The sequence below is a fragment of the Zonotrichia leucophrys genome, chromosome 2 (genome assembly GCF_028769735.1).
Source record: "Zonotrichia leucophrys gambelii isolate GWCS_2022_RI chromosome 2, RI_Zleu_2.0, whole genome shotgun sequence".
NCBI lineage: Eukaryota > Metazoa > Chordata > Aves > Passeriformes > Passerellidae > Zonotrichia > Zonotrichia leucophrys.
Window position 1 is genome coordinate 9492692 of NC_088171.1, and position 60948 is coordinate 9553639.

General features: G+C 45.5%; 2 protein-coding genes across 2 annotated transcripts; one reads left to right on the plus strand and one right to left on the minus strand.

Moving 5' to 3' along the window:
• Window positions 1-9981: 9981 nt before the first annotated feature.
• Window positions 9982-25483, plus strand: NOM1 (nucleolar protein with MIF4G domain 1). Its single transcript, XM_064703278.1, has 11 exons — window positions 9982-10965; window positions 12369-12493; window positions 13418-13613; window positions 15399-15722; window positions 16201-16311; window positions 17046-17213; window positions 17778-17899; window positions 21696-21828; window positions 22194-22325; window positions 23036-23145; window positions 24000-25483. Exons 1-11 carry the CDS (start codon window positions 9982-9984, stop codon window positions 24175-24177), a joined length of 2583 nt encoding a protein of 860 aa, XP_064559348.1. The 3' UTR covers window positions 24178-25483.
• A 10280-nt stretch (window positions 25484-35763) lies between these two features.
• MNX1 (motor neuron and pancreas homeobox 1) lies at window positions 35764-40035 on the minus strand. The gene is made up of 3 exons (XM_064703280.1): window positions 38673-40035; window positions 36617-36777; window positions 35764-36535 (listed from the first exon to the last, which is right to left on the minus strand). The coding sequence occupies exons 1-3, from the start codon at window positions 39856-39858 to the stop codon at window positions 36203-36205; spliced, it is 1680 nt and encodes a 559-aa protein (XP_064559350.1). The 5' UTR covers window positions 39859-40035; the 3' UTR covers window positions 35764-36202.
• Between the last annotated feature and the right edge of the window lie 20913 nt (window positions 40036-60948).

The following is a 60948-nucleotide window of genomic DNA, read 5'->3' on the forward strand; positions in this document are numbered from 1 at the left end:
CCCAAATAAATTCTTTATTTTAAAATGGACAAAATATTTAAATGGCTGCTTAATATAAAACAAGAACTAATAAGCTAAAGTGTTATAAACTGAAATAAATTATTATAGACAAATCTGAAATATACACAAACTAAAGCATTGTCTTTGTTATCTTCCCCTGTTAGATGCATTACTGCATGCACAAAGTCATGTAGATCAAATCAATGTCTTCACTTAAACCATGCTCTGGAAAAAAATGGGAGTTTTGACTATATAGAAATATAATAATAATTCCACAATGTGACCTATAGTTTTACTGAAATAAATTAATGGATGGCATGCAGATGCCAAGATTAAACAGAGTAATAACAAAACATTAGTAAGCACTTTTAGTGTAATTAAATTTTTGATGTATTACAATTTTTAGTGCGTAATTATTTTTGAAGGAACTGGAGAGTAATACTGGATCACACCCTTATTCAATCTAGTTACTAAAGAATAAAGTGTGGTGATACTTTGAAACTCTATTGCAGAATAATGGTGTATTGTCCATCACAGATAATGATGGCAAGGTTTTTCTCATCTGATAATCACTCATAGTGATTACCTAATAAAAGGACAATCCTTGGTACTGCAAGAACCCCTGGTCAGTGCAGAATGTAAGCAAGCATTAAGATGTGCTATTTAAAGCATCTCAGCTTGCAAGTGACCTTGAATCTGCTTCCTTACTGCTGGAGGTTGGGATTGTTCCATGGCTGTGTTCCCAGTCTGCATCAAGAGGCTGCTGATAACATCAATCTTATACACGAGTTTCTAAAACTATTTTTGATGTTGGCCTTGAACAAGTCTAATAATTTCACTTAATCACCTCTGTTTCTACACAAAAACTGGAATCTAGGCTGACTTGTAATTTTTCATTCTTGTGAAATCCGGCCACAGGTTTTCTGTCTGCCATCAAATATCTGGAATCATAATTAGCTAAAATATGTCAGATGGCCTGTGACTCCCAGCATCTTTATTGTATGGAAGTTCACTTTCAGCTAAGAGTAGAATAAATTCTGTTTGTCTGAGAGGTCAGTCCTTGGGAAGAAAAATGGGAAGTGTGTTCATTCGCATATTCAAACATGCAAATTGAATGCATCCAATTTGCCTTATTTGTCTCCTAATGACAATGACCTTTCCTGCTGATGGGAAAAAGCAATTGAAATTAGGCATGTGAAAGGTATGGAAAACACAAAATTCCAGTCTTTTACAAAACAGGTCAGCTGCTTGATCCTGTGAGTTAAAAAATAGTCAATGTCATATTGAACCCCAACTCCCAGTGCTTTCCCATCTTTAGGTTCAGTATCTGAATTTTGCTACTCAGATGTATCTCTCATAACACTTCTTGCCTAGCACAGCTTCCTCTTCACCACTCTGCAGGAAGAACATCTGAACAGTTCTCCCACCACTAATGCAGCTCAGGTTAACACCACAACATCTTTATCATTAATTTGCATAACAAAATATGAAGCTGTAAAATTCAAAGATCAAGTGACCTGCCCAAGGTTACAAAGAGGATGTTACTACATCAGGACTGAAACTCAGTTACATCTGGTCTTTGGTCCTGTGTAGATCAAGTTTCTTTCAATACCCAAATTGAAACAGAAAGAAGCCATGATCAATTTACCAAGAAAAGGAACATTAAGATCACATAGCTGGTGCTGTCTCCTGTGAATGCCAGAGGAGAAAACAAGTCCTGCATATGGGCAGCTCATCCATAGACAGATGTCATCATTACTACTATTGCCATGCATTAATATGCATTAACTATCTCCTCTTCTAGGAAAAGAAAAAAAATATATGTGGCCAAATTGCTACTATGCTTCTCTTCCTTTTAAGCTTCCTCTTTCATCTGCAGAGCTCAAAACCAGGCAGAAGTGTCACCACAAAGGTAACAGATCTAAGAACTGGAACTACTCAAGTGCAGGATTCAGGACTAATTAAACAGCTCAGAATTCAAACCAACAACTTGACATGCCTTAAAAGCAAGAGCACAGTTATTTATTCTTGGTTTTGTTGTTTCTTCTTCATTATGGGGCTGCAGGAGTCCCACATCAGCAATGAGGGCCCCACATTGTGAGGATTTATTTAAACACTTAATGAAAATATTACACCTGCAGTTAAGAATTTACAACTGCAATTATAAGATGAAGAATAAAACTGTCTCTTCAGTTGATTTCTGTAATCATAAAATTCTAAATGATACTAACATGTGCCTCAATTTATGTGTGTGTTTCCCCATGATTACTTAGAGGAATAGGATGCAGCAAGTTAACACTGCCATTCTGAAAGTGCATCCAGACAAATGTGGGTTGTCCTAAAAATAGATTTCTTACCTTTGCCACCGGTAAACAAGAAGGAAATTTCCACTGAGGAAACAAAAATTCAAGCTGTAGAGACTCAGCCATCTCCCTAGGCACACACATACAGCTGTGTAGGCTTTATTCTTAACATTAACTTACTTGTTAGTGTGCTTTGCTTTTTAGAAAATTATTAAGAAAAGCAAAGAAGACAAACCCTTTCATGATAGTGTAATTACACAAAAAAGGGTTTTGTAATTGTTCCTGTTTTCACCTCTCTTTCAAAACCTGTTTCAGACTGGCCAACAGAAGGGCCAGCTGTAGCTGTTGAATAATGAATTCTCCCTTAAAGCAGCATGGGAAATAACTCTCACACAGTAATTTCTGTAATCTGCTAATAGTGTAGTTTCATAACTGTGCTGCTACTGGAAGAAGTTCTCTTCCCTTTCCCATAGCTAGCTACCTCTATTCTGTGTAGCTGAATAACAAAATTAAGTCAATCCAATTTAAAAACTTTTTTGTTTCATTCTGATCAAATCTTGAATTTGGTGCATTATGCTGTGACTCCTGATGTTAACATGGGGAAAAGCATTACCTGGACAAATTCATGGCAGATTGAGGTTGACCTAAAGTAGCTGCAAAACTGCAGGTTTGAAAGATGGCAGTCATTTAAAAGGGAACTCATCACGTGAAGGAGTAGATCAGGGTGGTATCTAGTTTTACATACCACCAGACACAAACTGTAAACACGAGGTTAATTAAGGTCCTGTGAGTACGGCTTTGTTTTGCTGCCCTGACCTTTGCATGAGTCACCTAACGAGGTATCTGCAAGGCCATTGCCTGCAGCTAAGCCCAGCCATGGAAGGCAGCCTTTCACCCTGGGCTGAGGGAGTCTAAGGCACTGATCATCTTGTCCTGATGCAGAAGCCTAAGATGAATTAGATGAGGTTTTTTTTCTCTAAAAGTCATTATTTCTCTTAAAAACAGAGAGCAAGGAGACTGGCTCAGCTGCAGGTGTCTGTCTAAACTGAGGGAGATGATCTCTGCTGTCTGACAGGCTTAGATCAGTGTGGCTGTTTCAAAGGACTTTGAGAGAAGGGTCTGTAACCAGAGATGTGGCAGGCACAGCCCACTGCTGCACTCTGCTTATGGTCATGCAAGTAGAGCTCCTGATCAGGAGCTGTACCTTAAATCAATACTGTATTATACATAATAACATCATGCTTTATAACAACTGGGATTAAAATATAGAATGGCAGCCAAAATGAATTGATATCATTGTCTCAGCACACCCTGGAGAGATCTCCAAATGCTTCACTGTATTTGGCTCAGACACACATGATATTTTGCATGTTTAGCAAAGCCTCAGGAAAAATGCAGTAAGAGTTTTGTTAATAGCTAGGAGCACCTCACTGAGCTGGAAAAGCTGCTGCAGATTGTCTGGAAATGATCACCTTGCACCATGGACCAGGGGGATGAGCAGGAGCACTGCACACTGCTATTGCTGCCACTGCTGCTGTGTCAGTGGCACAGCACCTACTCTTGTCACTGTCTTCACTCTTAGAAGTAAACAAACAAACAAACAAAGAGGTAAAAGGCGACTTTAAAAAAGTGACAGTACCTGTTAAGTTTAGGGAATTTGTTTGTTGAATTCAAGCCTTCCCAGGTATTTGTTCTGGAGTGTTATTCTAAGTGTCCTTTTTCTGAAGTTGCCTTGTCAGAATTAAAGAAATAGCTAATAAAGACTGATCTTCGGGGAACAGAATTCCAGCTGGGATGTTAAAGCTAAGTAATTAACAACAAAGGAGAAAGAACAGAGGGAAAAGGATCCCTTGGTATGCATGTACAGGTTTCTGGTGAAAACTGCCTTCTAAATGACAATACAAGTGTTCATTAGATAAGGTTGGTGTTTAGCACTAAGTCTCCCACAGAGACAATTCTTGGCACAGAAGCTTTGATTATATAAATTTTGTGTGAAAAATGCAAAGTGCCATAATGTGGGACTTTGATCAATGGTGCTAGTCTGATTTACAATTGTTTATTTTTAAACTGTGATGGGCACAAAACACTAATTTATAAGCTCATTTTAATTGAAATTTACCTCTTCCCTTCAATAGCAAGAAAGTAATCTGATTGCATTTTTTCAGTCATCCTTGTGCAACATATTAGATAATCTCCTTATAGTTTAAAACTAAAAATGCTAATGGATTGGGGAAATGGGTTTCTGCTTTCACTCAGCATATCTGTCTTTTTTATGCTTGTCTTTTGGATCATTTATCTAAATAATAACCTTTAGTACCCACTCCCTTCTTCCAATGAACTAAAATATATTAATGATTTAAATCAGTGAATATGTATTTACTCCCTACTTGAGTTCTGCCAGCTGAGGTTTCCACTTTCATCTTCTGATTTTTTGGAGGGGAGGGGGAAAGCTCCAGACATCCTCATGTGAAATGCTCATGGTTACTTTCTAATTTGTCTCAATCAAACAGCCTAAATGAACTCAGACTAATGGCAGATCTCTTTTAAAGAGTACCACCAGCAAGCACTGACTCAAATGGCATTGATTTCAGGGACTAAAAGAAAGGAATTATATTAAAAACTCAGCAAATCTTTCAGTCAGCACATCTGTTGAGGAAGAGAAGAGGCAGGAATTACACCTCAAGGGGAGGTGCTCTGGGTGGAACTTCCTCAGCCAACAAACCTGGAGATCCACAAGGATCCACTTGTGTGGCTTTCGTCTCACAATGATGGAAGGAAGCTCATTTTGTAGCAAGGCAGCAGAAGGAAGATAAATGACCAGCCCAAGGTCTGGTACAAAGATGATGGAAATGTGGGAGAAAGTGCCAGAAGAGATATTTTTCTAGACTTGTGTAGTCAGTTTTCAGCATGCCTGGCTAAGCTGTCTACAGACCTAGACTGCAGGAATTGCTTAGCACACACACACCCTGGGAAAAAAAACCAAAACCAAACCAAACCAAAACCCAACAAAAGAAACAAACAAATAAACAAACCCTCAACAAACCAATAACCAAAAAAAACCCACCAAGATTCTGAGCAATGGAGATGTATCTTTAAAACACTACAGAAACCACTTTCTTCACCTACCAATACCTTCTGCAATAGATGGGACTGAAACACATCTAAAGAACCAGCAACTTTGTACTGCCTTGAGACTCTGGAAAATGCTTTCCAGAAGAAAAGTGCCCTTCCACAGACCAAATTTCAGTTCTGCTGATCCCAGTGGTGACAGTATGACATGGGGCAGTAGATGGATGCTGTGCTGGGTATTCATGGCAGAGTCACTTGCACTCTTCAGAGGCTCTCTCTCCTCAGAATAAACTCATTCTGGCCAGAAGCTTCTATTTTATAGAATCAAAAAGGCTTTGTATTTAAAGCCATGTTCTTACCTTAATCAGGTTGTTTTCTCCATTGATGAGAACAAAGAGCCACCCTTATGAGCTCAGTCTAAAAGTCATTCTGGTGCTGCTTGGATATTTCCTGTGGTGATAAATATTCTCAATAGCTGCAAATTACAAGAGAGCCAGAACCTACCTATGTGCATTATGCAGTCACAAAGGCACAATTTCATGGCATGTGGGAGGGGATCAGGAGACAATAGCAGACAGGCAGCTAAAGGAATTGTGTTCTGCTCATTCTGCTGAGGGCTGGAAAATAATAATCCATTAATATAAAGTGATAGGAAAGGAAACCTGCTAACAAAGATTATCTCAGCAGGAAGCAACAATTGTATATGAACTTTCATTTCCAGTGAATCATGCCATTATGCTCAATTTCATTGCAAATGTGAAGCCTGCCCTCGTGGCTTGTTCTCTGATGTGGGATCACTGTCAAAACAAAGAACAATTTCAAAATGTTCCCTCAGTTCCAAATTCCTGTTTGGTAAGTGATGCTCACATGATGCAGAGATCTAAAAGTGAAATTTGTGAAATGGAAATTGGATTTCCTCCCTTTTCTGGTATTTAGACAACACAGGAATGTTGGAAGAGTCCTTGGCAGGAGTTTCTAATGTATTCATATTTTAGACCTTAAGAAGACTGTATTTACCAGTTACTCAAAGCCAAATTGGTAAATGTAAAATAATAAGCCACAATATTCTGGGATAGGATCTGACATATTTGTTGTAATGTATCTCTTTTGATAAGGCATCACTAGATTTGAATGCTAGATTAGTCTATTAAGCAGATTGGTATTTCTTTAAATATTATTTTTTCTTGACTATGGTATTTATACTTTGTCTGAAATATTGTTTTAATTCTTTGAAATTATTTTTACTTCAAAAACAGGTAATAATAATTCTATTCATACATTTTGCAAAAGTAACATGCCTATTTTAGCCCAAATTTGGGATTATGCAGTTTAGCAAAATACATGCTCTTCACATTTTGCTTTGTGACATGAATTATTGAAGAAGGCAAATAATGGCATTTTCTCTCTTTGAAGATACATGAAATTTCCCATTATTGGAAAGCTCTCTTTCCCTGACTAACAAATTACATTATTAGACACAAGGAAGATGCAAATCTTAGGGTCCTAAAAGCACCTAATATTTTCTCAAATTATATTCAGCTGTATTTATCTTGCATTCTGGCATGCTGCTGGATTACTGTTATCAATAAATCTATAAATAGGATGCAAAATGCATGTGAGCTGTCTGTGCATGAATAAAGAGTGGCCTGGCAATAAATTACAACATAATATATAGTTTAAAATGTAGCAAAAGGAATGCCTTGACAAATCAATGCAACATATTTTGTCAGTGAGGATGAAAGATTCATTATGCATCAGCCTTGAGAAAGCTGAATTTCTGAGGCATGGGTCAACTAGGACATATGATGTAATCAGAGAGTATGGAAACATGCATAGAAAGACAAAAATAATCTTCTGAGTAATAAAGCCATAATAAATTGTCAGGAAAAATATAAGTCCTGTGCAGTAGTTCATTGTCCAAAAGAGATCAGGAGTACCATGACAAACAAAATGGAACCTGACTTATCTGGATTTGGCCCCCACAGCAGGTTCAAGACCAACTCCTTTTCTGAAAGTGGCTCTTGTGTGCTGGCTTTCATTTGTGTTTTTCTCATGTCTGCTAATGTCTAGGCTCATCTTGAGGCTCTTTGTACAGCCAAGAAATTCTTTCCTCTGCCCAGTTTTCAATGAAACTTGGGAAAATTCTGTGTTTTGGGGAGCTCCAGTCATCTGCCAGACATAACTGGCACACACCCAGCAGGCTCCATAAGTCTGGAGTACAGCAGAGACTAAAAATAAGCTTGACCAATTGGTTTTCCTGCTGACAGCAGCAAACTGCCATGGGACATTTAATTTCCTCTGATCACATGGATGACAGACAAGCTGTCACCAGCTGTGCAGAGCCAGGAGGATGCATGCCTGTTGCAGAGGCACAGGCCCCAGCAGTGGCATCACCTTGTCCTGAACTCTGGTGAGGGTGGAAATGCCCCAAGAGAAGTTGGCACCAGTCACAGAATGCCAGAATGGGTCAGAGTGCGTCATCTGGGCCAACGTCCCTGCTCAAGCAGGGTCATCCCAGAGCACACAGCACAGGAATGCATCCAGGTGCTTCTGGAATTCCTGCAGTAAGGGAGACTCCACATGCTCTCTGGGCAATCTGTTCCAGTGCACGGTCACCCACACAACAGGGTGGAACTTCTGTGCATCAGTTCCTGCCCACTGCCCTTTGTGCTATTGCTTGGTACCACTGAGAAGAGCCTGGTCCATCCTCTTGACACCCTCCTGTGACCGTGGTCACAAGGGTTTGCAGGATGAGAGAGAGACGAAAATGTTGAGTCTATGATCAGAAGGTTTGATTTATTATTTTATGATATATATACTACATTGTAACTATACTAAAAAGAATACAAGGAAAAGTTCTCAGAAGGCAAGCTAAGAATAGAAAAGAATGATAACAAAGGACCTCTCTCCGACTCTGTCCCAGAGACAGCTCAGTCCTTGATTGGCCCTTTATTATACACACCTAACATGGGCCAATCACAGGTAGACCTGTTGCATTCCACATCAGCAGATAACAATTGTTTACATTTGTTGTTGAAACTTCTCAGCTCCAGCAGGAAAAATCTTAAGAAAGGATTTTAATGAAAAGATGTCTGTGACACCTTCCCATAGACATTTATATACATTAATGAGGTCCCCTCTCATTCATCTCTTTTAGAGGCCGAACAGGCCCTGCTCCCTCAGCCTTTTCTCATAAGAGAGATGCTCCAGTCCTTTATTTCCTCTTTATACCCTCCACTGGACTTGCTCCAGGAGCTCCATGTCTGTCTTGCCCTGAGGAGCCCAGAACTGCACACAGCATTCCAGATGTGCCTCACAAGAGCTGAGCAGAGAGGCAGCATCACCTCCCTGACCTGCTGGCAATGCCCTTCCAAATGCACTTGAGGATGCCATGGCTTTCTTGGCCACAAGGAAACACTGATGCCTCATGAACAGCTTCTCATCCATCTGCACCCCCTCTACAGAAGACCATGGACATGGATATTGGTTCTGGCACACTCAGGAAGAGACACTTGACCTTGGCAGTATTGGAAGAGGTTTAAAATGTGGGTCTAGGCAGGTGGAGGGGTGGCCAGGGGTTGGTGTCCCTCAGCTTCTCAAGAGGCATCAGCGAGAGCCTCATGCCCCATGGGAGCCTGTGGCCCTGATTTTTTAAGATTTTCTAAGCCTTCTGATGTTTACATTCTTGTAGCAAACTTTCTCACACACTTTCTGTAAATAACTTATTGTTTTGCATTCTTTTATGGAGGAGGAGAAATTTGATGGACTGTTGGTTTGTCCAGTGTCATTGGAGAGGTGGCACTTTCACCACTCAATCCACTGTCACTTTTGGAAAACTACAAATGTTGGAATCAGAAAAGAAACTTCCTTTTTCTTCACCTTGAGAGCAGCGGTGTGTGCACTTGTGTTGTTTCATGTCCTATAGTGACAGGAGCCTTGTGATCACAGCCCAGGGCTGTGATGGACAAATTGCTCCAGTCCCTGGTGTAAGAGGGACAAGCCTTGTATTTTCTTTCTGGAACATGTCTAAAAACTGGTGAAGAGTCTGTAGCATAAATCTATAAGCAGTGGCTGAGGGAGCTGGGGTTGTTTAGCCTGGAGAAAAGGAGGTTTAGGAGCGACCTTGTCACTCTCGACAACCACCTGCAAGGTGGCTGTGGCCAGGTGGGGGTCAGGACCTTCTCCCAGGTAACAAGTGATAGGATGAGGAGACACAGCCTCAAACTGCACCAGAGGATGTTCAGGTTGGACATCAGGAGAAATTTCTTTACAGAAAGGGTGACTGCAATGGACGGCCCAGGGACGTGGTGGAGCCCCGGTCCCTGGAGGTGTTTTTTAAGCATTGTACTTAATGCCGCGGTCTAGTTGCCGCGATGGTGTTCGGTCATAGGTTGGACTCGATAATCTCAGAGGTCTTTTCCGACCTAATTTGTTCTGTGATTCTTAAATACACGAGCACAAACGAGGGCACCCCTACCGACCGAGCGCCTCTGAAGCGGCGCTCCAAGGTCGCGTCCCCTCAGTGCCACGGCCGCCCGCGCCCAGCAGGGGGCGCTGTGCCCGGCATGGCGGCCGCGCGCCGGAAGCGGCAGCCCGGCCCCTCTCCAAGATGGCGGCGCCCAGGCGCGGTGTGGCTGCGGGCAGGATGAAGCGAGGGGCGGCTGCCCGCGCCCACCGCGGCGGGAAACTGGACCGGCTGCGGCAGGCAGTGCAGGATTACGTAGAGGCGGCAGGCGGACAGCCGTCGCTGGCCCTGCTCAAAGACTCGGAGAGGTACAATCGCAGGAGCCGCCGGGAAGCCAGGAAGGAGAAGCGCCGACTAAAGCGGAGCCGCCGCCGCCGACTCCAACGCGGAGAGCTGGTGGAGGCTCCCACCGCCCCGGCCAAGTCCTCTCCAGCCAAGCCCGCTCCAGCGAAGCCGGCCCCGGCCAAACCAACTTCGGCCAAGGCCGCTCCAGCCAAGCCAGCCCAGTCCAAGCCGGCCCAGGCCAAGCCGGCTCCTGCCGCCCGCCCCGGAGCCCCGGCATCGCCCGCCGCTGGGAAGCAGCGGGCTAGGCCGGTGTCGGCACCGGCACCGACAGCCCTTGAGGCCCCCTCCGCCGCCGCAGCCACCTCGGCGCGGAAACGGGCCCTGCTGCAAGCCAACGAGGAGGAGGAGAAGGAGATCCGGCGGCTTGAGCGGCAGCTGGGGCTCGGGAAGCGGCGCAAGAAGCAGGAGGGGCCCGCGGCCGAGCGGCTGCCGCAGAGTTTCCTGCGGGACGGGTTGGGATACGTGCTGGGAGCGCTGGGCACACGGGCCGGGCTCAGCCAGCTCTGCGACAGCAGCGACGACGAGACCGAGCAGGGGGACACCGAGCCGGGACCCCGGGAACGCCCGCCGGGGATGGAGGAGGATGGCGAGGACGAGGAGGATGGCGAGGATGAGGAGGATGATGAGGACGAGGAAGATGGTGAGGACGAGGAGGCTCAGGAAGACGCCTCAGACCCCTCCGACGCGGAAGGACATTGGGAGAGCGAGAGCGCCTCCCCCGAGGACGGCGGAGTGCCAGAGGCCAGCGAGCCCTCGAGCGAGGAGGAGGAGGAGGAGGCAGAGGTAGGATGTTCGCCCCGGATAGCACAGACCTGCTTCCCAAAGCACATCCCGCAACCTGAGCAGAGTTGCATGGCCGCTGTTAGGCCCAGGTGTTCGCTGTCCACTCGGGCCACGTGGAGCGTTGTCCTGGTTCTAAACCGGGACGGCGACACTGTTGACTTGAGGGGTCTGCCAGGTCCTGGAGACACTTGTTAGGCGTGGAGGGAGAGTTCCCGAGCTGTGAGGGTCCCAGGTACTGGTCGTTGGTTTCTCTAGGTCTGGATTGAAGGCGCTTGAGACAGTAGTTCGTGTTCAGACTCAAGTGTTTATTATTTTGTATCAGTAAAACAGTCTCACTACTGTGAGTTTGGCAGCTTTTCATTAGAAGGCACAAAATGGCCAACAATGTCTTGTTCCAAGGTCTTTTAAGACTAAACTATCCAATTAAGAACTGACACTCAGATTATTTCCCTTTTAACCCAATAACTGATCCCAAAGAGCTGCCATGCGGAATTTTCTGCCCAATTACAAAATGCCACCCGAACCCATGGAGAAGAAGGAAGAAGAAGCATGAAGAAGAAACCCAGGACAACACCCTGTGCCCTCCATCTTGCTTCCATCCACAACATACTAAAAATCCCAAAACCTCAATCTCTCACCAAGTGGCATACCTACACTACTCTCTATAATCCATTTCACATTTTGGTGGATTCTGGTCTATCTTGAAGTCTGGGAAACTTTCTCCATGAATGAGGGTCAAAGTCAGTACTGCCCTGGTGGTCGAGGCACCCCAGAGCACACAGAGAAATATTCCCAGTGCCCTGGATTTCCACACCGAGTCAGGCTGGTGGGAGAGAATACCCTACAGCACAAGGCATGTGGGAGCTGTGTGAGAAATCTGCAAATAAAAGGGGCTGCCCTGGCATTAGAGTGTAGGAATATGATCAAGCCCTTCTGCAGAGGGGGCTTTGTTTATTTTTAATGACTGCCTTTGCAGTAGGTGTTGTGTTGAAATCAGCAGCGGTTACACACTGAAATGTTACTTTCTGAACGATCTTAGAGGTTCTGCCAGTATTAGGTCTTGTTGAATGGGTGGAGGAGAGGCGGTCACACAGGGCATTTAGCCTTCATGGGCCTAAATATAACTTGAGTAAAACCAAGACTTAAGATGCCAGGTTTTAATAACCATAACTTTAAGAAAGTTAGAGAAGAGGGGCTTTGCTGCTATCAAGTTTGTCACAAAGGGTAATTTTTTGCCTGCTTCTTTTTTTCATGTTGTTCCTTTGGCATTGATTATTAGATGGTAAGATGTATCCTTAACTAAAAGTTTGTTACTTTAATCTTAAATACAAATGTATATTTGTGTTCAAGTGTTTAAGATACTGGTCTCATCTGATTCCTTGTTTTCTTGTTTTCCTCCTAAGAGTGATAATCAAGGTGCTACAAAGTATGTTCCTCCTCAAATAAGGAAAGCACAGGAGACACTTGATGACAAGAAAAGAGAAGAATTGGGAAGACTGAAGAAAATGGTGAATGGCCTCATTAATAGGTAGTGTAATGAGGAAAAAGTAATTAATCTTTCTGGATCAATGTGACAGTGCTCATCATTCAAGCCCAGGTGGCAAGGATGTGACTTTTCTCTTCACAAACTGATTTTAAGTTGGCAATCATGTCTGCTATTTTTAAGAATAATTATCTTTATTGGTATAAATTCTTCAAAGTTAGTCATTATAGATGTTGAAAAATCTAGAAAATAAATTTAAGATTGGGCTGGATTCCACGCAGCAGTTCCCTGCAAGTGCTAGGTATAATTCACTGTCAGTTGGAGTATGCTTATTAAAAAAAAAACCCAGAAGAAAAGAGGTTTTGATTTGTTGTGGGGTTTTTTTAATAAATTAAATTTCTCCCAACACTACAACTGAGAGGGAGCAGCCCTTCCTAGGTTAAAGTACTGCAGAATAGAAAAAGTAATTAATATTCATTTCAATTTTAGAGTTTTTTTAAAATCAGGAATCTATTGGCAATTTTCATCTGTTACCTGTAAAACATAGACTGGAGTTTGTTCAGTCATTTGAAATTTGATATACCATATATGTTAAATTATGAATTATTTTCATACTTAACTTCTTCAAAGACTCTGATGTGCCACAGTTAAAACTGCTCAAACCAGTCTCTTTTTGTAATAAATCTGTTCAGTAAGCAGATTGACAGTACTTTGTAAATCCTGTTGTTAACACATTTTTACATGTATTTTTTTTAACTACACCAGAATTAAATGTACTATACTTTTTTAGTTTACTAAACACAAAAAAAAATACAAAAAGTTCCTTCCTGTAATCTTATCAGTCTTCAGTCTTTTCTCCTGAAGTCAAGCTAGTTTCTCTAAAAAGAATAGCTGTTTGTTGGGTGAACTCAAAATTGTGGAACCATGTAAGGAGAGTAAAAGTGAACATTGGATTTTGTTTCTCCATAGGCTGAGTGAACCAAATCTGTCCTCCATCAGTGGACAGATGGAAGAGCTGTACATGGCCAACAGCAGAAAGGACGTGAATGACACTCTGACAGACATTCTCATGAGTGCCTGTGTCACTGCAGTTGCCATGCCTGCAAGACTCCTGATGGAGCACGTCCTTCTGGTCAGCATCCTTCATCATAATGTAGGAATTGAGGTAATTCTTGTGCTTGGGACAAATTTTTTATAATAATACACATTGTAGAGTGTTTTCATTAACATTCTGTTAATTGCCTTGTAATTTTTGACTATGTGGCACTGACAAGCATCTTTAGTTGAGTTTCATCAGTATTTTGTGGCTTATTTGCAAGGCTTCCACAAGTGAAAGGGTCTAAGTGCATTGCTTATCTGATTTTATCTCCTCCATCAGTTGCTACTGGTCTGTTATAAACCCATCCTTTTTTCATCACAATCTTTCTGCAACCAGTAGAAAAATTTCTAACCTTCAAAGTTTCTAACTTCAGCTTCTCTTCCCTTTGGCTACACTAATCAGTTTCTGTTCTCATGGATACATGAGGGTATTGGTTTTGAACTATGTATATCCAGATAACAAAAATGTTGCAAATGCAGGAATACTTTTACAATGGTGGATAAACTTCTTTTCTAAGCAAATAATGGAAATCATTAGCAAAATTAAGTGGTTGTAACATGGAATATTAAAAACTTCAAAAAGCATGGCAATTCTTGGAGGCGATTTTGCTTTGTGTTTTTGAGTCTGATGGATGAGGTGAAATCCTTCTTACCCAAGCTGATGCTGAAGCTCCTGATGTCAAAAGGAATATCTTAGCTAATTGCAGTGAAATGTCTGTGAGGAAACAAAGTTGTTTCAGCAGTGTGTTCCTATTAGATTACTCTTTTTTTCTTCCCCTCACATCTCAATGCAAAAGATGTATTATTGCAAGTTTTTCAGTTTGTCATACAGTGGCCTGAATGCTGGCTCTGAGACCATATTAAATATCAGATGGATGCAATTAAAGCAGCTTTCTCCATGTAGCCTTGGCATTAAACTTTTATTTTGTCCCTCTTTGCTGCTTGAAAGGCAGTTCTGACTGCAAATACAATGTTTCTGTAAAATAAGTGTACAATATGCATTACATGAAAGTGTGACTGTGCAGCTGCACTGAAGATTAGGATGAGCAATGCAGAAGTTGCCCTGTGTTTATAAATTTGTGCACCATTGCATAGTTAACACCCTAGCTGGGTCAGAGCTTGTAATGCAGGTCAGTACTGCTGCTGGATTTCTGTTTTTTTTTAAGGTCAGCAGATTTTAGCACAATAATAATGAGTGAGGGTGTTACTTAGCAGCAGTGTATTCATTGCCTCCCTGTGTTTTAGAGCCTGTAGACTTTCTAATCCCAGCCTTTAGCATCAGTTCACTCTTCAGAAATAAATATATTCCAAAATTTCTTTTCCCTGCTGTACCACTGCATCTTATGCTCAGCAACTGTGGAAACTTGGTATTTTGGGGTTTTTTTCACAATATTATTTTTTATCCTTCTGTTAAGGATTTTGTTCTGGAATGCCACACTCAGGAATGTGTTTGCTTTTTGACATGCAGCTTTTCCTGGATGAATGGCTAGCAGTAACAGCATGCTGGTCTGACAGCTGGAAAGATGCTAATATGTGTCCATGAATATTATGTAAATAAATGCTGGTGTATGTATACAGTAGGTTCATAATATTTGTTTTTCTTGCACAGGCTTTAAAAGGCAACTGGGTGTCAAATGTGAGGTGTAAATAACATGGACTTCTACAAAAATGTCACACCACTTAAATATTTGTGTATGTAAATGTAGAACATGCGTATTGGTTGAAAGGAACAACAGTATTTCTTTAAAATTAATAGTGGCAGTGACCCAAAAATGAGTTTTACAGATGTCTGTAAAATCTGCTTAGAGTTAACTGCTGGATTTTTTTTTTTCCCTAATGGAATTGTTGCCAGGTCGGTGCTCACTTTTTGGAAGCTGTGGTGAAGAAATTTGATGAACTCTGTAAAAGTGATGCTGAAGGGAAGGAATGTGAAAATCTGCTTGCCTTGATTGCTCATCTGTATAACTTCCATGTGGTTCATTGCCTGCTGATCTTTGATATTCTGAAAAAGCTTGTTAGCACTTTCACTGAAAAAGAGATTGAGCTGATTCTGTTTCTTCTGAAAAATGTGGGCTTTTCCTTAAGAAAAGATGATGCATTGGCTTTGAAAGAACTGATCACTGAGGCCCAGAGGAAAGCAAGCACAGCAGAGAAGAAATTCCAGGATCAGACAAGGGTATGTGTTTGTTCTTAAAATTTCATATTCTCAACAGCCTGTAATAAGTACTTGGGTACATAGTTTAATTTACAGGAACATTTTCTGCTACATTCTATTCAGGTTCTAAATGACCATTAGTGTGACATTCAGTTATTTGCATTCTTCTTGTTTGTTTTTCTTCATTAGTTCTTAGGATGCAGGTGCCAAAATGCTCATGATGGGTGGGACACGACTGGTTTGTGTCTTATGTAGTGGACAGGTTTTGTGTTTCATGATAGTTTGTACACTTCAAAAAACAGTCAGGTGTTTAGCAGATGAATCTTGTACACAAATTAGTGTAATAGGGATAAAAGCAAACATGTTGTATTTAAATTTTGGTGTATATTGGCAGCTGAGCTGCTTATTCTCACAGAGTAGTAATTTCAAAGTACACTCTTGTACTTTGTGTAATAAACCCACAGCTTAGAATTGACAGAACTGTTTCTTTTCCCCACAGGTTCGGTTCATGCTGGAGACCATGCTGGCACTCAGGAACAATGACATGAGGAAGATCCCTGGCTATGATCCTGAGCCAGTTGAAAGACTCCGCAAATTGCAGAGAGCTCTGGTGAGAACTTGCTTGGCTGGTGTAGCCTTGTTATCCTTAATCCAGGAGTAATTATTTGTATTGCATTTCAGCTTTCTTGGGGATTCTTTGTTGGTGTGTTTTTTGGGGGTTTTTTTGACAGAACGGGCATTTTGTCTAGAACAACCCAGTATAAAAGGGATGAAAGTAATTTATCAGTGCAGGATGTGCAAATCAGCTTAAGAGACCAGGCAAAAACAAGCTAGGTAACCTAGTTCTGTAGGATTTCCTCTCTTAATTTTTTGCAGTCGTTCTGATGCACTTCTAGACTCTGTTGTTGAAAATTCTTATTTTGTTCAGAGTTTAAAATTTTTGTTATTTGAGTTGTACAACACATAAGGCAGTTTGTTGTGTCATTATTTGTATACATTGATGCAATGTCAGCATCCTCTGAATTCTAATCAAATTTTGTGATTGGAAGATGTCTGCTTTTTAGGTTAATATCTCTTTTTTCAAATAAAAAACCCAAGAGCTTCTACATGTAGATTTATGCAACTTTATGCATTTAAAAAATTACATCATATGGGAAACTTGTAAATTCTTTTCAGGTTGCTGATGGAAACGAAGGTTAGGGAGGAAGGTATGAATTTGTATGTTTCAAGTTTTTGTGTAAAAACAATTTTAAGTAATTAAAGTGCTTGTTTTCTGTAAGAAGAAAGAAAAAGTTTCAAATAAAAGCTTTTTTGTTGTTTTTTACTTTTGGTTTGCCATTCAAGGTTCACAGCAGTGGTTCAGGAAAGGACACCCAGCTCCGCGTGTCCCTGGAGTCTTTGCTCAGCGCTGACCAGGTCGGGCGCTGGTGGATCGTGGGCTCATCCTGGAGTGGAGCACCAATGATCAGTGATACCAAAAGCCAGGCTCAGCAAAAGCTGCATGTAGGAAAGGTAAATCCAAATTTAAAGTCTAAATGTTTATGATCTCTTGAAGATTTGTCAGTAAGTTCATTTCAGAGCCCACCAAAAATCGTTCACATGCTCTTGTAAGACCAAGCTTTTGGACTGTAAATTCTGCTCTCTGTTTTTTTTAAACATTGTGCTCATGTGCTTCATAACAGCTGTTACTACAAATATGCTATAGCTTGTTTTTTCTTACCCTGTGGAATTGCTAAGGAGAAAGAAGAGACTTGATTCAACAGTGGATTTGCTAGAAGAGATTCTGACAGGTTGTGGTGTCTGTCTGTGGCATATCTCCAAGGTGATTCCAAAAGTAATGTGATGAGATGGTCATGGTGAATTACTTATGTTAAAGAAGCATGTCTTAAAATTAATTGGCACAATTATAGTAGATTAAAATGTATTTCCATAGTTGAAAAAGCTCCTGATGATGCCTGTGCCTCTGGACAAAAGCTCAGGACCTTTGGATTGGTGATTTGTGGTTTACTGGAGAGCTTCACTGATGGTGTTATTTAAGGCAAACAGAAATAAAATAGCATATAACTTTATTTTCAGGTGAGTTCAAAAATAATGGAGCTTGCTCGTAAGCTGAGAATGAACACAGATATCAGGAGAAGTATTTTTTGTGTCTTGATGACGAGTGAAGACTTCATGGATGCCTTTGAAAAACTTCTGAAGTAAGTACAGAAATCAGCCCAGAACTAAAACCAGGTTGTAAATGCAGAATTTCTGGTCTAGGCTTAAGAGCATTCAGATGATAATGCAATTTAAAAGTGCATAGCTAGGGATCTACACAGGGTAAAAGGGCAGGAGAAGGAACCAGAGCCTGGTGTCAGGATTAATGGAGGCAGGCAGAACTGACTGGCAGTCAGAGGAAAGGAATAGCCCCTGTTGTTGTTGCTCCTGGCTGTAACTGTGATTTGCAGCATCTTCTGGTGTGAGGAGCCTGTGTGTCCCAGCAGAGTGGATGGAAGGCTGCTGCAGGTTTGTTTCCATACAGAGGCAGCCCAGAAGCCACTGCAGAATATCTCTTGGGTTTTTTGCTGGATTGCTGTGATTTCTATGCTACTGCCACTTCTTTGACTTCTTGCCACCTTCTTAAGCCATCTCTGCCCATACTTACATGACCTGGTTGTGCTCTAGCACCTCCACTTCCCTCTTGCAGAGTTTATTAGCTTTGGGTTTGCTTCACATGAAGACCAGTTCCCTTACCTCTTGACAAGCAGCTCTTCAGAAGATGTGATCAGGGAAGAGCTCAAACTAAGCTATTCCTTGTGTTGGTCAGAATATTATTTGTAAGTCTGTAGGAGCTGGGAGGGGACAGATCAGGTCTGAACTTTTCTGTCTCAGCCTTGTAACTCAAGGGTATTGTCTTACCAGGATGGCATGCAATTTTTAAATTTGCTTACCAAACCAAAACAGACTTTGTAATAAAGTCAACTAATATTTGATTAAATGCCACTTTTGCAAAACACAGCTTGGACTTGAGACTGTGATGGAGTCATTCCAATATCTTAATATGGCCTGTTCAATTAAAAGAAATTAGCTGCTGCTGCAGCTCTTGCCAAGACCTGGCAGCTCAATTTGCAAATTGGACTTGACTCTCATCTGTGCTATTTAGGCTAATACACAAATCTGAATACATACAGGCTTGGCAGAAAAGCTCTCTGCAGGCTGCCTGCTGTGTGTTGGTGCTGATGTTTATACAGCAAACTCAAAGAGAGGAATTCTTAAATCTGCCCACATCTGGCAGAGTATAATGGAAAGTACACATAATTGTCAGTGAAGGAACTAGCTTCAGTGTGAACATGTGCTCCAGAGTGTATGGGAGTTTGTATTTGTATGTTTGATGTCTCATGAGGAAGAGCATATAAATAAATATTTTAGCTGCTCTTGTTGATTCATCTGCTGCTAGTTCTGTGGCACAGTTGAGGTGTGGTTAAAGGATAATTTAAACTATTTGAAATCTAGGCTGCTATAGTTTTTCAAGTCCCTTTCCTCCTTACTGCAGATGAAAGTATTAGTTTGGAGCCAGAACAGCTCCCTGAAGTGGCTGAGTGATTGCAGAGGTGTCAGTGAAGAGGGCTGGGAGCATCACTGGTGACAGAGGAGAGAGTGAGATTGGATGCTCTTCATCAGCTGAAAGGCCACACCTTCTTCACAAACCACAGTTTCACTCAGGAGAGAGAATGAATGCTGCTTAAGTTTGATGGAGAGGCAATTTTTGAAGTCATTTTGTAAAAGAATAAAGAATTTGAGAAACTTCACATCTCAGAAAATACTGAGCCACTCATGAAAGGCTCAGCTATCCTATTGGAGTGAGATGTGTAATTCAGGATAACTTTGTGTCAGCAAGTTTTTCCTTACAAAATGATTCTCAATATCTTGCTAAATACTCACTACCAAAGTGAGTGTATCTACTAATATAATTTGAACTGACTTAAAAAGGGATTTAAGAGTTGCTATTTTTGATCTTGAGGCATTGATAGTCTTGGGCTTCAGCTGATGATAACTAACCTACTTGGAGGCAGCTTCTGCTGGTGACAACCTGCTTCAGAGGCAGTTATCCCATTTACAGCAGGATCAAAATATACAAGTTCATGGGAATACTGTAACTCATGAATAATTGAATCAGTGAGGTGGTTTCACATTCTTTATCAAAGAATACCAGGCTTATGAAATCTACACAGGTTTATGGTGAAACTCAGCAATGAAAGACAGTCCAGACTACAATTTTAGATTCTTAGGAGTTCTAGTTCTGTGAAGAAGTGAAGGTAGGAAGAAAATGGAATATCCAAGTGTTGTCACTTGGTTACAGCTCTGGCAACATGAGTATTTCCTAAATAAGCAAGTCATGATAGGAGTGATGATGATCAAGTAAAAGCAGAGTGTTCCAGACCAGTGATTGCAATGTAACTTCCCAAGTCAGCTATTAAATACAAATCTGATGGCTGAAAACCTGCACATTTGTAAAAATTCCTTTTGTTGCTCTGAAATCAGGTGGAACTTGGCTGATGGGAGAGCAGGTGGGTTATGACACAGACACAGCACTTCCAGTACTGACCCCTTTTGGAAGAGCAGACTTCTCAATTTTTACTGCTCATTAGCCTAGAAATCATCCCAGATTTTCCTACTGTAAAATTTAAAATCAAGGGAGTTTGGGCTCAACACAGAGTTTTCTCTGTTAATCTGGGCTGTCTGTGGTCTCATGCAATGCAGATGTCTGGAGCTGTGTACAAAGGAGGGATCAAGTATTGACCAACTACCCTACAGACAGTAAGGCAAGTTCCAGTGGAGTCAAACTTGGTTAGAAAGTTCTCTTGAGCTGTACTAATGCCCTGTGAAACTTGAACTTGAAGCAATGAGAAGAATTTTCTTTGATATTTTTCAAATTCTAATTTGATGCATTTTTCATTTTAATTGGTTTTAATGCTGCCAAGCATTTGGCAGCATTAGGAAGTTAAATCACAGACCAGGTGCATTGTGAGTTAGTCACCATTCCATGCCAGAGTGTCTCAGCCCTCTTTTACACTGCTCAGCTGTTGGAGAGGGAAGGCTGCTCAGTCCTTGGCCTTCATGCTGGGGCAGCCTACATTAGATAGATAGATAGTAGATAGATAGATAGACAGACAGACAGATAGATAGATAGATAGATAGATAGATAGATAGACAGACAGACAGATAGATAGTAGATAGATAGATAGACAGACAGACAGATAGATGTCAGTCAGTCTTTTCTCCAGGCTTTTTTTTTTAAGGTGCTTTGTAATCACTGACTGTATCCTTTTAGGCTGCTGTCAAACAAAAATGAATTTCATGTATCAGGTAGCATGGATTTGACCCAGAAATTAAAAAATTCGTATCACCAAGTAAAAAAACCATTTAAGAATATTTTCTTATCCCTACTAAGTAACACAGAAGTGAAGAGTCCTGGAAATGTTTCTCCAATAGGCTTGCACTGATCCAAAGGCTGGTTTTCCTCCCATGACCATAAGTACAAGCATGAGATGATCACAATGGGACCCTGCAGTTCTTGTTTCACTATTTAGCCTTTGTTTCACAGTTTAACCCTTGTAGTGGTGCCTGTGGGTGCAGTGCTACTGCTGGAACCTCTGTGCCCTCTCTTCTGTTCATGGAGAGCTGCAAACATGCAGTGGGATTCCTTGCCTTCCCTGGGCAATGATAATACTTTTATCATTCCACTTGTGTTTCTTGAGGTCTTGCTTTTGCATCTCCTCCTTTTACACCCATAATGCTTCAGCTTTTCCCCAGAGCCGTACCAGGATACTTGTTTAGCCAACGAGGTGGAGTCCATTAGGAGTTTTAAAGACTTGATACTTTGTAACAAGTAAAATTTAATGTGATGTGTGGAAAGATTTTAAAGTATTACTCTCAGATGTTGACTGTAGTTCTTACTTTGTGTCAGCAAGTTTTTCCTTACAAAATAATTCTCAATTTCTTGCTAAATTTTAGGCTTGGACTGAAAGATCAGCAGGAGAGGGAAATAGTTCATGTCATCCTTTACTGCTGCTTGCAGGAGAAGACATTCAACCCCTTCTATGCATTTTTGGCCAACAAGTTTTGTGGGCATGAAAGACGATTTCAGGTAAAGACAAATTTGTTGCTTCGTTGGTTTTGTGTCATGACTGTGGTTAGGAAGAGATTTACTGAATGCCTGGGAATGGATGCATGCCTTAATCCCAAGGAAAAATTCTGCTGGTATGGCTAAGCATTCAGTAAGGCATACTCATGGTCAGATCAGAATAGGAAATTAAATGCTGAATGTTTTATTTCTTCTGTTTTATGCATTTTAAAATAATTGGAACAGTCTGATCAAGCATTTCTGTTAATTAAAGGAGGGCTTATAAAGAATACAGGGTCAAAAGGTTTGCTATGTTGTTACTCAATTAATGTTACTCAATTAAACAGCCACTTGATTTGTAGGATTATTTTTTTACCTTTGACCCCTAGGTGACATTTCAGTTTAGTATTTGGGACAAAATCAGAGACTTAGAAAACCTGTCAGCTGCTGCCATCTCCAACTTGGTTTCACTGTTGGCTCACTTAATAAGGACAAAATCACTGCCACTTTCAGTTCTCAAGGTTGGTGTGTTTTCTTTTCAAATCCTTCTGTGTTTTCCCTGCATTTGCTAGTTCTATGCAAGGCATATTTTCTGTGTTACTTATCTGGTACTTTAGTTGTTTGTGCGAAGACAAACTTGTTTTAAAATTACTAAATTGTTCCAACTGATTATGGTAATGTTGTCATTTGGGGAAGGGAACCTCTGGTGACCCAGGCATAGAGAAATTTTACATTTCTTTATCAAGAGCAGTTGTGAGATTATTTCCTTTAGAGTATCCAGAGCTGGAACTGAGGCCCCTTCATTAGCAGGCTTTGCCAGTGGTTTTTGTGCTATGGTTTTTAGCTGATGTTGTTTTTATTAGACAAGAAAGTGCTGAGTAGATTTCTTGGATTTCAGAATGGGTAGTCCACAGAATTCTATTAGAAGAGTAACTGGAATGTATTAAACAGGCAATTAAATGGATTGTGCCAGGTACTTACAAAGTATTTATCTAATTGAGAAAGGACATCTGGTATTCTGGTACCAGGAGCCTTCTGTTCCTTAGAAGATTCTTTGCTTTCATTATTGATTGGCTTTTGGAGGCAGCCTTCTCAGGTAATTATTCTGTGCTAAACTCAAGGCTCAGTGTATGCAGAGGCCAGTTGCTGTGCTAAAAGTTCTTCATTTAGGAGAGAAGAGCAGCTGTTTGAAATCCTTGAATTAATCTAATTGTCCCTCTCTGTCTGCCAGGTAATTGAATTCAGTGAACTGGACAAACCCAAAGTCCGTTTCTTACGACAAGTATTAAGCACTCTGTTAACCAAAGCAGATGAGGAAGAAATTACTGACATTTTTATGAGGTAAGTGATCACTGGCATCTCCAGAGAACCCTTGCTGAGTAGTAATTAAGAAGATAAGAAGTTTGCCCTTTTTGTTTGGAATTGCACTGTGCCTTTTCCACACATCAGCCCTCCATCCCTTAAAGTGTGAGCTCTTCCTGGCTGAGTGGGGCCAGTGTGTCATGTGTGTGTTGGTACAGGCTCTGACAGAGATGCAGCTGTGTCATGCAAAATAAGGCTTCCAGATATTCAATGTATCATTTTGGTCAGAGGATTTTCATGAGCAGAGCTCTGTAATTCCCTGTTTCCCTTATTGCTGCACCACCTGTGTGGGGTGGGATTCACATTTTTAAGATGTATCTTAAAAAGCAAAAGGAAAGTGAAACTAAAGAGGCAAATGTTTGGGGTGTTTTTAATGGATTTTTCATCAATGTTCTCTGAAAAATCTTATTTTTGGGATGGAACAGGGTTGCCTGGAGAGGCTGGGAAACTTCCATCCTTAGAGATGCTTAGGACTTGAGTGGATAAGACTTGCAATATCACATAAAGTTTGAAAAAATCAGGTAGTGATGTTTCAGCTGTCGTGTAGCAGCACAAGGAAGCTTGAACATGGAGTTTGCCTTGTTCTTTGCTGTAATGTAATTGTTTACATAAAGCAAGCCTTGGGCTGCAATATTCCATTTTATTGTTGAGGCCAGTTGTATGTCGAGTGTTTGGGCTGCTTGCCAAACCGAGGTAGACTTGGTAATTTGAAAGCTTCTTCAATAAAACTTCTTTTATAGGCTGGATTTTTTTCTGCAGCTCTATTTAAAGAAGATGATAAACTTCTGAAATGGGAGAAGACTAAATGATGGTTTTGATCTGTATCTTTACAGGATATCTGACAACCCCAAACTGCAAATGCTGCGGGAAGGCTTGAAACTCTTCCTCACCCACTTCTTACTGAAGCATGCCCAAGCCCAAAAGAGTGCTGAAGAAGCTGGCTTGTTAAAAGAGAGAGTGGAACTAGCAACCAAGGCTTTAGAGGCAAAAGAACCCAAATTGAAGCTATAGTTATATTTTTTCTAATAAAACATACAGAAAAACCAAGCTGGGGTCTTTCAGACCTAAATAATTGGGAATGAGGAGAGCTGTTTTACTCTAAAGGATCCATTTTCTTTATGTAAACAGTTGCTTCTCTCTCTGTGTTAGTTAGAGGTTTAATTGAAGGAGATACAAGGCCTTTTTGAAGAAAGAGAAAATGTCATTTTGTCATGTCCCTTTTTGGGACAAGTGCTTCATGTTGACTTTTGGTATCTGGAGAAGAGGGTGAATTCCTCTTCTGTGATACTTTGTCAGCAGTGGTGTTCTGCATTGCATATTCTAGCCTTTCATTTAAAGTAATAAAAGAAGCAGCCTCAACTAAAGGCTTTTGATAAGGAGCCCTGGTACTCACCTCAAGAAAGGGGCCACTAGATGGCACAAGCACTGGTGAGTCGGTTGGGGAAGAAATCGACTTTTTCTTAAAGTGTTGGAAGTTACTTGCTAATTCTGTGAATTGATTCCCTGACTGTGGGTCAGGAAAGGATCTTCAGTTGGATTCAAAGCTGTAGCAAAGCAACTTGAAGATCTGTCTTTGCCCAATTATATTGGGTTTAGAGATCACAGCATACTTTTATGGCTATTTTAGCCTGTTTTTCACAGCTTTAGAATTGGAGTTGACAAATCACATGTGTTAATCAGATTTTTCTACACTTAAACAATATCATCAATATGAGTCTTAAGAGGAGAATACCTCCCTTAAGAATTTGTTCACATTTTTCATTTGGATGCTTAAAAAAAATAGGCACATTTCTTTCTGTAACACTCTGTAAATGTTTTTTTTTCTTTTGTCACCTAACCACTACACATTAAACTGCCATTTTTCTAAATGCTTTTGTGTTTGTGTTAGCTTTACTCTGGCTGTCCTGCCAGGAAGGGAATGACCTTAAATTGGGTGGAGAAGGGAAGTACTTTCTTGTCTGGAATGTGCACCTGTGATCTACCTGTGTTGGAGTTGTCAGCCCTGTTTCTGTAGCCAGACTTGCCTCTGATGTCCAATGGGCCATTTACTTTTGGTGCCTCCCAATCTGCCTTTGATACCAACTGATCTTTCCCTGATGGCAAAATTTATTTTTTAATTAAGTTGTTAAATGTAGTATATTCTGCTTACTCAGATGTACTATTTCCAGGTGCAGAAGTGCCTCCCCCAGCAGCCAGGGAGCTGCTTGGTTTTTTCTCACCTTTCCTCTGAGAGGATAGGGCAAGCTTTAGGGAAAAAGGTGTCCTGGGAACAGAGAGACCTGCTTTCAGAATCCTGGGTTACACAGCAAAGTGACAGCAGAAGAGGTTTTTATCAAAATAACAAAGCAAGATGCTTTTTTCAGCCTGTTTTTCTTTTCAGCCTGTTTCATACCACTGGCAGCTTTTAAGTGTACAAAACATAAAAATTCATTGTGATTAAATAAATTCCAATATTTTCTAGCATTCATACCAATTAACAAAGTTTGGGAAGCAGTAGAATTGATGCTATTTTGGTGTTACAAAAGTCACAACTTAAGGGGGTGTGTGTAAACATCTCCCCTTACAACCAGCCATGCCAAACCTTATACTTAAAGTTTGGAGTATGGACTCAGGAGAAAATCTGTGCAAGCCCCTAGAAATAGCTGCTGTGGAACCATGGGACTCTCTGAGTAAAAATTGTTCCTCCTGCACTGCAGCAGCCACTAAATTGCCCTTTTTGCAGGAGTTTAGGTAGACCCAGCATGTTGGTGGTTTAATAATCACACAAATGGAAGCACATTGCTCTAGCAGGCACATTGAGGGGACTGTTTGGGCAGACCAAGTGTATCAATATGTTGGTGGTTTAATAACACACAAATGGAAGCCCATTGCTCTAGCAGGGAGGTTTGAGGCAGCTGTTCTTCTGGAAATAAATTCTGAATCATCTTCCTTAGCCCAGAGGTGCCAGGCTGCCTGTCCCTGCCTGGTGTGAGGGCTTTGCTTGGTGCTGAGAGCTGACCAGCTTTGCTGCTGTGGCAGCACTGCCAAGTGTTTTATGGGTGTGAGCATTCCCTTGCTGCAGCTGCCTGAGGTGGTGCAATGCAGGTGTTGCTGTGCAATTAGAGGAGATGGTTTTAACCTTACAGTTGAGAATTACAATTGCTTTTTTTTTTTTCCACATGCTGAGACTTGCATGAATTATTATTTCTCCCAAAGAGCTCGTATGTTTTGTTCAAAATTAGTGTTATCAGAGCCATTGTTTTGTTTGTGAAGAAAACAGATCTTACCTGCCTGGGATTTTGCATTCAGCAGATTTATGTATAAACATCATTAAAAAAACCCCAAAAACATAAAACCCTTTTCAAGGAAAGCAGCAGAAGTATACTGCCAGCCCACAGTGCTGTAGTCACATCAATGATAGGGTTTGTGGGTGATTCTGTACAAGTCCCATCCTCTCACTGTGATTCAGTGAGTCTGACAGAAATCTGACAATTCCAAGATGTGTGTGAATTCCTGAGTCTTGGATCTTGTCAAATTTAACAACTTTTTCCATGCTCCTACTGGCCAGACTGCCACAGCTCAACAGAGGTGCAGGCCTGGCAGACTCTGCTGTTGATGTACAGAGGCATCTGCAAGCTGTTGCTTCAATGGTTGTTACATTCCAGGGATATAAAGCACGTGTGAAAAAGAAAGCAGAGAGGATTTTGTACTATTTATTGTACTATTTATATGTGTATTTATATTAAAATATATATGCATAATGTATTTTATAGGTATTCTGCATGTATGCTTCCTGTCTAAACATATATTATACACAATGTATATACAAAATTATGCACAATTTTTTGCAGGTATCATACTTCTAACCCTGGAGAAAAGAACTTGTCCCAGCAGAGGTGGCCCTGCCAGAGTCTCTCCTCCTCTTAGCAGGGCTGTGAGGTCTCTGAAAGAGCAGCAAGACCAAATGCTGGCACTTGCCTGTGACGGTGTTCACAGGGTCTCAGGTTGAGGGAAGAGATGAGGATCTGACTCCATGTTTCAGAAGGCTTGATTTATTATTTTATTATATATATTACATTAAAACTAAAAGAATAGAAGAAAGGATTTCCTCAGAAGACTAGCTAAGAATAGAATAAGAAGGAATGATAACAAAGGTTTGTGGCTCAGACTCTCTGTCCGAGCCAGCTGACTGTGATTGGCCATTAATTAGAAACAACCACGTGAGACCAATCCCAGATGCACCTGTTGCATTCCACAGCAGCAGATAATCAATGTTTACATTTTGTTCCTGAGGCCTCTCAGCTTCTCAGGAGGAAAAATCCTAAGGAAAGGATTTTCCATAAAAGGTGTCTGTGACAGTTGCCTTCCTTCAGGACTGCATGCTAAGCTCTGCCTGCCAGCAGAGGCTGCTGGGGAAGTTACACCTGGCTGGGACACATTGTGCTTTGTCTGCACAGAATAAGTGTTCAATAACATACACAAATACAGCCATTGAGGTTTCTTCCTGTTGAGCATTAGTCTGGCAGCCCCGGTCAAACCCCTCTGAGAAATGGTCCCTGATTGTTCCAGTAATGGAGATGCCACTTAAAATGTCCCAAATTCTTCCATACAGCAGGTTTGGGAGAGTTACTTCATGAGAAGAAAAGGGTTTTGGATTGGTAAAAATACAATATGCTGGAAAGCCAAGCAGCTACAGTTGCAACACTAATCCTTACTCCCAGCAGACCCTTGGAAAACCCGGTGTGATTTGCTTTAGATGCATTTAACAAAAAGCCGGATGTTTGATTTTTAGCTGTGTAGCAGAAAATTTCAATTCCCCCTTTAAACAGCACGATCCTCACAGCTATTATGGCAGCTTCGATTTTTGTTTTCTTTCAAGCTGGACAGCAATGTTTGAAACTTTCTCTGTTTTCTGTATCAAAATTAACAGGGCGGTGAAGTCTGGTTTTTAGCTTTGGCCAGAGTGCTGCGCTGATAAATCACACACAAGTCCTTTTGGCAGGGTTTTAACGCCACACCTGAACGAGCCAAGTATCTGCAGGGCTTTTTTTCACTTGACATTTTTCCATTGTCCTGCAGGCCGGGGATGAGGGGCTGATATCAGGGGTGCTCCCAAGGTGCAGAGCAGCGGGGCTGCCCTGCCTGCTGCTGCCCAAGGTGTGCGACCCAATACGGGGCTCACAGCACATCTGGGATCGTTCAATTCCCATTGTTCTGCCCGTGAACTTCGCACATGAAAAGCCACAGCCCGGCGGCACAGCCGGTGCACGACAGTGATTTCAGCTTAATAAATGTGTGAGTGGCAACTCTAATGCTCCAATTTTTGTTGCACTGATCCTAATTGCAGCTTAGTGCCCAGCTACATCCCGTGTGTGTGAGTCAGTTTGGGATTTTTTTTCCTGCAGTTGATAAAGCAATTTTGTTTTCAGGAGACAATTTGATCCTTTAGGGTCACTTTTAAAAGGCTGAGTGTATGTTTTACCCAAGACTTTTTGTGTTGGACTGATTTCAGGGATTGTGACTCTTTTGCTATATGACACTTTTTGTGATTTCATCTCCTGGAGGAACTTTCCTTCACCCTCCAGTAAAGCACAGTTTAGCATGAGGCTTGCAGGTATGGACAGCAAAGCTGCCTGTATGAAACAGCTGTGCTATCCCCAAATTCTGGTGTGACCTGCAGCCTTGCTTTAAAGCTAATTACAGTAACCTTCTCCTAATTTAGATGCATGCACAATTCCAAACTGGATACCACGTGGTTTCCCTAATAACATTTTAAGGAAATGAATGAGCATCTATCAAGGATAGACTTAGGAAGAGCCAGCTGGCACCAAAAAAAATCCTTAAAACTTGTGTCCTAGGACAGAACTCTTAACACACCAAAACCAGCTCACCTTGTGTGTGTGAATTGAGTGGAATTCATTTCAAAGTGAATTAAAAATGACTGAGTAATGGAACTAGAATGAGAGGTACAGAGCAAAATTAAAGCAGAGACCATTTTTGAATTGTTCCTTAATAGTCTTTTATCAGCTACAGCAAAATGGTTGTTTCATTTTCATAAGTGAAAGATTTCCAAGCATTACACATTTTTCATTAAAAACTCCATTATGGACCTTTTACAGTTCAGATGATAAGAGTACCCTCAAATCTCTCCTGGGTGCACAGGCCCTCATGGCTCTGGTGTGGAATAGCAGGAATATTGTTGGAGGCACTGAAGTTCACTGGAGAGCAGCCATTGGTTACAGTCAGGGGACAGAACAATATATTTTTCTAATATAGAGACAATAACCCAAGATATGCTTGGTGTCACCTTGAGGAAAAATATTTCACCTTGATTGCATTTTCTAGGCTTGTATCTTAAAAAAATTATCTTTCCTCCTCAGCCAAAGCCTTAGATTCTGAATGGAATTTTTTTCCTTACTCTGTAGTTCAAATCACCCTTAAAATATTGGCTAGATGGTATTTACTTTCCAAATTTCCCTACCAAAATGGTTTGAAACTGTGTGTAGGTCCCTTGGGGATATTTGTTATGCCAGGGATGATGCAGGTACTGTGTGTCAGGGATGAGGAAGCGGTGCAGAAAGGCAGGGACAGCCCCTGAGAATGCTGGAGGGTTCCTGTGATGGTAAAAGCTGTGGAGGAAGGCTCCTGGGAGCTCTTCACCAGCACTTCAGAGCTTGAGCAGAAGGCAATATATCAGCTCAAAAGCTGCTGTGGGTTTTGAATCAGTTCAAATCTCTTATCTCTGGTCTGAAACCTGTGTGAGAATCAGATCTGGAGAGAGCCTACACTCATCCATGCTTCTGGGCTGCTTCTTGGGAAGGTTCACACTGGGCTTGTGAGTTTAAGGAGCCTTCAGGCTGCCAAGAGCTGGAGAAGCAAACCTTTACTCCTGGCCAGGTTTTTGGCACCCTCGCTGTCTGAAGCTGAGTGACACCTTCCCTGAAGTGGCCTCCTCCAGGGCTGCCCAGAGCTGATGTGGAGCTGTCAGAGGCACAGAAGTTACAGGTTTTGCAGAAGAGCACATTTATGACTTTTCAATGTTTTCCCTTTTTCCTCTGCTACCAAAACCTGCCCTCTAATCTAACCTGTAGATGCAATTATCAGTCCTAGAGATGAAGATCTGGAGGAATAAAGGAGTGGAGGATTCAGGTACTTTGCCATCCATAGCTGATGAAAGAGATTTCTTCCTCCCACCCCAAAGCCAGAGGAACCCATGAGATTTTGGGTGCAGGAATGGCACATTTCAGAGGCACAGACAGGGCACCACACCTCTGCTCAAACCTCCACCATGGCCTTTCCATCACCTGGAACCTCTGTTACACTGAGTGGAATCTGAGCACAGGCTGAAGAGTGAAAATGTGGACAAAATTCACAGGTTTTGTCACAGCAAACCACACACTTAGATAGCTGTTATTCCATCTCCTCCACTGCCATTTCTTGAGGTTTCCAAGACACACAAATAAGCAAAACCAGGTGTGAAGACCAGCCATTTCCTGAGGTGGAGGCTCAAGGAAGGTGAAGTAGCTTGCACACATTGTCTGAGCAAGCCATTTATTGAGGGGAGTGCCCTGATGCTCTGAGCAGGAGCAGATCACTGCTCACATCACCCAGATCTGCTTCTCCCAGCACCCCAGCTCACCCTCACAGTACCACGTGAAATGCTGTTAAACAGCTTTAAAATCCTCAGGCTGTGGTGAGAAGGCCCTTCAGAAAAGCCAGGCAGGAATGAAGGGAGAGGAGAGATCCCTGAAGGAGGGTGAGAGCTGCAGCAGGAGCTGGGAGGGGAGAAGGAGGCAGCCCAGACAGCAGGAACCACTGGCTGATGCTGCTCAAGTGTCATCTTAATTACCCCTGGCAAAAGAACAGTGATTAACATCGATGACTGTGGACAACCTTTATGTAATTACTCATTAACATTTCTAAAATTGCACCTAGCTGCTACAGCAATACATGCTTTATAGATCTATCATTTTGAAGTCCAGAAAGAATCATTAGATGGTCCAGGCAGGCCCCAGCACTCTGCCAGCCACTATTACACTGCAGAAATCAGCCCTGGAGGCAGCTCAGCAGCTCCTGCTTGGCTTCCACGTCCTTTCCAGAAAGGCCATCCAGGGATACAAGCAATGGACAATCTGCCCCATCCCTTGAGGTGTTCTAAATTGAGATCACTCCCCTGCCCCAGCCTTATATCAAAATCCATGCTGGCTGCTGGCTTTTTTATCATTATTTATGGATATTTTATTATTATTATTACCCACAGCCAAGCAGAGCTGGATGGGGACAGGAATTCTCTGTCCCCATCTCCTCTGAGCGGGAAGAGAGGAGGGAGCTGGATCAGGAACTTCTGCATTGTGCATCCATACTGCCTCTCCAGACCTGCCAAAGGGCTCCATTGGCCAAGAACATTCACAGAAGTCCTGTGAATAATAATTTAAAATAGTGGATTAATTAGAGGAAATTGTGATCTGCTTGCAAATATGCTGCAGGCAGAGAAATGGAGCTAAGCCTTGCAGCTACAAAATCCATTGCAAGCCACTGCCTCTGCTGAGTTGTACTAGAGGAAAACATCATTGTTCTTTACTCATTTTAGAGACCAGTCTCAGACTAATCCAGCAAAGTTCTGGGGGTTTTCCAAAAGGAAGTGGAAAACCTAATTTTATAGTAGCTTTTGATGAGAGAAAAACCATTCTGATTTCCTGCATGTTGCAGGTGATCCCATTTCCATACAGGCACCTCCATTTCCTCCTAGGACTTAGTTAAATTAAAGTTCTGTCTTCAGAGTAGGGAGAAGACAGTAAATACTTCCTGGATCTACTGCCCTGTAGAGAACTGTTTGTAGAGAACCTCCTGGATCCACTGCCCTGTAGAGAATTGTTTGTAGAGACATTACACAACCCTTAAGGCAAGAAAAATGAAGCAAAAAGTCCCAGAAAAGACAAAACCACCTCTTCTTAATATGGAGCAACCTCAATCCACTGTTGCTGTGATTCTGGTTGCGTGAGTATTGGTGAAAAATGAAAACTTTGTCACAGTTGCTGAGAAATTCTAAGAGAAATTTGCAGTTGGTATTTAACTCTGGCCAGACCAGACCTGACCATTTTGGGGGGCAGAAAATACTGTAATTTGGTCACTACACAACACCCAAGGGAGACTAAGGAGCTTGGGAGCTTCATGCCTTCCACTCTTTGTCCTGTGTGTTGTTCCTGGGATTCAAACAGCCGACCAAGGAGCTCCTTGGAACAATGAATTAACAAATTCTGTTCCTGCTTTCACAGCTGAAGCACAGGGTGGGTATCTCAGCACCAGGGGAAATTTGGGAAAGGAAGAAGGGCATCTACAATAAGATTCACTGTCCTGGGGCATCTCTGGTGACACCTGGCAAGCCTTGGTGGAAAGCAGAGGAATCGGAGCTGGGACAGGAACCAGGCTGGGAGGATCCACGGGAGCAGCAGGCACACGGTGCCAGCCCCGCAGGTACCAAGGGAAGGAGCGTGAGAGTGAGAGACAGAACCGCTAGAGAGCCAGGGAAATCACTGAGAAATCGAACATGAATGTCTTAGTTTCGGCTGGACCAGTTTGGACTCCCGAAATAATCAATAGTCGTTCTGCTAGCGGAGTATTTCTTTCGCAGCACTTTCACGGAGAGCTTGAGGGAGATTATATATTTATGGTTTCCCATTTGAAAGACTTTTAGCAGGTTTACCTCGACCATATGGATCCTGTTTTGGTTCTTTTGTTTTAGCACTTAATGCTTGTGAAATTGCCAGTTAATGACATCCATGCCTAAAACCACGTTGCTTTTAAAAGCAAAATGCCTACCAAAGCTCCGCGTTCATACTTACCACTTCTCGAGTACAGCAATGAAAATTTTAAGAGATTTCTTACCTACTGCGTCTGGGGAGGGAACCGGCTGAACAATGAAATTACAAACAGCAGTTTAGATTAAAGCCCTAAATCTGCTGGGTCTTGAGGCAGAGCAACCGCACCAACACCAGCGGGGCACCGCGGGCTGGGTGCGGGAAGGTCAGTGTGGGGGAGATGAGCGGGGAGCAAGAGGCTCCTGGAGCAGGGTGAGGGTGCCGGGAATGGGGCCGGGGGATGCGGGGGCTGGGGAGCGGGAATGGGGCCGGAGGATGCGGGGGCCGGGGATGGAGCCGGGGGATGCGGAGACACCCCGGAGCTGTTCGGGGGGACCCTGCTGCGGGCTCAGGCAGGGAGTTCCGCTCCGCCCCAGCCACTGCCTGGGCTGCCTTGTGCCTGATATCGGGGTCCCTCCGCGCTGGGCCCCCCCGGCAGAGCCTTCCCCGCCCGAGGCGCTCCGTGAGCGGGCGCGGAGCTCGGAGCTCGGAGCTCGAGTTCGGAGCCCTCCGGGCCGGGCCCTCCCTTCTCGGAGCCGCCCGGGCCGGGCGCTCCCTGCCCGGAGCTCGGAGCGTGTCGCACACGGTATCGGCCCCGCTAATCACGCCGAGCCTTTGATTTTCCCTGCACGTGGGGACGAGCCTCCGCACTTCAAAAGAGCGTGGGAAATCCTGATTAAAAGGTTTTTCTCCCCCGTTGGGACCGACACCTTCTTTGAAGCCCGTCCAAGCGACAATGCGAACGCACCCAGAGTTAAAGGAGCGTATCTATATTTTAAGTGACTTTAATTTCTCTCCCCCTCTCTTTCTCTCTCTCTCTCCCCCTCCTTTCCTTTCAGTTTTGGAAACACCTGGTAAGTTGTAAAATGATTTACGAAGTGAAAGTGTTAAATGAGGCCACCAGCTGTAAGACTGACAGAGCTTTATGAGTTTTATTAGGTGCCCTATTATGGAAAATAAACTTTAATCCGTCCATAAAAACAGAATCTGAAAAACATATTTGCCCTTTTAGTCTGGAACACTGAAGGTATTCTTGTGAGACGCTGGGCTTTAAAGAGATTAATTTTATTGAGACAGACACAATGCACCGGTAGGACTTTGATACTGGGGCCGTGAATAGCTGCCTGTACCCGCAAGGCTGGTTTCCGTGAGGCTGGGGCGAGTTTGGACACACACCTCTTGAGCATACAGGATATTTCTGGCCCGGTGGGGCACGTCTGCCAGCTTAATTAGTGGGTGTTTAATTGGAAATTAATGACTGGGGGAAGATCTTTATTGTTTGGTGGGGGTGTGTGATCTCAGATATTATTATTATTAATTATTATTATTATTATTAATGTTGTTTTTATTGTTGCTGTTATAAAAACTATGCATTATATTTAATTTATTGATTTTTTTTTGAGATAATAAGTTGTCGTCCAGACTGATACCGTTCAGATTTTTTAAGGTTTAAGCAAGAGGTAAATCCTGCTGATGTATCGCCGGGATTAGGGTGGAGCAGCCACCGCAGCCCTACGCGGGTTTTGCGAGTTCCTACCCGGCCGCTCACCCACGAGGATGCAGCCACAGCCAGCGGCATGAAAAACCACAGAGACACTAACACCGTTATTTTTCTATCGCCTTGAAGTCTCCACAGCCTGTGACCAAAAGAAAATCGTTTAGAAATTTGAATCAGAGCCTCCGACGGGTCTGATTTCAAGGGGTTTCAAGGGGTTAGGTATCGGTCAAGCCTTAATCCAGATTACCCTGATCAAGTCTTTTGACATAAGGGATCTGTTCAGATTTTTGATATATCTGATTTTTGGCGTGTCGCGCCGGGGCACGGGCTGTGCGGGGCCGGTGAGCTGGTTTTGCCTGGATGTCACCTCCAGCCGAGCCACCTGAAGCTCTCCGTGAGCTTCCTGAATCTCATCCCATAATCTCATGCATCCCCCCAACCTGTGTTTCACTGGGCAGATTTTTACAGAAGGCGTTAATAGAGGCCACGCTGTGGCCTCGCAGAACAGGTTAACGCGATTTTGTAGAAAATATCTTTATTAAAATGATTATTATTTTTACCTTTAAAGCGCACGGGAGTGGGAAAGCTCTGTGTTTCAGAGCTCCTCATTCTCATCCTCTGGGGTTAGGATGCGGGATCCGCGTCCTTCCCTGCGCGGCCCTACGCGGAAGCGGAGCCTCCCTGTAATTCATTCACGGGGATGAATTGCCAGACGTCGCCCTGAGCTGGTGGGGATGAGCCAGTGATTATATTTAAATTCGCTATAATTGATTTGGGGAAGAGCCGCGGTGACAGGGATTAATTGATCTGCGAATTTATTGGCGAGATAAACGGCGCGGGCATCGAAAGCCCCGCGCTGCAGCGGCGGCGGGGCGGGGAGCCGGGGTCCCGTCCTCGGTACCGGGGCGGGCACGGGAGAGCATCGCTCCTTTGGGAACCGAGCTTTCCCGGGAAAGCAGCGCTGCTCCCTCCTTTTCCAGGCCCCATTCCCTTGGGAGGGGATGCCTAGGCCATTCCCCGAGCTCCCAAAGCATCGCAGGGCCAGGAGCGCCGCCGCATCCCCGGCACTCCCAGCGCTGCAACCGGGGCAGCTCACCCTGTACTGAGGCGCTCCTGCTGGGAATATCCCCTAAATATCAGACAGCTGCAGCACCGGGCTAAATTCCGATTAGGCTCCTTCCCGAACGCTTCGACACCTCCCAAAGCACCAGGATACCCTGATCTGTGAGCATCCTCCCCTCACACAGCACTCGGACGCCTCCAGTAAAAAACGCCGTTTATTTTCTCCCCACCGTCGCACGGGTGGGAGGACCTGGGGAATAATTTAGCATGCATAAGTAGAGGCATTTTTTTTTTATAAATATGATATACAAAAATAAAGACAGTATTGAGATTTCCAGCAGTTTTAACGTTCATGACATAAACAGATTTCCCGATATATAATAAGAACAAAACATTTCCAATACTCAGCGAAAGGAACACGCTTCCAGGGGGCAGGGGTGGGGGGTGAAGGAGCTCAAGTTTTGTCTGGTTTTCAGTCAATAATAACACTGTATTCACGATAAATCCTCTTCCCCGCCCGGCATGCCGAGGATCCTCTTCTCCATCCCTCTCCAAGCAGGGAGAAATCGGAACAAGGGGGGAGCGGGACCGGTGCCAACCGGGAGCGGCGGCTCGGCCGGAGGAGCCGGACCCGCGGGGCTCACTGGGGCTGCGCCGGGGCTCCGTGCCGGCCCCGGGGCTGTGTGTCCTCCTCGTCCGCCTCGGAACAGTCGGAGGAGTGGTACGGGCAGCATCTCCCGGCCGCCGCCGCCTCCTCTTCCTCCTCGTCGTCTTCCTCGTCCTCAGGTTCGCTGTCGGGCAGCTCCCGCATCCGCCTGCCGGCGCTCTTCTCGGGGGCGGGCAGCAGCAGCTCCTCATCGCCCTTGTCCTCGCCGCCGCCCGCCTTGGGCTTCTCGGCCTCCTGCGCCGCCTGCTCCTTCGCCTTCTTGCTGCGCTTCCACTTCATGCGCCGGTTCTGGAACCAGATCTTCACCTGGGGGACACGGGACACAAACTCCCCTTCATGCACCGCCCGCCGGGGCTGCCCCGCCCGGGGCCGGGGACATTCACTCACCTGCGTCTCGGTCAGCATGAGCGACGTGGCCACCTCGAAGCGCTTGGGCCGGGAGAGGTACTTGTTGAGCTTGAACTGGTGCTCCAGCTCCAGCAGCTGCTGGCTGGTGAAGGCCGTGCGGGGCCGGCGGCACTTCCCCAGGAGGTTGGACTGCGCCTGGGCTGGAGAAGGACAAGGGGAAGCGGGAGGTGAGCGCGGAGCCGCCCAGCCCCGGCCGCGCATCCCCCTGGGAGGCGGGAAAGGCTGAGCAAGGCTGGACCATCCACCGGGGATCGCCTTCAGCCTCCTGACTCCGGGGCTTCCCGGCTTCTGCCGTGTCAGGGGAATCGCCCACAGGGACCAAAAAAAAAAGGAATTAAATTAAATCTTTTAAATAAAGGAAAATATGTCTCTTGATTTCCCCAGAGCCCAACAAACGCGAGACAATAAACCCAAGGCAGGGATCGCGGCGAAGGGGCACGGGGCTCTCCGGGGAGCGGCAATTTGCTCCATTTAATGTTTTAGTTAAACATGCCGCACTCCCTGCCCGCCCATATCCGTTTAATTAGCGGGATTGCAGGCCGGAACCGGGACCGGGGCCGCTCCGCGCCCTGCACCGGCTGCCCCTCGGAGCGTAAATCATCAGCGAGGACTAGAAAACCGTATTGGAAACGGGGGCGGGAGGAAGAAAAAAATGAAAAAAATGCGTGTTTTCCGCATTAAAAAAAAAAAAAAAAACCCTAAAACTAAGGATTTATTAGAGAGGGGGAAAAATACCAAAACAAAACAAAAAATTTCATCCACGAGCAAGCGGGAACTGAGCCTCTTCGAAGGCCCTGACAGCCCAGGGCATGCGACTCGGCAGCGCTACTGCCCATTTCTCAAATTACTTAGATACTTTGGCTTATTCGGTTTAGAAAAATAAAAGAAATCTGGGAAAGGGCGGCTTCTGCTCCCCGGCCACGGTTGGAGACAGCTCGCTAAAGCTGCAGGAAGAATAGGACAGTGTCCGCTCCCGGCCGCAGCGCCCGGGAGATTTTGTCACCGCGGTGCGATTTTCCGAGACTCGTTTTGCTTGGTTATTTATTCCCCTCTGCCCCTTGTTTGAGAGGCAGGACTCTAACAGCTTTCCTAATTAATTTTTCTTCTTGAATGTTCCAGTCTAAACAATCCCAATCCGAGAGAAAACAATGGACTTTTTTGTCTGCGAATGTGTGTGCCGAGCAGGAGAAGGGGAGGGAAAAAAAAAAAAATCACAATTCTTTTCCTGGCATGATTTTCGTAAAACTACACCTCCGGTATTGTTAAACCGACCATTCCCACCGAGAGCTCACACCTCCGAAAATGATCTTGGCTTAAACCAGATGCAAGTTCCCCATCGCCGCGAGGCCTAGAGCTGGGCACGGCGCTTTGCTGGGACTCTGGGGCTCCATCCAGCATTCCCGGCCCTTCCTGGGCCCAGACCTAAACCCTTCCCACTGCACTTCTTTCCTATTCATTATCTCCAGGGAACGCAGAACCCCAAGTTTTTGGCCGATCCCAGATTCTCCCAACATCCCTTTGCCTAGAAGGCCCGACATCATTATTATACTCCCATTTCTGATAAAGGAGAAATAGAATTAAGAACGGTGAGTGAGTGGTGCGACCTGCCACCTCGCTTTTGGGGGGTTACACTGAGATTGGGGTTTTAGGGACACCATAAGGACTCCTGCCCCTGCCCTGGCCTCTGACCAACTCCCACCTCCCCTCCCCGGCAGGTTCTACCCTCCGGGAACAGCGGGAAAGGGCATTTGCAAAGGCAGGGAGCAATTTGTCACCTTCCCATTTAACCTGCCAGGCTGTCCGGGGCTCCTCAAGGGAAGGGAATGGCGATGTGACCGCACACCCCCGTTTCCTACCGCGGAGCGCTATTTCTTTCTTCTAACATAAATTTTGCCAAAAAATAAAAGCGTCTCTTCCAGTTTAAATCTGCAGCTTGCTTAGGGGGGCAGGAGGGGCTTCTATCCCCTCGGAAGGAGGCAGCTGCCGAGCGGGCAGGGGATGGAGGGATGCGGTGCGGAGGGAGGCGGATACTCACAGTTGAAGTCGGGCATCTTGGGCAGGATCATGCCCGCGGTGGAGGCCCGCAGCCACTGGTCCAGCTGGAAGGTGCCGGCGCTGAGCTTGATGGGGTCGGCGGCGGGGTGGGAGGGGTGCGCTCCCTGCACCTGCGAGTAGGGGTACGAGAGCGCCGGGTGCTGCCCGCCCAGCGCCGAGTAGCCGTACACCGGGTGCCCGTAGAGGGCCGCCTGTGCCGGCATGCCCGGCCCGCCCGGCGCCGCGGGGTGCAGTCCCAGGGCCATGCCGGCCGCCGAGGCGTGGTGGTGCGGGTGCGAGCCCGAGCCCGCCCCGGGCAGGAAGCCGGGCTTGGGGACCAGGGCGCAGTGCGCGGCCAGGAGGCGCGGCGGAGAGGGGCTGTCGGTGCGCAGGCAGTCGGCGGGGCCGCCGGAGGGGTGCTCGGAGGAGGATGAAGAGGACGAGGAAGAGGAGGACGAGGACGGAGGGCTGCCGCTCCCGCTGCTGCTACTACCGCTGCCGCCCAGAGAGGTGACCAGGGCCAGCGGCGCGCTCTGCCCCGCCGCCGCCTTGGGGGGGTCGACAGCCAGCAGCGCGTCGATGCGGAAATTTTTGGATTTTTCCATGGGAGCGTGCGGCTGCCCCGGGCCAGCCGCGTCTCCCGGCGGCGGCGGGCGGCAGTGCGGCCGCGCTCCGCGGCGCGCCCCTTCAAGGGCGGCAGGCGGCTCCCATTGGCCCCGCGCCGCTGCGGCCTCGCTCGCCATTGGCTGCACTGCACACCCGTCACCGCCGAGCGCCCGCCCCCTCCGCGAGAACGGCGCTGCGGGCGGCGGCACCGGGGATACCCGAGGGGATAACCTGGGATATCCGAGCGGATAGCACGGGACAACCGAGCGTATAACCCGGGACAGCCGAGGGGGATAACCCGGGATACCCATGGGGAACAGCCCGGGACACCCGAGGGAATAACCTGGGATACCCATGGGGAACAGCCCGGGATACCCATAGGGATAACCTGGGACAGCCGAGGGGGATAGCCCGGGATATCCGAGGGGATAACCCGGGATACCTATGAGGAACAGCCTGGGACAGCCATGGGGATAACCTGGGATACCCATGGGGGACAGCCCGGGACACCCGAGGGGATAACCTGGGACACCCATGGAGAGCAGTCGGGATACCCGAGGGGGATAACCTGGGATATCCATGGGGAACAGCCCGGGACACCCGAGGGGAACAGCTTGGGATACCCATGAGGATAACCTGGGACACCCGAGGGGCACAACCCGGGACACCCATGGGGAACAGGCTGCTCCCCGCGGAGAGGACCCGCCCAGCCACGGCAATGGGTGGCTCTCCGCTGGCTCCGCCGCGTGTCCAATGAGAGTTTCCCACCGTTCCCGCACCCGGTAAATATTTGCCGTAAACGCGCCGCCGGCCGCTTTTTAACGAGTCGGAAAGAATAAACACCTGCGGGTCAGGGAGTCACCCTGCCACCAAATCCCGGGTCTGTCAACAGCCTTATTACACCTGCTTATCTAAGGCAAACAGCCTGGGACAGAAAAGGGAAAGAGCGGGCGAGGGGTCTCTCCTTACCCGGGTCCCGCTTCCCCGGGGGGGCCCGGCAGTGTGAGCGAAAGGTCAGGCCGCGGCACGAAGCGCTGCCAAGACAAACACGTTCTCCTTTCAAAGTTCTCCCCCGTGGAGAAGGGTCTCGGCCGCGGGAAATGCCCAAATCGCGGCTCCATCCCCGGGAGGGGCCGCTCCGCACCGGGGGCAGCGGGGCTGTGCCCCAGGGGGGCCAGGGACACCACAGCAAGGGTGCGCTGTCCCTCCCGGCCCCTGCCCCTGGGGTGGGAAAAGTAAAAACAACGAAAAGAGGAGAGGAAAATGGGAAAGGGGAAAATGGAGAAGAGAAACAGCGTCAGATACAAGCAACAAAATATCTGCCAACTTTGGCCTTGTCTCCTTGCCCCTACTCCGTGGGAGGGAGGCTCGGAGCGCACCTGAGGAGTGTGCACACACACAGACAAGGAACCCTTTGCTCAGTGCCCTCCTGATCCCCTTTCCCCTGCACTTTTCCCCCCACCTTGACCTCACTAGAGCCTCCGGCCACACTCGCACGACAGACGGGCACACACAAGCAGGACAGACATGCGGACACAACTGCAGCAGGCACACGGACACACCCGTGCACGGGCCTGGCAGGATGCACACGCGTGGCACAGCAGAGCCACACGCACACACACACAGAGCCCACGGGCCCCGGGATGCTCCAGCCGAGCCGCTGCCGCCCGGGAGAGCCCAGCACCGACCGGGCACAGCCCGCACACACCGCGGGGGCTGGGGCAGAGCCTTGGAGCAGCACAAGACCCCGGTGCCCCCCGCTCCCTGGGATGGAGAGGGGACACCGAGTCGCAGGGTGGTTTAGTGAGCCGCTTCGGTTTTGTCCGGGGGCTGAGGAGGCCCAAGGGAACAGACCCGGGATCGCGGCCGTCCCCCCTGGCATCCCCACCGGCCCCGCGTTTCCCATTGAGCGTCACTTTGGCCCCAAGCGCGGGCAGCCCCAGAGCAGCGAGTGCCCGGCCCCTGTCCCTGTGACAGACTCCGGAGGAGCAGGAGGGTGGTGGAGCCGCACCCCCTCCTTCCCTGCGCCCCGGCCCCGCAGGGATGAGGGCCACCCCCTCCAATGTCCCCGCTGGGCACGGGGACGCGGCTGTCACCGGCGGGCGCCCCGGGCAGGGCCGGTGCCGGTTCCCGATGCCCGGGTCGGTGTTGTCGGCCCCATGGAGGCTGCGGATTGTCCCGCACGCAGGGACACTGCTCTGGGCACGGCGTGCCGCCCCTTCTCGGGGCAGTTTTGGGGACGAGGGACCAAGCTGCAGGGGAAGCCTCTCCCTGTGCGAGCAGGGAGCCGTGGGCGCAGCGCTGCGCTCGGGGTCCCGCGGCCGGAGGGATGCGCGGCTGGCGGCTCTGGAGGGTGGGCGGTGCCGTGAGCGCTTCTCCCGGCGGCGATGGGGCAGAAGGCGAGGCCGGCTGGTGGGGAACGAGCGCCGGGGTGGCATGGTCCCCTGACCCCGGTACATCACTGCCCCAGGGCCGGCCGCCCCGTCTGGACACCCCGCGCCTTCGGGCCGAGTGTTGCATCTTTTGGCTGATGGATACTTAGTGTTTGGAGAGGAATTTCGATTTCCAGACTTTTTTTTTTAAAGAATACAATTTTTAAATATTCCTTTCCTTTCCTTTCCTTTCCTTTCCTTTCCTTTCCTTTCCTTTCCTTTCCTTTCCTTTCCTTTCCTTTCCTTTCGCAATTTTAAAAGCCTTTTTTTTCCTTCCCCCGCACCGTTCCGTTCTGTGTGTTTGTCCCCACAGGTGCCGCAGGGCATCCGGGCCCGCTGAACTCCCCGCGGCTCCCGCACCTGTGTTGATCCAGTGTATTGCCCGGGAGCCAACAATGCGCGGTTATCTCGGAGATAGCGCAAGGAGCGCGCTCCCCGACACCTCCGGGTGGTCCCTTTCAGCAGAGCCCCCGCTGCCCGGCCGAGGGCAAACAGATCCTATCTCGCCTTTTGAAAAGCCGGGGCGGTGCGCGCAGGGGGCGGCGTGGGGCTCTGGGGTAAATCCCGGTGGGAACAGCGGACCCCGCCATGGGGGTGTCTCTCATTTTTCCGAATTAACTCCCCCGGTTTCCCCAGATCGGCTACAAACGGCAGGCGCGGGCCAGCGTTATTGCCAAAAACACATATTACACTGCGACATTCTGTAAATGAGATAATGATACATAAACCTCCCTGATAAATGTGACATCTTCGGGATGTCTCCTCTAAATTAGCCGCTTGCATTGACTGCTAATAATGGTGAGTTTATGAAAGCAATTTCAGTGCAAAAAGCACAGGGTCTTCTCGGTCTAATCAGCTGCCTCTCCTAATGGATGAGGGGGTCAGGCGGAGAATTATTGACACTCTGCTGCCCTTAACCTGTTTCCCAATAAAGCTGATTAGTTTTTGTCAATTCATCAGCTAACCACTCTCGCCGGGACTGCATCAAAGCCGTATTTGCTCAGGGGAAATCAACAAGTCACAGATCAGATCCATTACGGAGCGGCCCCGGCTGCCGGCGGCTCCCGCGCCGGGGCTGCCCCGGGCCCTTCTGGGGGAAATGGGCTGGGATCAACTGGATCAGCACCCTCAGGCACTTGGAAAATGCCTCTGCCTTAGCAAACTTGTTCCTTTCGTCCGGCAAAGAAGTTGGGGTGGCCGGGAGGGCCCCGGGCAGGTCCCCAAGGCTCTGGGTCTCACAGCACTTTCCCCTCCTGGGGGCTCGGGGGCCGATCGTGTCCGCCCGTCCCTCCCGGGGAAAGGGCGTTTCATGCACTCCAAAATCTCCGAGCTGCAGAGAGGAGCCGGTCTGCAAAGCCCTGCCTTCACCCCAGACCCCACATCTGGACAAAAAACCTGGCCATGCCTTAGGAGCCCGGGATACTTTTCCTAGATGTTTTTTGGTTGTTTTCTTTTTTTTCCCCCCTACAAGCCATTTTCCAAAGTTTTGCCTGGATTGCTTTAGACCTGCTCTTCAGATAATGTGAAACAAAAATTTAAAATTTATTCCTGCTGCCGCTGCAATTCCCGCACCATTCGCGGTTTGTCTGGAATAACGAACGCTGGACAGGTTTTGTTCATCCACAGGAAAACAACAAAAAGCCCACCCAGAGTGCGCTGCCCCTTTAAGCCCGACCGACAGCCTCTCAGTCCACCCCCCTTCAATTTAATTTCATTAAAACAGAGCATGAATATTTCTATTAAACCTAAAATGAAATATGAAGCCATTTAGACTCTGCCTGCACCAATCACCCAGATTTATGACTTTTATTCATCACATCAAGAGCTGGGAAAAATGAATTTTCTTCACCCAGGAAGGAAATAAAAACCCTGCCTTGGTCATTTCCAGAAAGCTGTTAATTTGCCCGTGTGGTAATTACTTTCACAATTAACTAAAATACAAATCAACCTGACAAATCGGTTTAGTTTATATATTAATTAGCCAGTTTAAATTTATTCATTATAAAAAGACAATTTAAGAGGACCCCGGGTGTCTGTTTTATCGCAATAAATTATCGTTAGGAAATGGGGGCTAATAAAACATCACCGCGTGTTTGAGGGCACCGCGCGGGGTTCCGCGGGCCGGGGCGCGGCTCTGCGCGGGAGCGGGGCCGGGGCCGCTCCCCGCCTCCAGCCGCGCTGATTTAACACCCCGTCGATAGGATCATTCGATGCCTTTTAGCTTGTGATCTTTATAAATGTCCCGCTATTAAATTAGAAAATGATTCTCTCCTCGTTTAATTGTATTCTTTCGTTTCTTATTTCCAATTAATTAGTCCTATCGACGTTGCAATATTTTAAGTGACTGGAGTCCGTTTGCAGTTTAAAATATATGGGTCAGCGCGTGCGATTTTAGACTAGGCAGAACTATATAATGTGCGTTTTAACTACTCTTCTCTCATACGTCTTAAACATCCGGCCGAGCGCATCACTGGGAAACACCGCGCGTGTTTTGCGCCCCGGGGAGCGGCGGCCCCGCGGCCCCTTCCGCGCTCCGCCCGTGGCCGCGGGGGCTCTGAAAATCGCTTGGAATTGCGCTGCTCCGTCCGCCGCCGCTGAGGCAAACCGGGCTGTGAGGGGGAAAGCTGAGGGTTTGCTTTGTTTTGCTCAGTTTTGCTTTGTATTGCTCTGTTTTGCTCAGTTTTGTTTTGTTTTCCAGCTCAGTTCCGGGGGCTGCAGAACGCGTTTGAGGCTCCCCCCGTCCCCCCTCCTTTGGCAACTGAGGGGATGTGCAGGGACACTTCTCTCCCCTGCTGAGGGATGTGCAGGGACACCTCCTTGCCCTGCTCCGGTCCTGGGAGTTACACAGAGAATTAAATATGTATCAAATGTGTGTAATGGGGTATTAAATAACCAGCCCTCTCCTGGCTGGGGTGACCTGCAGGGTCCTGCCCCAAAGCACTGCCCAAGGGGTGGGATGGGGATGGGGATAGAGGGGGATGTGTGTCCCTCCTGTGGCAGAAGAAGCTGGATGGGAGCTGGTGCTCTTTCACCTTCTCTGCTCCTTCTCCTGCGTAGGAAAAAACCCCAAAAGCTGCCCTAAAACACAGGTTAGGCAACATGGGTGATCTTAATTCCTTCCCAGGGTCATCCTACCCCCGGTGCAGTCCCCCCCTCCCTGAGCAGCCGCAGGCTCGCTGCAGTCCCACCTTCTCCATGGGCTGGGCTGGCTCTGTCCCCATGCTGTGACACTTGAGGGGACCCCACGAGCCCATGGGGGCACAAGGCCAAGGGAGCAGCCCCCCAGGAGCAGGGAGTGGGTGCAGGGAGTCTGCCAGGAACAGTGCACGGGCAGGTGAGCGTGGCTGGGCTGTGACAAGGTGGGACTGTGGAGGACACGCTTTGTTTCCTGCTCCCCTGTCCCCCTGGGGCTCCTGCTGCTACATCCCTCAGCTGATGTCTCCTCCCTGCTCCATCCCATCCCATCCCATCCCATCCCATCCCATCCCATCCCATCCCATCCCATCCCATCCCATCCCATCCCATCCCATCCCATCCCATCCCACCCTCCAGCCCCTGAGGACCACAGTGGGGCTGAGTGTCTCAGGCACCTGCACTCAGTGACTGGGACATCCTGCGTGGTCCTTCACTGACCTGTGCTTAAACACCACCAAGGAGAATTTGCCTCCCACCCACATCTGGGGTGGTTCTGGACCTCTCCACCATAACTTGGGCAAAGAAAAGCTGTGCACAGGGTCCCTCCTGCAGCAGGCAGAGCTGGGCTTTGCTGTCACTGGTGTCACTGCACTCTCCAAACGGGAATGTGACAGATTCCATAGATCTTGGAGGCTGCCTGGGCTTCCATATTTAGGTGGTTCCCATCTCCAGTCCTGCCTCCATGGGACCCTCTCTCCAACCAGGCAAAGCCTCTTGTAATTATTTTAGAGGAATTATTTGGAAAAATAAGAGATCCATGTGGATGGAGTGTGGGACACTGCCACCTCTTCAGGATACACACAAAGCCTCTCTTCACCTTCAGGCATTCAGCTCTGGCACTCTTTGGTCATCCAGAGGAACAACACAAGTGCCAGGAAGGATAAAAGATGAATCATAAGGGTAGATTAATAATGTGGCAAATACTATTGTTTCCTGGCCAGGGCTCCAAGGGTCCCTCCCATCCATGCTGGGCTCAAAACAGCCCCTAATGTGGTAAAACCTGAACGTGAGCTGCTGTCACTATTGATGGCACCAAATACCACTGTAGTCACATCAATCACAGCGAGCTCCTCCTGTGATTCAGGAGATTGTAATATGTGATTCCATAAGACTCTCATTGTGATTTAGCATTGATTAATGTCTGTTCATAAAATGATATAAAACTTACTTCTCTTCCATTGGAGAGCCCCAAACCACATCCCAGCCAATAATTCAAAACCTTGTTAATGTAACTGCTAATTTCAGAGGGTGATGGGGATGGTTATGGTGTACATGGGCCTGTGCTGAGGGGTCTGCAGGAGGGGCAGGAAGAGGTTAGAGGAATTATTTCCAAAGCAGAAAATTGCTGTCCGGTTTAAATTATTTTAGGTGTTACATGGTCATTCTGCTGTGCCCTCAGATTCACATCAGAGCTCCTGAGGATTTAGTCAGCCCTTTGAAATGCCTGTCTCTAAATGCTCAAAAAATCAACTTATTTTGGTGATAACCTCCACAGTATTTTTACCTGTGGCTTCTTGATTTCTGGTGGCATTTGGCCATGTTCCTCTCTCAGTGAACTGGCTGCTCTGAAGATATTCATAGATCCAGTTTGCTTTCACTGTTTTTTTTCTGGAGGTAGGAGGCTCTCTTTGGCGCAGGGCCTAGTACAAAATAGCTCATGCTTTTTATTTCCTTTTCTCTTCTCTTTTTTAAGACACATACCAGGGATTGCAATGTGCATGCATAATGGTATGTGAGCCAGGAATCATGCTCTTGCAAAGAAAAAAATATCAAATTAGTGGAGTGGGAAGCAGACTGAGAAACTAGCAAAATGTTTAGAGAATTAAAGGAAAAAAAGCTGAAAACTGACATCTGGATAAAAAACAATATGTAATAGGAAGCTGAACACTTGGTGTTTTAATAGAAATAATTTTAATAGACAATAGAGAGTTCACAGGATTACTTGATGGGAAATATATTGATAATACAATTTTTTTCTTTGCAAAATGTATGCAATGATTGCAGTTTTGGTTTAATAATAAATGTAATTTTGAAGAATAATTTGATTCAAACCTCTGCTTTTCTAATGGCATTCAGAATTATTAATATCTGTCTAGCCAGCTAAAGAGGTTTTTAAGAGAGTATGCTGTGTGTTCTGCAATTAGAGTAGCCATCTGCCCTTTATTAAAACTCCATTAACCTTTACATTAAAATACATTTAAAATGCAGACACACTGAGAATATCAGACACAAATAAAATAGATAAATCTAAGTGGTTTCTTTGCTTAAGTGGCTTATTTGTGCAGAACTGTTCAACTTGTGACACCTAAAATTTTCTGGGGACAGATAACAACCTAGAAAAAATTTTCCCATGTTAAGGATAGGAAATAATTACAAGGAGCTAATGAAATTAAAAACAGCTCTGATGAAATTTTCTAGAACATGATCTTGTTTATAGAAGGCAAGAAAATCGTTTGAAGTTCATACTGTTAACTACAGAATAAAATGTTTAATTATAAGAGCAGAATTAAATTGCTTTGTTTCTGCAGCTGATTAAAGTGGAGCTATTTTTGTGGTAGAATGATGCAAACAAAATTATTGACTTTTTTTGAAAATATTAATATATATTGTCAATATAAAATCCAACAGCGCTCACATAGATGCTGCTGCACTGTTCATTGATCCTCATAGGGGTGACTCTCTTAAGAGTGAGAACAATGCTGTATTTTCCCTGTCTGAATTATTATTGACGTTAGCAGAGCTGCTGCCTTTGTCTGTAAATAAATATGCCTAAAATACCCTTTCTAAGACCCGTTTTTACTTGCTCCCGTTTTCACACATTTGATCAGAGTGGACTGAAATCCCCGAATATCTGAAATATCTGCCTGCATTTTTTTTAAACAAAAGTGGCTCAGCCCTTTCAAAGATCCATTTTAAGAAATAATCTCGTTTTTCCAGCCGGGTTAAGGTGTCCCGGTGAGGATGTTTGCACTTGCACTGAGCCCTGATTTACAGCAGGACCGGCCGGGATCAGCCCCTGGCACCGGGCACAGCCTCGGTCACCGATGGCACAAACCCAGCCCTTGGCCAAACCATAAAACCTCCCAAAACGGCTCCCGGGGCTGCCCTCGCTCCCGGCTCGGCTCCGAGCAGGATTTCCCTCCCTGCCGCTGGGTTTTGTGCCTCCCGTGGGATTGAGAGACAGCGGGGACAGCGGGGACGCGGAGCCGGGGCAGGAAGGCTCCGGAGCGCTGCGGTACCTGCGAGGCTGGCAGGGAATGCGGGGCTGGGGACACCAGAGAGAGAGGGGCTGGAGCTGGGGGACACCAGAGACAGAGCTGGGGGACACCAGAGACAGAGCTGCTGAGGCTGGCGGACACCAGTGACAGAGCTGCTGGACACCTTAGACAGAGGGGCTGGGGCTGGGGGAACAAAGGGACAGGTGGTGGCAGGTGAGGAGGGACAGCAGGGGTGGCAGGGCCAGGAGAGGCAGCGCCTGCAGGATCCAGGCAAAGAGGGAGAGGTCAGCGATGGGCAGTGGTGGTCAGTGATTGTTGCCAGTGGTCAGCGAGGTCGGGCAGGGTCAGTGATTCAGCATGACACATGTCAGTGATGTCAGGCAAGTGAGTGAGTGGTCAGCGTGGGTCAGTGGTGGTCAGTGTGTGCATGGTTGCGATGGTCATGCAGTGGTCAGTGTGGTTAGCAGAGGTCAGCAATGGTCAGTGATGGCCCAGTGATGATCGTGTGGTCAGGGTGGCAGTGGTCAGTGATGATCAGTGATGGTCGGCAGTGGTCAGTGATGGTCAGCAGTGGTGAGTGGTGGTTGGCGGTGGTCAGTGGTGGTCAGCGGTGGTCAGTAGTGGTTGGCAGTGGTCATTGATGTTCAGTAGTGGTCAGTGATAGTCAGCAATGGTCTGTGATGGTCAGGGATGGTGAGTGGCGGTCAGTGATGGTCAGCAGTGGTCAGTGATGGTCAGTGTGGTCAGTAATGGTCAATAGTGATGGTCAATGGTGGTTCAATGATGATTAGCAGTGGTCAGTGATGGTCAGCAATGGTCAGTGGTGGTCAGGGATGGTCAGTGGTTGTCAGCAGCAGTCAGCAGTGGTTGCTGATGGTCAGCAGTGGTCAGTGATGGTCAGCAATGATCAGTGGTGGTCAGCAGTGGTCAGTGGTGGTCAGTGATGACCAGTAATGGTCAGCAGTGGTCAGTGATGGTCAGTGATGGTCAGAGTGGTCAGAGATGGTCAACAGTGGTCAGTGGTGGTCAGTGATGGTCAGTGCTCTCTGCAATCAGCCACCCCTGTGCTCAGCAGCTGCTCACAGAGGAGTGAATTCCTGACAGTCCTGGGATTAAATAACCTCATTTTCACTGCAGAACTGATTTAGCAAAAAAATTTGACATGGCAAACCATTTCAATCCACACTGCAAGAAAATGATTTTGCTTGGCTTGACAGAGTATTCTCAAAGCTCTGTTTTCTCAGAAAGCTGTACAACATTTGCAGTTTGCTTTTATTCAGAGCAAACACAAACGCTAAAATTATAGAGTTTCCCAAGGACCACAAATGCTGCTTCCTTGAAGGCTCTGGTCTCTGTGATCCCTGGGTATCATATGGTACAATTAAATTCAGATCCCAGTAATGCCCTTCTAATGACAAAACAGTTGAGAAATTAAATAATGTATTTCCATGGACTATCATGCTATTTTCTTAAAGGTATTTTCAACAGCAGAATTCACAACTCTGTAGATTGAAGGATCGCCTTGAGAAAAAAAGCTCAGCTTTCAAACAGGTTTGTAGTTTTCTTAGCTGGGTTTATATATGGTCCTTATATTGACAGTAGTTTTTGATTAATATTGTGTATAACATTCCTTAATGCATCAGTTGAATTAATTATGCAGAAACATTTGGCCACCTGGACGTACTATTGATGAAATGACATTTTATTGACAAAATGACAATTTAATACTGAGCTCTCCTAAAGCTCTCTGCTGAATAGATTGTTTCAGCAAGTAGAAGAGGGGCTGTGGGCAACTTGGAAAATCCTTTTGTTTCCCCCAAAGTTTCTCAGTAGGCCGTGAGTGCCTCAGGATTGCTACTGGGAGTTGAGTTACTACTGGGCTGCTTTGCGTGCTCAGGTCTGGGGTGGATGGGGCCCTGGGCAACCTGAGATAGGGGGCGGAATCTCTGCCAGTGGCTGAGGGGCTGGAACTGATCTTTAAGGTCCCTTGCAACCCAAATCATTCAGTGGTTCTGTGATTCCATGACTCTGGCGATGGATAATACAAGAGGAGTGGTTTTGTCTTGGGGCCTCTCGCTGGTCACAGTGACCCCGAGAAATATTAGAAAGTCTCTTTTCCCAGCCTGGTGCTCGAAGAAAGAGTCAAAGCTCTTCAGTTCTCAGTCTCAAGGTTGTTTATTGCTCCTTATCTATAAAATATTTTCTCCTGTCCATCTGAGGTCTGTTCAGCAGGACAGTCCAGGCACTCTGCCTGCCCCTGGGGCAGTGTTATGTCTTTATACTAAAAACTACGTGTACAATGTGTACAATTACTGTCCAATACCTATTGCCTGTGTTAGACAGTGAGCTGCTACTCTAAACCAATCTGTGAGTGCCAACATCACAGCAGAAGATGGAGGCCAAGAAGAAAAAGAAGGAGAAAGGCTGGACACACCCAGATCCCTCCATCTTGCCCCCTGAACCCCCATACCAAAAACTCCAAAATCTACTTTTTCACCCTGTGATAAATTCACTGTCATTCTACTTAAAATTTCATGGCTGGCTGATCTTCATCTAAGGTGGTAATTTGCTCCACGGGTCATAATCAAACCCACAGGGGCACCTTGGGCTCTGTGCCAGGGTCTCTGAGCCCCCTGGCAGGGTCTGGGCTGCTCAGGACAGCCAGAGGGATGTGCTGGGTTCTGACATGGTTTCATCCACAGCTTCTGCTGGCTGAGCTCAGTGCGGTTTTCAAAAAGGTACCTGTGGGTCATGGCTCCAATATCCCCTTTTGCCAGGGGCCCAGCTCTGGCTGGTTTTTTTTGACAGTTCAAATGATATTGGTGAATGAGTGGAACTGAGGCCAGGTGACAAACATGGGTATTAAAAAGAAAAAAGAGCTGTCTCCACTTGCAAAGAGCCCGAGTTTGCTGCCCCATCCACACGTGAGAGAGAGGAGTGCTCAAAACTTCCCCCTCTCACCACTCTCTGCACTGTGTCATCTTGCTCTGTGGTCTCAAAAAAGCTTGGTTTAGCTTTTGCCATGCCTTTGCACCCCACACTGTAAAAATCAAGCTGCCCCTCAAAATGATAGATTTAAACTGGGATTTTCAAAAGCTTACAAGTGACTTTGGAACAGGAGTCCTATGAAATTGCTGGGGTCTTCCATCATTTGGGTACCCTTAAAAAATCATATTCTTTATTAGGACCTTAGTTTAACTTTCTTAAAAAATTGGAGTGTAGAGGTGGTCCTGATGATGGAGAATAATATTGACTTTCTGTAGCTGATAGCAGAGATGTGAGTGGGCTGGGAGTTTTCCAACCAGATGTTTTTCTCTTGGAAAATGCTGATTTATTAAAACTGAAACTTTTCATGGGAACATATCAGCACTGATTAAATTTTGTTGAGAGAGATTGCTAGGGTCTGAGCCAGAATCTCTGACTGTAACAAAAAATGAAATCCTTGGATGGGGAATGGCCAGCAGGTCAGGGCAGCCATCTGGAGCCTGTCTGGGTCAGGTAGAGGAGCTGAAGGGCTGTGAGTCTCTCACACAACTCACAAAGCCCTTGGGTTATTCCTTAACCCAAGAATCATCTACTGGGTTTTCATAAAGCAAACTTTAAAACCTCTCCAGCTTGTTGCTGTATGCATCAGGAAGAGTATTTCTTGCCTAGGTTGTTGTGAGAATTAAATGCTTGCAGTGTCTTTGAAAATCTGATCAGATTATTGCCATTGCATTATTAATACTAATTTAGAGAGGAAAGTGCATTGCAGGGTACAATCATGAGGAGCACTTTGAAGAGGATGGGTGAACATCAAGTCCAAAGACTCAATCCTCTGGAAGCAAATTGCTGGTAACTGCATTATGGTGAGTTAATATCAGTAAATGTTATTAGAGTGAGGGTTTCCTCCCATGTCAAAATGATGTTAATACAATATTAGTGATGCAGGTCTTTGGTGTCAACATAAGAATATCAAATGCAAGTGGAGGAAAATTGTATTGGATTGTGGAGATGATGGCAAATCAATGACACAGAAAATCTATGGAGAGCAGTTCACAGTGACACAAGAAAGCGGTGGCTGCATAAATCAGTGCAGGCCAATGGACACTGAAAAGAAATTTCCATGCAAGATTAAGTGGATATAGTTATCATGTCAGGACTACATGAAATAAGTGCTGCAAGATGAGGATATTGTGATGCTGACATTCAGAACAACCAATGCCAACAGCAACTGCTCTCATGAAAAGAAGCAAACAGAGAAAGAAAGGCTCCTCCAGCACAAACCCTGACAGCAGCAGGAGCAGCTCCTGCTCCATCAGGCCTGGGAGCTCCTGGGGTGGATCAATCCCTGCAGCATTTGGGGCTGGGCAAACCCAGACCTGCACAACCCCTCCTGGCTCAGAAATATGCCACAGAGAGGGACAGTAGGTGTCTGTAAGGGGGACATGGCAAGGACAGTCCACAGGACAACATGGGTGTTGTGATGTTGTGAGGGTCCCCAGGACAAGGGGAGAGATGAGAATCTGACTCCAAGTTCTCAGAAGACTCATATCATATCATATCATATCATATCATATCATATCATATCATATCATATCATATCAATCATACCATACCATACCATACCATACCATACCATACCATACCATACCATACCATACCATACCATACCATATCATATCATCATATCATATCATATCATATCATATCATATCATATCATATAGTATCAAATTCTATACTAAAACTATACTAAAGAATGAGAAAGGAGACATCAGAAGGCTAGACAAGAATGAATAATAAAAACTCGTGACTGACCAGAGAGCCCGACGCAGCTGAGCTGAGATTGGTCATTAAATAAAAATAATTCACATGGAATTAATCAAAGAGACACCTGTTGGTAAGCAACTTTCAAGTTACATTCCAAGCAATCAGATAATTGTTGTTTACAATTCTTTTCTGAGGTTTCTCAGCTTCTCAGGAGAAAAATCCCGGCAAAGGGATTTTTCAGAAAATATCACAGTGATACATGGGCAACGTGGGGGCAGCAGCCTCTGCTCTGCTGGATTTTCTGTGTGCAAAGGAGAGAGGTGAAGGATGAGGAAGGAGGGTGATGCTCTGGGGACTCATGGGGTCACAGGGAATAAGGGGAGGGGGCTGGAGGACTGGAGTGGGAGTTGGCAAGGTGATGCTGATGGGAAGGAAAAGCTGATGTTGGAGCCACCCAAGACCTTGCTAACTAGGTGTGTGTTCAAGAAGGTAATCAGTATGTTTAAGGGAGGTGAGTTGATAGGTCCCATCATCCTGCCTCCTTGCAGTGTGACATTTGGGGAGTATTTTGGCTGTGCTCCTGATCCCCTGTCTGTCCAACATTGCAGCCCAGCTGAGGAGCTCTGACACAAATCCACTCAGTCCAGCCTTTAGCCAGAAGGGCACCACAAAATGTGGAACTGGATGGCAGAACTCACAAATATCTGTGAGGCAGATCTCACCTGACACAGCTGCTGCAGGCACCTACTCTGGGAAGGAATTTGGGCAGGAATGAACCCTGCTGAAACATTGCACTTGTGTAAACACCTCCTCAACATGGCAGGCTCAGCCCACCCCATGCATGGTCCCATCTCCCAGCACATTCCCTGTGTTTCTTGGACTCCAGGTGGTCTCTGCTCCGGGTGGAGGTGAGTCTGCATTTTCCACATTTAGTGCACATTTACTGTACATTTACTGTACATTTATTGCACATTTATTGCACATTTGTTTAGTGGAGGCCCAGTGAACTGGGTCTCAGGGAATTCAGTGGGAGTTTTGCCACCAGTGTGACAGGGAATAGGACCAGGCCCTGTGTCTGCAGAGCAGTGTAAGTGTCCTAATGTGCTTAAAGTGTTTATAAAATTACTTAAGTCAGGCACATATTTCAGTGCAGCCCATTAGCCTTTCACATGTGTTTGTGCAGAGCACAGTGCCCAGGCAGGCTGGCGGCTTGTAAATGTTAAATCAGCATAAATATCCCAGCCTCCATGAGGCCTACTCATGGGCAACTCACAGCATGATTAACATAATGCAGGGAAAGAAAATATTGACATTTTATAAATCTGTATCTCCGTAATGCTGCATGAAAAGTCATATCTGTGATACTAATGGACACCTAATTAATGTTCTTACAATGCTTATAGCTCACTGAGAAGCTGATGAGAGAGCCTGTAAAAGAGATAAGATTAAAAGAGAGAAGAGTAGTAGTAATTTCAGTGACATTTCTGGCAGCAGGCTCTGGTGCAGCTCTTGTTCAACTCCTGCTACAGTCACTGCTGGCATTCATGGCTCTGTGGCCTCAGGGCCTGATCCCACAAGGGTGTTGGGTGGTAAAGGGGAACAGAGGGTGCTGAGCAAGAAAAGTCAGATTTGGGAATAAACCAGAGAGATTTTGCTGCTGGTGACATTGGTGGCTGCTGCTCAGAGCTGTCCTGACAGAGCAGAGGGAGATGGAGAGGAACTCAGTGACAGCAATGATAGAGGGAAATGCTCAAGGAAGGAAACACAGAGTCCCCTCCTGGCATGGTCTCCTGCAAGTGTGAGGTTCACAAGGTTTTGTGGGGTCCAGCTAAGTCTCTCTTTTGCTGTCTAGTTAAGTTTCATAGCTGGCTTCCCAGGCCTTGCCATTAACCAGCAAATTTGGTTCAATCTCAGTGGCGACCAGCAGGTCTTGGCTCAGCCTTTGCTGATCTGGGTGAGGAGGTACAGGCCTGAAGGAGCTTTCCTGTAACCTGGAATTGTGTTATTCCCTGCCTCCTCAGGGGCTGAACAGGGGCTTCTTGGTGGGGCAGGAAGGCTCCAGCTGTGTCAGCCTGGGCTCCAGGCAGGCAGGGAGGAGTTGGGGCTGGCACAGCCCATCCACAGCAGGAATGCTGGGCACCCACCAACATCACAGGACATTGGGGTGGATGGAAAATGGAAAAACATTGAAAGCCATCCTTGGGCTAAACCACTGGCAGTGGTCAGGAAATGAAAGCTCTGATGATGCTTTCCTCTAACAGAGCTGCAGCATTTGTAGTGCCATTAATTTGTCTCTGGGACGTTCAGACTTGCCTTCTTTTCTCTGCTGTTTGAAGGATGCAGGTATTTCCTGGAAGTGTAGCAGGTACACTGATATTGTATTCCAGAGAGCATCTCCTTCCTGCAGCCTCTGGAGATGGGGGCACTGGCTGAAATGCTGACCTTGCTGGAGAGCTCTGTCCTGCAGCAAGGCTCTCACTGCATTTTCCTGCCTGCACACACCAGCCAGAGTGCCACTGGCATAAAAGGACTCTGCCAGGCTGCTGCAGGGGAACACAAATAACACACAGCAATGCCAGAACTGCCTTGTGCCATTAAAGGCAAATCCTCCAGTGAAATTACTGTGAGTGCACCGGGAACTCTCAGTACCCAGGGACTGATGTGTGATTTGCAGGCACTAATCCTCCACTCCTTGCTTGTCTCCACTTCCAGGGGTGTTGATTTTGCTTCCACCTCATTTGAGCAATTAGTTTTAGTGGCCAGGACATAATTTGTATGTTGAATAGCCCAAAGTGTTTAATACAAGGCTGTTTGCACCCAGAGGGGTCTAGAATTTTCCTAAAAGATGGCAAAGAGCCACTCTGCTATCTTGAATCACAGTCTAGTTCCAGAACAATCAGCTCTAAGTTGTTTAAGAAGGCTGGGTACATTAAAGTGGCTGTAAATCAGCATAATGAAAACAACAGCACATACAGAAATTCATTACATATCTGATATGCTGGAGTGTTTTTTTTTTATTTGGTTCATTCTGCTTTATGATTGTTTTGCAGCATAAAATTCAGCTGATGGATGTGAAGTTACAAACTGCTTCCACCTCTCTCACAGTAAACAGAAAACATTTAAAAAATAAATAAGTAAAATAAACACCTAAATGTTTTATTATAATAAAGTTACTTGAGGCCAAGAGTTCAATAAGGAGAATTTATAAACATATCATTTCAGATCTTGGAAGAATTTCAACATAATTTGCTTGTGGTATGGTAAGTGAGGTGAAATCCATCTACAAGTCTCTCTGGAGTAATAAATACATGGAAGTGTCTTTTTATATTTGCTGTGGATTTACTGTAGCACAAAAATGCTCCAGACTATCCAAATCTGCATGACTTTAGGGCAAGGAAGAAATTCTTGATGCACACTACTCTTATATAAGTTAAATTCTCTTTCTCCACAAAACACAAACCTTATTCTCTCTTAACTATTTTGACTCCAGTGGTGCTACTCAGAGGGTAAGGCTGAAGAATCAGGCCCCAGGGCCCCAGCTTTCAGCAATATTTTTGAATATGTTGTCATCTAAGCTGACAGTGTAAATAAATTATAATAATTGAGACTTCATTTTATGTCCATTTGTAAATGAACATAGATTTTTCAATTTATCTAAGTAATTAACCTTTATCAGCACTGCTGGCTGGAATGCAATGACCATTTCACACACAAACAGACACAGGTATTTTGGGCTTGGTGACCAAACCACTTTTGAGCAAATTCTCTGTTGTGCAGGTGGATGTGGCTGAAGAGTCACCTGTGCAAAACTCCCCACCACTGTTTTTAGCTGCCTCTGCAGGACACTGAGAGATGGGGCTGCTGAAGGGAGCAGCTCTCCTGGAGCAGGATTGGTTTTCACTTAGTGGCACTGCTGAGATTTTCACCTTTGCTGCCATTCACCACTGGAATTGAATGAACCCTTATTTAACTAAACACAGGAATTTTGCACCTTGTACAAGGAATAGGGGAAAAAAATGACCATTCAAAGCTTCTGGTGAAGTTTTATTTAGGGGAGATGTTAGCAAGTAGAGGTTGGGATATATATATCCCTTGTCCCATTCCTACAGAAATACTGCCTCCTGCCCAAATATCTGGTTTTAGGTTCATTCCCTAGAGCCTCATTGTTCACCCCAAACAAATTTCCTCACTTGGGACAGACAGCCAATGCCTCTCCAGTCTCTGCTGCCATCTCTTTCTATGCCACCCATATGAATAAAAGGCTCAAGAAAGGTCATAATCACCAAGGCCAGCCCTTTTCTTAAACCTGCAGTCAGAACTTTTGTAGGTGGCTCCTGGGAATGGGATCTGCTTGCAGACAGCCAGGCTGGGAGCAAAACAGGCCCCACTTTCCATCTGCAGAGTTGCAATGATCTGGAGGCTTACCCAGGAGTTCAGATATTTTGTCTTTGGAAAGGTTATTGATTTGTCGCCTGTTGCTCTTTCAGATTCAACAAAACCATCTGTTCTGATTTTAAAAAAATTGAAAAAAGTTTAAATAATATTTAAGAGTAGCTCTAGTCTTTAAACATTCAGAATCCTCCAGCACCAATACTGAACCATAGGGGAAAGACAATTACATCAAATAAACATGTTTCTGGGACTTGCACTTTTATTGAATGAAACCAAAGCCTTAAGAATAAACCTTCTACACCAGGCATACAGTAAAGTGGGAACTGAAGGTGATGGACGGATCCAAACTCTGATCCTGGACTGGGCTGTATAAGGAAGGTCAGTTCTCCTGCACGAGCAGCCTGTACAGCAGGATATATATATAATATATATATACATATATATACATATACAGGATATACCCAGAAGCAGGAGGGGCTTGAAGTATAATGCACTAAAATATTTTTAGTAGATCTGGCTAACAAATGTTCAATCAGAGATTATGTAGCTATTTTTGATGACACCCTGGGGGCTGAATCAAGGCCTTCTCAAGGTCTTTGACAATCCCATTTTCCAAGATCTGAGAGAAGTTCCAGGCTGAACTGCTGAAAATCTGCTATGTAATATAATTGATTTTAAAATGAGCTATGAGTTATTCTGGCCAATCCAAGAGAGAGAAAATGTCCCTTCTGTCCTCCTGGCTTGCAAATCATAAGCTAGATAATAAAATACATATCATGACAGAATTGCTTTTCCCTCTGTTTTGGAAATGAATGACTTTAAAACACTGGCAATCTCCTCTTGCCTACAGACTCCCAAACCCATGTTTAAGCACATTAGGTTCTTTTCATTGTGCAAGACAAGGTAAGCATTTAAATGTTTTGGGTTTTGGCAAGCAGGGAAAGAGAATCATCAAACCCTACTATTATTAAACTCTTGAGAAAGCAAGGAACACAGTCAGCAAAAAGTAGCAGTGAAAAGGAGCCACTCCTGAAGAGGAGAAGTGTCGCAGATGACTTTTATGAAAAATCCTTTCCTTAGGATTTTTCCTCCTGAGAAGCTGAGAGGCCTCAGGAACAAAATGTAAACATTGATTATCTGCTGCTGTGGAATGCAACAGGTGCATCTGTGATTGGTCTCATGTGGTTGTTTCTAATTAATGGCCAATCACAGTCCAGCTGGCTCAGACTCTGTATGAGACACAAACCTTTGTTATCATTCTTTGCTATTCTATTCTTAGCTAGCCTTCTGATGAAACCTTTTCTTCTATTCTTTTAGAATAGTTTTAATGCAATATATATCATAAAATAATAAATCAAGCCTCCTGAAACATGGAGTCAGATCCTCATCTCTTTCCTCAACTTAAGACCCCTGTGAACGCCCTCACAGAGAAGCTGTGGCAGAGGAGGATCACTGAATTTACTCTGGAACCACAGGGACCAAGATGGGGGATCTGTGCCAAACCCTAAACAGTGAAGAAGGTCTGATGTCCCATCAGGTCTAGACATGGGAAGGGTGGAAATAAAAAGAAGGAAAAGTTGTCAATGACTGAAAGTATGCATGAAAGAAGAAAACTGCAAAAGCTTTGAAATCAAGTCCCTGGAGGGGATGGTTGCACAGTCCTTTACCAGTTTACCAAGTCCAAAGGATGAAATGAAAAAGCTCCAATTTGATGTGATCAGCAGTGGAAGTTGCTACTGTCAATGAGCAAGAGGAACCAGAGTACCTTTTTCTGGATCTCTGATCTCAACAACCCAAACTTTTAATTTGCTCTTCAGGATGGTGTGTGGCTTGTGTCTGTGGAGGAAGTGTGATTCTTGCCCTTGGTCAGAGTCACCACACAATGGTCAACTTCTGCCTCCTTTCTTTACCAAAACTGGCCTTTCCTGCAAATCATTACATTTGTCCTGCTCAAAATTTCACCTTGCCTCTCTGTCAGCCATGCGGCACACGTCAGAGACAGTAAATACTCAGTGAAAAATTACTTTATAATTTGTGAACATGAGCTGAAACTGCTGACCTAACTATGAAGTGACAGCTCCCAGGTAATTTCTGAATGATCTGGGAAGAGACTAAAAGAGAAAGTTAAATTTGTTCAGCAAAAGACTGCCTACAAATCCTTTATCTTCTCCAGAAACCCCCTCTATAAGCACAGGGGATGTTACCTGTGACTGAGGCAGGAAAATCTCACTTGCCTTATCTGTGGATCAACAGCAACTTCATGATTTGAAGGGACTTGAGTTAACTTTCCTGTATTTCAATGGGTTTGGGTGGAATCCCATGAACTTAACATGCCTGATGGTCCTCATTCTATCTCAGGTGACATTGCAATTGCTTTACCAGTGATTTATGCACAGCAGTTGCCTCAGATACAAGACCCAGGTCTTCTCCACAGCCCTTGTTACCCAAACCTGGCAGCTGCCAGCACTTGCTTGGGTGAGAGACCTGGACCCTTTTCTCTTGGGGCAGGTGAGTCCTGAAATTAATCTTTTTTGTTCCTCTTTCTGGCCAAAAATTCCAACCAGCAGCGAGGAAACATTTTCTTTTAAACTTATGTGTTTCTGCCAAATACTTCACTAACTGGAAAGGATTTAATTGAAAAGTTCCTGTTTGGTTCTGGTGCATCCTGACCCCAAACTCAGCAAGAATTGGGGCATGCACAGACCCAAACCAGAAGGTTACAAATTGGTGCTAGTCCCAAGGATTGTAATCAATTCCCTTATGAATTATATCAGTTTACCTGTGTAGTTAAATTCAGTTAACTGAGTATAGCTTAATCAGAGTCATTGAGCAAAAGCAGCAGCATAAGCTGTGCAAGAGTCAGGGGCTGTTCTTTTGTTCTGCTCACACTGCCTGGGGTAAAGCAGCCCTTTAGTTTGCCAGACAGTGTTAGAAATTAATATAAAGTGTAGACATATGGATTCATTCTCCTCCCAACTATTGTCAAGCAACCTGGGAGCAATTCCACTAAAATCAGTTGTTATGGTCTAAAGGTCAAAAGCTCAGGATTTTTATAAAATTTGTTCTGACAAAGAAAGTATTTCTTTTGTCCCTGGCTGCTTCTGATTTGCTGGGTTGTCTCTGTGGTGCCTACTCCAGTATCAGTGACTGGGTTTCTTTTTAGACATTTTCTCCATAAATTTCAGAATATCCTTACTGGTTTATGTTTTTAATGTGAGCTGGACGTTTGGTAGCTGGAAAAAAAGTCTCTGCTGCAGAAGAACAGTGAACAATTGCAATAGGAACATAAAATGGCCAGCTTGTGATTGAGGAAGCACCCTTGCTTAACACTGGGAAATCTCTGACTCTCACTGAGTTTTAATAAAAATAAGTCAGTCAAAAATAGTGACATCTGTATGTGATCAGTGACTCCTATATCCCTGATGTAGTCAAGTCCATGACCTTTCTCTAGTGAGGAAATGGGGGTAACCATTGGACTTGGAAGTGTATTTGTGGATCTTAAAAGTTATGGAGAGGAGTGGTGACTGCAGCTTCTGAAGAGAACTATCCAAACCCTCCTGCATGAAGTATTGACTCAAAGCCTGTTGAGCTGGACTGGGAATGTTTCTGGAGACTTCCCTGGACTTGGCCCAGAGATCAGAGCAGAGAGGACGTGCCCTTCCTTGGGATCTGTTTCTGAAGTG

What these genes read in the sequence shown, in the direction of transcription:
- NOM1 (XM_064703278.1), top strand. Translation starts at nt 9,982, where the DNA reads ATGGCGGCGCCCAGGCGCGGTGTGGCTGCGGGCAGGATGAAGCGAGGG. An exon ending in AGGAGGAGGAGGAGGCAGAG is followed by an intron (nt 10,966 to 12,368) that starts GTAGGATGTTCG and finishes TTTCCTCCTAAG; the next exon opens with AGTGATAATCAAGGTGCTAC. An exon ending in AATTCCAGGATCAGACAAGG is followed by an intron (nt 15,723 to 16,200) that starts GTATGTGTTTGT and finishes TTTTCCCCACAG; the next exon opens with GTTCGGTTCATGCTGGAGAC.
- MNX1 (XM_064703280.1), bottom strand. Translation starts at nt 39,858, where the DNA reads ATGGATATCCCAGGTTATCCCCCTCGGGTATCCCGACTGCTCTCCATG. An exon ending in CAAGATGCCCGACTTCAACT is followed by an intron (nt 36,778 to 38,672) that starts GTGAGTATCCGC and finishes GTCCTTCTCCAG; the next exon opens with CCCAGGCGCAGTCCAACCTC. An exon ending in TCATGCTGACCGAGACGCAG is followed by an intron (nt 36,536 to 36,616) that starts GTGAGTGAATGT and finishes CGTGTCCCCCAG; the next exon opens with GTGAAGATCTGGTTCCAGAA.